Consider the following 72,089-nt stretch of genomic DNA (forward strand, 5'->3'; position numbering starts at 1 on the left):
CCAGGCAGGATGAGCATGTGTGAAAGTGTATCATTACCATGTAATATTCACACACTGTCATTGTACCAGAAATTATTTGTCTGTTCACCCAGTCTGAGTATAATCTTCCTTTCATGCTTTACAGGTGGACCAGCCCCGTACACCGTTGGTGAGGTGGCCCATTTTGACGACCCCGATACCTACAGTGAGTGTTGCCTAAGTGCTATTTACATCGTTTGGAAATGAAGCATGATGGATTACTGTGTGTTCAGGATAATTCATGATTTGATGTGCTGGCCGTTCATTGGCTTTGTTGTTTTGTTGTGATATCAAATTGGAATAATGTTTCTGTAAAGCAATACCTAGTCATCTCTCAGATTGAGGGGCAGTAGGTCATTCAATTAGTGCGACAATTGGGAATGGCATGACTCATTTTGAATACACTGGTCAATGTTAGACTTGGTCAGGAACTTGCCATTAACTGAGTCAGCATATCAGACTGACAGTCTCCCAGATAGCTTAGGCACATGGCTTCGATGACAAGTGCTTCTTCCTAGTTGAGGATGGACTGTGTACACTGTAGGTCGGATCTTCCGGGGGCATGTACTTCCACAAGGTGACCTCGAAGTGTGTGTGACTTGAGTGCAATGGCCTAGGTGTTCTGTTGAATCATGTGAATGGGTGTTCTACCTCCTCTGTGTGTGTTGTAAAACATGCCTCACTAATAGTATGTTATGTTGGGCTAAGTCATATCATTTTGACATGTGTGGACCTGGGATGTGACAAGGTTGGGCTGACTCCAACGTGTTGCTAGCCCTTCATAGGTGTTGTGTGTGAAGGCACATGCTTGTTGAACTTTCTGTACACTCCTGGTTGTGCATTGATCATGGGATTGTTGTTTGTTCTTCCCACACCACCCACAAAGACTGGGATGTTACTGTGAAACAGGGTACCTAGGACTGTAGCAACCAGTATGTTACACGTACTTAACACCTTTTGTGACTTGAGTTTGTACCTAGGTCCAGATGTAGCAAAATGTCTACACATTGCAAATAGCATAATTTGATGTTAGTGAGTTGCAAACGTCTGTTTCCTAATCCGAAATGTTTTTGGTGGTCATGTACATATTCGCAAAATGCTTTTCTAAATGAAAAAAATAAAGGAGTTTACCAGCCCTACTTGCAAATCACAGTGGTAGGCAATCCCATTTGCTAACGAGTACGTGGTTGCAAAGTGAGTAGCTGTTATCATCCACTTGAAGTGGATGCTAACCAACTTGCTGACTGGAAGGGGTCCTCATTGTGAACCTTCACCTTTGTGAGTGGACCAAAATACTCCTGCACAAAACAGCCAGTGGTCTAGGGGAGCAATAATTATTGTGTAAATTACGAAAAATCAATTGTTGTGAATTTAAACAAATCGACGCTCATTTTCCTTTCAGATAAAGGGCCTACACTTGGTGAAAAATAACTTGCTTCATTTAAAAGCAGTCACGTCTATGGAGTTCTGCTGTTCCCAGCAGGCCTCCATCCCCGTGAGTGCCCATAGTTGCTAAGGTGGTGCAAGTTGGAACCCACATCATTGATGTTCATGAGGTGGGATTTAGGGACCCCATAGTGACTCGCAGACGGTGTCAGAGACACCGTTCAGCTTTGCAATTTGCTAGTTGATTTCCCATCAATTCCTACATCTGGCCCATAGTGTCGACATATGATTCATGGCCAGGGGTTCAATCTTAGCACACAACTATTTCGAAATGCCATTGAGTGAGGAGTGTGATTCTTATCACATAGAATGACATATGTAGTGAAGTCAGTATGCGGACGAGCTGGTGCCATAATGTATAATGCCTTAGGTATGAATTGTATGAGTAGTTTAGGGTGATGTCATCCATCATGTAGAGACATGGATATGCTATATGTGATATGCCCTTCAGTATGCATGATTCACATGTACTTCCTCTGAGCCTTCCCGTGAACTATGTTATAACAATTGCTGCAACCAATACATTGCTAGTAATGGACAAATTACCCATTGTGGTATTCAACCCACTGTAAATTCTATGCTCAATATTTGCCTTTTCTCTTCACAGCTGCAAACCTCAGTGCCGCAGCTCGCAACCAGTTTGAGCGCCGGGCAATGAGGTACAGCCACAACCTGCAGGTGCAGTGTGGGTATCGGAGGATGGCCCGCAGATACAATTCGGAACGGGCCTCCGGGGCGTGGTATGCCACACCACAGGCTCCCCCAACGGTGCCCCCAACAACCCCCGCCACTACATCCACCAGGTCTGGCCAAGTGGACCCAGCAACGGACCAGGCATCCTCATCCAGACCTGGACCCAGCCGTGTGGTGGGATCAGGGCAGTCCTGTGCCCACACCACTCCACCAACACAATCCACCTCCACCAGCACCCAGACCTGCACTGACCCTCCGATCAACCCAGCGGACTTCCACGCATTGTCAAGGAAATTGGACAGGTTGATTGCAAAAGTTGACACCCTGACGGAGGACATGGCTGAGGTGAAGAAGAAGGTGCGCTCCATCCGGCGAACACTACGGAGGCCAAATTAGTAGACATTTTGCCCTCCAGAACTTTTACCCCTCCCCTCTCACCTCTTTCCTATTTCATACTGTTAGTTGGGTTTGGGGGGTTAGTTATAGGATAAGTGTAGGAAATTAGGTTAGTTAGTGTTAGGTAAGAGGGTGGGGGGTCCTTCTTCTTTATATCTTATCTTTTTGTGTGGGTGGGTGGGTGGGGGGCAATGTTGGGATTCCTGTTTAAAAAAAAAAAAAAAAAAATCTATAACAAATAAAAATAAAAAAAATATATGTTTGTTTAGGATAGTGTAGTATGTGTGTAGGTTAGTAAGTGTTGTCCTGCATGTGTCTTGTCTCATAATGGTGGGTGGGGGGTTGATGTTTAGATCGTTTCGTTACATGTGTAGAGTAAGTTTAGCTTAGGTTAGTTAGGGACAGTTGTGGGTTAGTAGTAGTCAGGTTAGATTAGTGTAGGTTTATCTTTCCCTTAGTTGCCTCTTTTATTACTTATTGGAAATAAAAATGTTGTTAACCCTTTACCTGATGCGTTAGGTGCTACCTTTTCATGGCCTTGACATCAGTGTAGCAGAAAGTTTTAGTATGACATTTGTGTCCTATGCTCGCTATCCCCAGGCTATTGAGGTTTAACATGCCAGCTACCCATGTGCTAACTTGGTAAGTATCCACCATGTGGGAGAGCCACCATTGGTAGTGTGCATAGATCATCAAGATTTGGGGTTGGTATGTATCCTACTTCACAAAGAGTGCTTCCAGAGTTGATTTTGTAGGTAAATAGATAGGTCGGACAGCATTGTGAAGTTCAGGGAGAGCTTTGTAGATGAGTATTTGTTCACACTCTTGTCTTGTTGCTGTCATTGCTGACCTACATCATGTGTGTACTGCTTGAGCATGACTTTCCTTCATGGTAGTATACGCTGTAAGGGTGATTGATGCAGTGTAATTTGGTTATCATTCCTTTCATTTTACAGCATAATTTCTTGTTTTAGTATTGCAAGGTGCCTACATTTCTCACCCACCATTAGTTGTCTAGAATAGCTATGGATGGGGCCTCATTCTGTCCAACACAGCATGATTGTGTGTGCTTAGTCCCTACATCAGTTATTTTCCTCAGTCTAGTAAAGCTATGATGCAATCCTGGCCACTGCACAGATGTTTCAGTATACATGAAATCAGGACAGTAGTATAGAGAATCGACATGGTTGCCACACAGCCACTTTGGAGTTATGTACTGCACAGTTGAAGTGTGAAATGACACAGAGACACAATAGGTGTGCAAGTGATATTTATTTTTAGGTGGAGTAGTGCAAAAAGTCCATTAACAATGTTAGGTGAGTCCGTTCTGGTGCATTCTTAAATGGTGATCCTATTTACAGGGTGTGGATGATGCTCCTGACATGCTGGGGTGATGTCACAGACGGTGCAGAGGAACAGGAATTGCCAAATGGTAGGAGAGAAACATTTACAGCCAATGTGGACAAGTTAAACAGTGGATTGCCGAACAGTCATTGAGGGTAGTTGGAGTGAGGCTGGCATGTGTCAAAACGTAGGACCTTGGTCAGAGTAGGGCATGGTGCAGGGACTAGGGCTTCCGGGTACTCTTGCGAGTGAATGTTATCTGTTCCATGTCTTCTTCTTCTGATGTGTGTGTTGCCTGGTGTGTCCTTGTTGTTGTTGGTTGTGAAGGGGCAACACACACCTCAGTGTCAGAAGACATGGAGGCAGACATCCCGGGGGCTGATCCCTGTCCAGTTATGAAGGGCAGTACTGCAGCAAGGAGGGCGTGCTGGTTTTTCAGAATGACAGCCACATCCCGATGGTAGGCAGCCAGGTCGGCCCTGAGGGGTTCGATGTTGCATTCGTGCACACGCTGACTGGCTTGCTGTTGGAGTTGTTTGGTCAACTGGATGACAGCTGTGCAGATTGCCTTCTGTGTTACTAAAAGTTCCTCCAACAGCGATGTTCTGGCTTGCATTGCAGCTGCCTGATCAGCAGTTGACAGCATGCACGAACGCACCCCCTCAAGGCTGGCTGCCATAGTTTGCATCCCCACCCGCACCTCCTTGGCCAGCTCCCGCTGGACCCCAACGACTGTTCTTTCGAAGCTGGTGCCAGTGTCGTCAGAGTCCTCAGCTGTGTTGGAGCTGGCAGGTCTTACAATTGGGGTGGCGGGTGGTTCTACTGTGGTGGCTGCTTCTTCTTGGCTCCTCCTTGTTACTGAAGGGGGGGTTTGGAGGCTTTCAAGGACCATGTCAATGGTCTCTTGTGTGAGGTTGATGGTCTCGTCATCCATGTCATCAGGGAACTCATGGACAGGCATATCGGCAGGAGATCTGTGTTCCTCTGCAAAGAAACAGGGTACAATTAGTGTGTCTGTGTTGAGATCATTTTGCACTAAGATACAAGCCTTTGGATGCCTTATCTTTGTACTCTGATTTTGTCTTGGCATCTGCTGTCCGTCATAGGGCATTGTTGTAGGCCTATGGCCCACCTGTGTGTCACATGTATGATATGGAGCTATCAGACATGCCTGCCAGGTCATCTCTAGGTGTTGATTTGTAATTATTTCGGAATATGCATTTTTTTGTCCTACTCCTCCCTCGGTGTTTCACTATTGTTATGGAGGGACATTTGTTTTGGTGGGCTCTCATTATCATACATGTGATTCTTGGCTTTCTAGGCAGCAGGATAGCTAATGGTGTGGGGGACTAAGTTTGACCCACTTGTAAATGACTCTGTCACCCAGATATTCTATTTAGCTCAGACAGACTAGCAGTGCCTCTGGTCTCCCACAACAGAGGAATGTTTAGAAGTCCAAGCCCATGACATCTTTGGGACTTCTCAGGGAAGTGGTGGTCACTCAGGTCCTACACATTTCTATCTTTTCCGGTATGTTCCCATACACAAATGACACAGACAGTATTTGTTTGATATGAAGTTTCATTGTACAACTGACTTGTAGGAATTTAGGTGTGAGCCCCAATAACCAAAACAATACACACAGTTAGAACTGAAATAGTCCGCAGGAGAGTAATACATTGGTACACAGCTATCATGGTGCCTAACAGTGTCTACTCTCCCTCTGCTTGTCCTATATATAGCACAGCATGTTAAGTTTGGAGCTTGGCTGTCTGAATCACAGGGGAGACATCATCCCTCATATCAGAGGAATGGGCTGGGATCTGGTTGTGCATCAGCAGCAAGGCAGGCAGCATCTAGATGTGATTTTCTGTTTGTAAACTCCCCCATGCGTGTCTTGGGACGAGGAAGTGAATTTAAAAGACATATGTCATTGTGATGACAAAGTTTCCCTACACAGGAATGGCAAACCTTAACCCCTACCACATCTATCATCAATGAACCAGACGGTATCCTTGACTGGGGCACAGAGTGAATATGTTCTGGCAAACTCCAGTGCAGAAGTAGGCAAAACAGGGTGATTTGACTAATTGCCAACACCTTAGGACTGACTATTTGCTACATTAACTGATAGGAAGGGCAATGAGATTCATTTAGTGCAAAGTGCTCTGAGGCACTTAGATGTGAGCAAATGAGTATAAGTACATTCAGGGTAAGATGCACAAAGGCCTCCAGCCTGAGGCTATTGCGCAAAGTATATGTTTCACTTGCCACGCTACACTTTGACTGACTGTGGGTGTTGTGACTGCCCTGCCAGCACACTTGCCTCACAGGCCCTGCACCATACACTTTTTATTCACATTGCATGATCTGTACATGTTAGGTGGCATGACCTATGTATGTCAATGTTAGGATGTGGTATGGATGTAAACATTGTTGATGTTTGTATCTGATGGGGTCTCATGTGTGTCTTACTGGATTGGCCTGTTTATCGTATGAATGTCCTATTTTTTGGTTAGACTGTGCAGATGTGTTTCATTGACCAGTTGCCTGTGTCCCCTCGTCAATGTTGTTGTCTGAGCAGTATGACATTTGTGATGTAGCATTGTTAGGCAGGCACGTGAGGGACCCTGACGTATGCAGCATGTGTGTGTCGTTAGTGCTGTGTGGCTCCTATAGCTGTTTACTTAGGCTTATGTATGTGTCAGTTATGGACATTCGGCATTTAAGTGTACTGGTACCTTTGTCTTATTTCTAGGAGTAGTTGCAGATGTCATCCTCACCCCCTAATTTAGGTATGTATGTTCCAGGGTGGGGTTCCTGCCATTTGGTACTATAGCTGCCCAGAGATGAGAGGTGTTATTGTCAACTGTGGTGGCAGTTAAGTTGCAGTTGTTGTATTTGCTACTGCATTACAGGTAGGGACCTAGTTGATGGGGAATAGTTTGTCCGAAACAAGTGCCTGGATGTGGATTCAGGGTAGTGTCCTTCCCACCTGTCACTGGTTTCCCTTGGCTCTCTTGTTGTAATTACAGGATGTCCCCGTGGGACTGTAGTGGTGGCAGTATTTTGTCGTGCCCCGGCTATGGTCAGTACTGGGCATTCCCCCCTGCCGTGCCCCTTTCCCCATGCCACTTCATATATGTGCTAAGTTACATGCATTGTGTAGTAGGTATCCCCCCCCTGCTTACAGTCCCCATTATTGCATTGTAATTCCCCATGCGACTTACCCTGCATGTGCGTAGTGTCGTGGTAGTCTGCGCTGTCCAGTCCTTGTATCCCTGTGACGATCTCCTCCGGGATGACGGCTGCGACCATCTCCTCCATGTGGTCCAGGGCCTCCTGTTGTGCTGGACTCCCCCCTCCAGTCTGCATTGCTGCCTTCCTGTTCCTGGCCATTTTCTCTTTGGTCCTACGTTTACAGTCATGCCAGCGTTTCTTACACTCGGTGACTGTCCGGCGTTCTTCAGTCACACTGTTTATCTTGTCCACAATTTGTTTCCAGATCGCCTCTCTCCTACTGAGTGGCAATTTTGAGGATATGAAAAGTTGGTGCTGGTGTTCCGTCACCTCTTTCACCAGGATTTCCTGCTCCTCTGCACTGAAGCGACACTTTCTTTTTTTCTTTAACATGTCCTGGTTCCTGTATGCTTCCTCCTGGCTGGTTCCTGGTCTGCTCTCATCCTCCTGTGGTCTGTTGGGGCATCTAGGATCCATTTTGGGTCTCCTCTCCTGTAAGTGCAGTTTTCGCGCAAAAATGTCACGCAATAGCGTGAAAAAAACCGGCGTTTTCACGATTGCGCTGTCGTAAATCGACCCACAGTGATTTGCGTCACTTTTACGTGGGTTTCCCTTACGACAGACCGACGCTGTGTGCGTCACGAAATAATGACTCCCACCTGTTGGTTGCGCCGCCGTACGTCAAAGTATAAATTTGACGCCCGAATGGCGCATCCAAATGGCGTTAGACGGCGCAAATTTTTTTGACGCAAAACTGCGATAGCGCAGTTTTGCGTCAAAAAGTATAAATATGGCCCATAGTAACTCCTCCTGGATGGCACCAGGGCAACGTGGGTCCCTTCAATAGCTCTGATCACACGTGGCACATGTGCCATAGCGTAGAAGGCTACTTTCACAGTCGGCAGATCGTCACGTGGGGGAAACCTGATATAGCTGTCAATATGTTTGAGTAAGGTACTTAGTATTTTCTTCAAGACGTTACTAAACATGGGCTGGGACATTCTGGCAGACCAGCCCACTGTTATTTGGAAGGACCCTGAGCCAAAGAATTAGAGGACTGCCAACACCTGTACTGTGGGTGTGATGGCATTGAGATGACGAAGACCAGGCCGCAGATCCGGCTCCAACAGCCTCACAAGGTCAATGATGGTTTGATGGTTGAGACAATAGCACTGGATGACGTGCCTCTCTTCAAGGGTGGCAAGATCGACCACGGGCCTGTAGACAGGAGCATCCCTCACCATCATTCTTCCTCACTACCTGGGAATAGGAGGGAGTGGCAATCATTAAGTGCATAAAGGACTGTGTGGACACAGCGGAGCTGTGCACAGGTCACTCTTAAACATCCATGATGCACCTCATAAACCCCTCTGTACACATTTTAATAGTAAAATGGCAGCCATCTGTCCTGCATGCACAGGACAGATGGAAGTGAGCGAATTTCGCTGGCGGAAGACGTCATGGTGGTAGGCAGTTGCAACTGCCCTGCAACTCCTCATTGGTTAACATGGTTGCCTGTGGGAGACTTGAGCTAATGGCGATCACCACCGGCGGTGACAGTGATGTCCGCGGTGGCCGTGACCGCCATTTCATGTGCTCATGTTCACTTGACTCCTGGCACTCGTGCTGAGTATACCTCCACTCCAAGTACTGCTGTGTTTTGCCACTGGTAGCCAAGATGCCACGTGCTGCAGGGGATAGGGCCCCAGCCTTCTCACAGGAGGAACTTGAGAAGCTTTTGGAGGGTGTCCTACCCCTGTATGCCCAGTTGTATGGGGCACCAGGGCATCAGGTGAGTGCACTATGATTGTACTGTCTGTGAGAGGTATGAATATAGATGAGTGACTTGTGGAAGGACCTGGCTGAGGGCTGTGAAGACAACTGAAAGGTTGAAATGTGCGTATGTTCCGGAGAAGTGTTGTATTCAATGCAGTCCCTAAGAAGGCACGCTACATGACTGTCTCCTTTTCTCTCTGTTATCCATGCAGGTGAGTGTCCTCAAAAGAAGGGGATCTGGTGTGCCATCGCAAAGCAAGTGTGGGTGTTGGGGGTCCATGCCCGTCGGAGCACCCACTACAGGAAGCGGTGGGAGGACCTGCGATGCTGGGTGAGGAAGACCGGTGAGGCCCAGCTGGGGACGTACTCCTAACGAGGGAGGGGTGCCCGTCGGATCCTGACCCCCCTATTGTCCCACATTTTGGCAGTGGCGTACCCTGAGGTGGATGGGTGCTTGAGGGCAGCACAGCAGCCACAGGGGGGTGAGTTCACATTCGTACTTAGGTTATGTGGTGAGTGATGGGTGCAGCCTGGGCAGTGTGTGAAGGCTGTGGAATGTGTGCTAGGTAGCTACCATATGACTAGGCTTGGGACACGTTGATGCCGGATGTGCTATATACATGTGTTCAAATGCCATGCAGGATGTGAGTTGGTGTTGACTTTACTGCTAAGTGGTATCGATGACAGGGCAACTGTGTAGTACATGAGCAGGGTCTTAGATGTGGACAGGGTTCCTGCTTCTGGAGTTCACACGTTGTACTCCCAACTATCCAATCAGTGTTGGTGGGGCCATATCCCTATCTGCTGTCTGCTGGCATGTGGTGTATATGTAGTCTGTGAGGTCTGAGGTTTCACATCATACAACTATATGTGCTTGGGTTATGTGGCTGTGAAAGTATGCCTCCAAATGCCGGAAGAGTACAAAGGTTGGGTCTAGTGATCGGATAGAGCCATGAGCCAACGGGGTGGGTCAGACATGTGATGAGGGTATGACTTTCATCCTGTACAGGATTGAATGTGTGTCAGCATGTGTGAAACTCATGTGCATGACTAAGGTGGCACCCATGGGCTGTCACTCTAGTGGCATGTGTGTGTGAAGGCATGGCATGTAATCACATGGCACTTGAGTATGTTGTAGTGACATATGTGGCTGTTGTGCTACCATTGACCACTTGCTCCCTGTTTCCCTTTTTCCCACCCTGTCTCTCACTGTCCCACCCTCTCTCCCTCTGCTCCTCTGTTTCTGTGTGCAACAGCATCATCTGGCGAAGGAGAGGGGGCACCGATAAATGGGATAAGCTGCATCCAACAGGACCCAGAAGGCTGATACCAGCGGAGCCGAGGGGACCAGTGGGACAGAGGGTGAATGGAACACCACGGGGGAGACTGGAACATCTACAGCATCATCTGATTCTTTCTCCGATGGTGACTCCCTGGAGCTGGCAGAAATTTCAGGCCCTATGCCTGCACCATCATTGTCAGCCACCCCCCTTACCAGCACCGCCCTCCCTGCAGCTCCCCACCCAGTTGCCTGTGCCTGCTCAGCCAGGAAGGTGGGCATCTCCTTTGCCACGGGCACCTCTGCCCTAGTCAGCCCTGCTGCCCTCAATGTGGAGGCTATTGACCTACTGAAGTCCATCTCTGTTGGGCAGACCACCATCGTGAATGCCATCCAAGGGCTGGCATCCCAGATGCAACAGTCGAATGCGTTCCTGGAACGCATTCACAGTGCCCTGTCTGCTCTTCAGAGATCATTTTAGGCTCCGGCCTCCTAATTGACGGCAGCCAGTGTTCCTTCTTCTTCCGTCCCCCCACCTGTTCCTACTCCCACATCCCTCTCCCATTTCCCATCCAAAGCAAACTTTCATGCCAGCATGCATCCCCAGAGTGCAAGGACATTCACATGCACTACAAACGCCACCACTGCCACGCACACACCCACCATTCAAATGCACACACACCAACATCCTCTACCTACCCTGACTCCTCCCCCTGCTCCCCCTTCACAGTCACATCACCACTCACACATGCAGACACCACATCATCACTCCCAGGTCCATACACATGTCCTGTCACTGCCACCGTCACCACAACAGCTGACCCCCATGCATGCACCCCATACACCACATCCACATGCACCACAACAGTAAAAACAACAGTAAAAACAAGCACATGCAGCACATCAACTCTACTTGCACACACCACCCCAGCATTCACTCACACATCCCCCTGCCATCTCCCTGTGTCTCCTCCACTCATCCTCCCAGTATACCTTTACACCCACACTCATCCACTCAACACACACCCAGCACACACATTTCATACACCCACGTACCAGCACCCAAACCACATCCATGTTTACCATCCCCTCTCCCTCCACTCCCAAACCCCTAACCCACGACCTACCCACTGCACCTAAAGAGATATTCCTGCATGAGTTGTCTCTGTTACCGCCTCCAGGTAGAGTCCCTGTTCCCCCCAAATGCCCTGCTACCCTTCCCAGAGCCCTGCCTTCCACCTCCCACTCCTCCTCTGGGCTGAGCCATGCCCCACAAACGGTGGGAGGACCTGAGACACTGGGCACGGAAGACTGTAGAGGCCCAGCTGGGGATGACCTCTCAATGAGGAAGGGGTGCCCATCAGACCCTGACCCCCCTGTTGGCCCACATACTGGCAGTGGCATACCCTGAGCTGGATGGGCGCTTGAGGGTATCACAGGAGCCACAAGGGGGTGAGTACAGTATCTATCATTGAAACTCACGGCTGGAGGGATGGTATCCGGGTGGTGGTTGTGTGTTAGTGGGTGCCCCGAGGCCAGGCCAGATATAGCAGCGTAGGTCCTCTGGTGGCTAAGGGTTTGATTGTGAAATACTGCTTACCTAGCTTGTTAGTATTCACTACTGGTCAGGGCTGTGTGGGTCCCAGGTGTGCTGCAGTTGGCGGTGTGTACCCCTCCTCATTCCTTGTTGAGTAGCCATTTCGCTGGTAGGGCCAGACATAGTGCGTAGGCATGTTCCCTGTGTGTGAGGGTGCTATGTACGCCAACTGTGGTGTTGGTGCAGTCGTTGACCCAGTGTATCCTTTGTCTCTCTCCCCCCTTTCTTGTTTTGTCAACCTGTCCTTGTGTGCATTAGCATCATCTGGCAGAGGAGCAGAGGCACTGGTGACAGAGGGAGCTGCATCCCAGAGGACCTTGGAGGCAGAGTCCACCGACCCTGAAGGCACACGTGGGACAGAGGGCGAGGGGAGCACCACGGCAGAGACTGGAGGGGACAATATAGACTCTGATACCTCCTCCGATGGGAGCTCCCTGGTGGTGGCAGACACCTCTGTGACCACCCTAGTTACAGGTACATCCGCCACCCCTTGTACCAGCACCGCCTTTCCAGTCATCCCTCAGCGAGTTGCACGTGCCCGCTCACCCAGGAGGGTGGGCATCTCCTTCGCCTCAGGCACCCAAGGCCCCGCCCAGTGAGCCCTGCTGCCCTGTGTGAGGAGGCTACTGACCTCCTGAGATCCATCTATGTAGGGCAAACAACCATTGTGAATGCCATCCAGGGGTTGGCAGCCTAGATGCAGCAATCTAATGCATTCCTGGAAGGTATTCACAGTGGATTGGCGGCCCAATAGAGTTTGATCAGACTCTGGCCTCCTCTCTGATGGCAGCCATTGTCCCTGTTTCAACCATCCCCCCTCCAACTTCCACTTCCCAGTCCCATTCTCCTCAACCCCAACCCATGCCAAGCACACAGCCAGATGAGCATGAACACAAGACAACACCCAAGAGTGACACAGGCTAACACAAACACCACACTTCATCCCAAAGGCACTCACACAAACAACATTCATTTGCAGATACAACAACACTATTTCCACTGTCTCCCCCTCCTCTTCCTCCACCTCCCACCCAGTTTCGTCCACACTCACACCTGCATGAACTACATCAGTATCCACTACCAGCATCATCACCACACCAAGCAGAACACACAACTCACTGGCAGACACCTCCACAACATCCATGCACCTGTCCCATGTGTCCTCTCCCACCATGTCTGTCCCCCCTCCCAAAGTACACAAATGGAAGCACTCAGACACCCAACAGCCATGCACCTCACAACAGCATACAGCCCATTCACCTGCACCTAAATGCAGCAGCCAAACACCTTTAACAACCACTCCCTCATCCTCCACTTCCATTACTCCTCCTTCTTCCCACCCCAACATCCCTAAAATGCTTTTACTTTTCAGATTGACCTCTTCCCTACCCCTTCACCCCCATCCTGCATGTATGGGCAGGGTAGCAAGGACCCAGCCAAGCACCTCAGCCAAACATTCCACGGGCCCAGTGGTAGCACCGCCTACTTGTGGTGGAAAGGATTCCAGGCCAACAATTCTGAAGGGGAAGGAGCCTGCACCAGCTGCAAAGAAGGGGAAGGAGCCTGCACCAGCTGCAAAAAAGGGGAAGGAGCCTGCATCAGCTGCAACAAAGGGGAAGGAACCTGCACCAGCTGCAGAGAAGGGGAAGGAGCCTGCACCAGCAGGCAGAAGGGGGAGGAGCCCATCCACCAGGAAGGGTAAGGTACCCCCAACCCATGAGCAGCTGGGGAGGAGGCAATCTACGCCAGCAGAAGCTGACAGCCATACACCGCCAACACCACCAGCTGTCACAGAGCCCCCACTGACAGCTGTGGTTGTGCAGCCATCAGATAGCGCAGGAGCTGAGGAGGAGCCTCCCACAACCACCATCACAGTGCAGCCATTGAAGGGTGCAGTGGCTGAGCAGGAACCTCCCACAACCACCACCACAGTGGAGCCATCGGAAGGTGCAGGGACTGAGCAGGAGCCTCCCACAACCACCATCACAGTGCAGCCATCACCGCCGGCGGACGCCATATAGTTCAGCCTCCAAGGGCTGCTGTGCGCCAGCCCCTTCCAGATCCAGTGGGCAAGTCACCCACTTGAAAGACTGTGGCCGTCCACTCCCCAGGACCAAGCACAGGGCATGTTGCCCCTTCAGAATCGGTGGGCAAGTCACCCACTCGAGAGACTGTGGCCTTCCACTCCCCAGGACCAAGCACAGGGCACATTGTCCCCTCCAGAACCAGTGGGCAAGTCACCCACTCCAGAGACTGTGGCCTTTCACTCTCCAGGACCAAGCACAGGGCATGTTGCCCCCTCCAGAAGCAGTGGGCAAGTCACCCACTCCAGAGACTGTGACTTTCGACTCCCCAGGACCAAGCACAGGGCATGGTGCCCCCCCTGAACCAGTGAGCAAGTCACCCACTCAAGAGACTGTGGCCTTCCACTCCCCAGGACCAAGCACTGGGCATGTTGCCCCTTTCAGAACCATTGGGCTTGTTTCCGCATGCGGCTGAGTTGCCCCCCGAGGTGCCTGCCTATTTGCCATTTTGATGCCCCTGCAGTGTTCTCCCGGGATTGGGGTAGGATTCGAGTGGCCTTGGACTTTGTCCTGTGGCCATGTGGGCCCTGTGAACTATGGACTGGGCAGTGTCCCTTCTTTATACACGTGCACAGATCTGTTTAATGTGTAAATCGGGTTGTTGAATTTGTTGGACTGATTACAATCATTTTCGTAAATTCCTGTTGCCTTTGCATTATTCTGAAGATTTTCGTGGTCAAATTGTTTTTGATATGCATATGGTTGTGTGTATGGTGTGTGTGTCGGGTATGTGTTGTGCGTGTGTGTGCCACTCTCTTTTTCCTCTCACTCTCCCTTGTGTGCTAGGTGGCTGTTCTCACCGTCATCATCTTTGCTGGTGTTGGTGTTCCAGGTGGAGCATAACGTAGAAGGTCATCAGAGAAAACTTACAGTTCGGGTTCCATGGTGGCGTGGTTCTTCCCTGTGTCTCCAATGGTGAGTCTTTTGACTTTTGTGCTCTGTTTCCGCCAGGCTTTTGATAGCGTTGGTACCGCCACGGAAAAGGTGGCAGATTCCTGTGTCAAAATATAGTGGGTGGTACTTTGTCTTCCACCTGGCTGTAGGTGGAAGCCGCCGAGGTGACCGTTGTTTCCAACCCTGTTGGTCGGTGTGGTACATTGGCTGTCTATCGGAGATATCACCGCCATAGTCATAATTTGGCAGTAGTTACTGCCAGCCTGCTGGCAGTATTACCGCCACTTTATCACCCACCGCCAGGGTCATTATGAGGGCCTAAGATCACTGGATGTGACTGAGATAAAGTCATTTTCTGGAAGGTTATCAATGATGGTCATGTCTGTAGAATGTTTCCCGTTGAGGCATTCATGAAAGAGAGTGTGTTTCCAAATCCTTGTTGGATAGAAGATATTTTATTGCATAGAGTTTGATAGTGTGGCACCTCCCTAATAGTTTCTTTTGGTTGTAAAAATTATTTAGCAATGTTGATGATTAATTTTTTGATTACATTGGGCTTTATCAAGCTGAGCGGAAAAGTAAGTATATTTTGCAGTTTTAATCTGGCCGTGATGCTGTGTTGTGAGTATCTAACCCTCATCACCTCATTGAGTAAGCCTCTAGTCATGCCCAGAGTATTGAGTGCTGAGGGGGGTTCTTTGTTGTCTAATCTTGGCCCAAGGGTCCAACAGAAGGACTATGGCTCCAAGGACCAGTGGTCATCGACTGTACTTATTACCATAAAAGCCAAGTAAACTCTGACCTCCTAGCAACCCAGGTGTAGTGTCTTACATGATTTACAGCAGAACCTTTGTGGCTTCCCAAGGACTCCATATCAGTGTGTGACTTAATCTCTAGAATAGGAAGTATGAGAGTTTACTTTAGAATGTTGAGGTTCACAGATCCACACAGAAAAATAAAGATGTGTGATTTACAGCTCTGTGTGTTGCCTAGTCATTCAGCGAATGCCAGGCTGGGGAAGATGCTACAACTAGCCAAACGAAGAAGACAAGATGAGGTGTTCCCATTCTCCTAGGAGATCTTGGTCCAAGTCTTCAAAGGAAGGAAAAATGATGATCCAGAGTACCAGAGGAACTTGTTTTAGATCTAAATACCTCTTTAAAGTGGTAGCATCCCACCATGCCTCAGTCAGCCCTGCTGCCCTCAGTGAGGACGCTATTCACCTCCTGAGATCCCTCACTGTTGGGCAGTCAACCATTCTGAATGCCATCCAGGGTGTCGAGAGGCATTTGCAACAAACAAATGCATAGCTGGAGGGCATTCACTCTGGCGTGGCGGCCCAACAGAGAACATTTCAGGCTAGAGCCTCCACACTGATGGCAGCCATTGTCCCTGTCTTCAGCCTCCCCCCTCCAACTTCCTCTACCCAGTCCCAATCCCCTCCACCCCAGCCTATCTCAAGCACACCTTCAGATCAGCATTCACCCAAACCAACACACAAAAGTGGCTCAGGCAAACACAAGCACCACACTTCATCTCACAGGCACTCACACAAGCACCATCCCCATGCAGACACACCAACATCCACTACCTCCACTGTGTCCCCCTCCTCCTCATCATCCACCTCTCTCCCAGTAGCATCTCCACTCACACCTGCATGCATTACATCCTCATCCACTACCTCCATCACCAGCATGCCCATCACAGCACACCCCTCACTGGCAGTCACCACCCCCACATCCAAGCACACATCCTCTGTGTCCTCTCCCAGTGTGTCTGTGACCCCTCCTCCCAAAGTACACAAATGCAAGCACCCACCCACCCAACAGCCTCTCCCTCTTCCCGCCCCAGTATCTGTAATAAGCTTTTCCTGGCAAACATTGACCTCTTCCCTACCCCTCCCCCTTCAGCCCAGCCAGTGTGCCACCAACCCCTGCCAAGGCCAAAGCCAAAGCCATTCTGCCACCTGGCAAGGTGAAGAGGGGGACGGCATCCAGCAAGGGGAAGGAGCCACAACCACCCAGCAAGGCCACCTCAAAGACTCCAGCTGCCAGACCCAAGGTCACACCACCAGCTGCCAAGGTGAGGAAGGAGCAGAAAACACCAGGCAAGGCACTTCAGCCGTCCGAGGCTGCAGGTGAAGGCCTGGTGGCTACCAGCACAACCTCCAGCACCGCCACCTGCACCGTGACCGACACTGCCAGCAGTCCTGCCTCAAGCACCGCCGCAAGCACAGCCACCTGCACCATCGCAAGCTCCACTACTGTCAGCAGCAGCAGCCCCAGTGGGCAGCTGTCCGAGGCTGCAGGAGAAGGACTGGGGCCTCCCTCCACCATTGGCAGCACCGGCACCTGCACCACGGCCAGCACCGCCACCTGCACCACCACTAGCACCGCCGCAGGCACCACCACAGGAAGTGCCACCTGCACCGCTGACAGTAGCACCACTACCACTAGCAGCAGCCCCAGTGGGCAGCCGTCCGAGGCTGCAGGAGAAGGGCTGGAGCCTCCCTCCACCACTGTCAGCACCCCCACCAGCACCGGCACTACCACCAGTCTGCAGCCGTAGCCACCGCAGGACGGAGTCTAGGCCTGCCTCCATGGACTATCATGAAACCTGGTCCATGCAAATCTCATGCCTCAGACACCCAGGTGAGGTACTGTGAACTGCCACGCCCCTGCACAAAGTCCCCTCTAGAACCAGTAGAGAAATGCATCCACTCACCTTATCCTTGGCAGGATGAAGCAGACTGGGCACCAAGCCCCCTCCAGAACCAGTGGAGAAAGGCATCCACTCACCCTATTCTTGGCAGGATGAAGCAGACTGGGCACAAATCCCCCTCCAGAACCAGTGGAGAAAGGCATCCACTCACCCTATCCTTGGTAGGATGAAGCAGACTGGGCACCAAGCCCCCTCCAGAACCAGTGGAGAAAGGCATCCACTCACCCTATCCTTGACAGCATGAAGCAGACTGGTCCCATAGCCCCCTCCAGAACCAGTGGAGAAAGGCATCCACTCACCCTATCCTTGGCAGGATGAAGCAGACTGGGCACAAAGCCCCCTCCAGAACCAGTGGAGGAAGACATCCACTCACCCTATCCTTGGCAGGATCAAGCAGACTAGGCACCAAGCCTCCTCCAGAACCACTGGAGAAAGGCATCCACTCGCCCTATCCTTGGCTGGATGAAGCACACTGGGAACAACGCCCCCTCCAAAACCAGTGGAGATATGCATCCAGTTGAGAGACTGTGGCTTTGCACTCCCCAGGACTAAGCAGTGGGCAAACCACCCACTTGAGAGACTGTGGCCTTGCCCTCCCCAGGACCAAGCAGTGGGCAAACCACCCACTTGAGAGACTGTGGCCTTGCCCTCGACAGGACCCAGCAGTGGGCAAACCACCCACTTGAGAGACTGTGGCCTTGCACTCCCCAGGACATCGCTGTGGGCATGGAGCCCCCTCCAGGAGCAGTGGTGTTATTCCATCTTCCGGCTGAGGTGCCCCCCTTCCCCATCTCCCTGAGGTGCCTGTGTGTTTGGACCTGATACCCCTGCGGTGTTTTCTCCGTATTGAGGCAGGAGTCTAGTGTGGGATTGGCCTATGAGTTTTGGCCCAGTGGCCCACGGATATTTTGAGTGGACAATGTACCGCCTTATGTACATATTGTATATTTTTGAAAATACTGTTTTTAAAATTATTACGTATGTATGACTATTTCTAAAATATCACTGATTTGACTCTATTCCTTTTGTCCTTGCGTTCTTCCAGGGGGTTACGGGGTGTAAATGTGATGTTGATGCATGTGTTTGTGTGCATGGTGTTGTGGGTGAGGGTGGGGGTGGGGGTGTTGCGTGTGGCTTGTTGGTGTCACTCTCTTTTTTCCTCCCCCCCTCCCCTGTGTACTAAGTGCAGTACTCACTGTGGTCGTCGCTGCTGCCGTTCGTACTCCTGGTAGATGAGGAGGTAGACCAGCATGGGTCCACATGCTCCTCCACCACCCCTAACCCATACTCCATCCACAATAAACAAACGCAAACAAAATAAAAAACATGCCACTCTTAGCAACCTCGCATCCCCTTGTCTATTACATAATAAGGCTACCCTACAAAAAACAGTGCACTCTTCATGTCTCTCTCAGCCACCAAGTCCACCACCCACACACACAGACAACAAAATGCCTCCTTAACCTGCTGGAAGAGGAACACTATATTAAAAAGCAAGACTATTGTGAGCCTCAAACAGTTATCACAACTAGTAACACTCCTGCCTCAAGCTCATTTTATACTATTTACCCTTCTCCTAAACAAAACAACACTACCACTAACATACCTTTTCTAAACTGCCAGCTCATAAATGCTCGATCACTCTAAAAAAAACAAGCACCACATCTACGACCTGCTCATAGACACACAGCCTGACTTACTATTCATTACGGAATCCTGGTTGGGAGATGACATGGCCTCAGTGTTGCACAAAGCTGTTCCTCCGGGCTATCAAACCATCACACAAAACCGCATAGGCAAGATAGGAGGTGGACTAGCTATTATAATGAAACAGGCAATGAACCTCAGTAAAACAGACAACATCTCCATACAAGGTTGTGAAGCCCTCCTCACCAGATGTCACCCTACTCCAACTTCCTCCTGTAACTTTCTCCTCCTTTACAGACCTCCACCTAACAACTCCACATTCCCAGATGCTTTTCTAAATACAGTCTCAAACCTTATTACACTATACTCCAACCTATGCATTCTTGGGGATCTAAACATTTGGTTTGACAAACCAAATATGCCCCATCTTAAAGCTATCACCATTGGCCTAGTCGCATTGAACCTACATCAGATTGTACACAATCCCACACACATCGCTGGACACATCCTAGATGTCATTTTTGCTAAGCCTGAACTGGTTACCTTTCATAGCATCACGCCAATCACTTGGTCAGACCACCATTTGATAACTTTCCGACATACAACTCCGCAAATCAACACACCCCACAACTACTTACATACATGCACCTATCGACCATGGAGCAAACTCAATTTTGATGACTTAGAAACACAACTAACAGCCAACACAGATCTAGATAAAATTAATTCTGTGCCAAAACTTTATGAGTGGCTACAGGAAGCTTTTGATATCCTAATACCACTCAGAAAAACTAAACACGACAAAAGAAAACCAACACCTAGGAGAAACACAGAACTTAAAAAGAGAAAGCAACAAATCAGAAAGTTGCAGCGGACCTGGCTCAAAACAAACAAAAGTCAAGACAAACTGCAGCTACACAAACTTAACAGAATATACAAATCATCAATCAAAAAAGCTAAAAAAAAGGTACTACTCAGACAGAATTCAAAATGCTCAATCTACAACCAAGGAATTTTATAAAAATTCTCAATGAATTTCGAAAACCCACATGCATGGAAGGAAGTCATCCCACTACTCAAGATTTCACAAACAAATTGGCAACTCACTACACAACCAAGGCAGACACATTGGACTCCTATTTAAAACAGAAGAAAACCATCAGCACCAAACCCTTTCCTAAAATACCCTCTAAGAATAAACCAACCCAACCTCTACAGTCCTTCCAACAAATATCCCAAAGTGAATTTATGGATTTGGTCAAAGCAAGCAGACCTTCCGGTTGCCCTTCTGACCCTTGCCTACCACAAATCTTCAAGAACATTCTTCTATCTACTTCTGCTGCCACACCTGTAAGAAGAATCATCAACAACTCTTTAACTACAGGAACTTTTCCTGTAGACCTGAAAAAGGCATACATACGACCGTTATTAAAGAAAACAAACCTAGACCCTGAAGACCCCAACAACTACAGACTAATCACAAATGGAACTTTCCTGGGCAAATTGATAGAAAGAGCAGCATTCACCCAGATGTCACAATTCATTGAAGACAATTCCATACTTTCAGACTTCCAAACTGGATTCCGCCCAGGAAGAAGCACTGAATCGGCACTCAGAGCAATCTGGGATGATCTTAAAAACACAGTCGACTGCAAAGGAGTTGCTGCACTACTTCTCTTGGACCTCTCGACTGCCTTTGATACGGTTGACCATGACACCCTAATTCAAAGACTCCACGAAGCCGGCATACAAGGGACTGCTCTCAACTGGATTACTTCCTATCTTTCAAAAAAGATCTAATATCATCAACTCGCCCCCTTCTCGTCCAAACCCTACCTCACAAAAGCAGGGGTATCCCAAGGATCAATTATCTCACCTTTGCTTTTCAACATCTACATGATATCATTACCAGAACTGATCAATGATTTCCATCTCACATGCTACAACTATGCAGATAACACACAAATACTACTTAAATTAGAATGCCCCAAAAACATTGAAAACTCAGAAATCTTCAGTTGCCTTAGAGCCGTTGATCAGTGGATGACCTGGAGCCATCTCAAACTAAATACCTCCAAAACAGAAATACTCATATGTGGTGAATGGAAAAGTTATGACCCTCTGTGCGTCTGGCCTGACGATCTCGGACCACCTCCTCAATTGTCCAAGGAAGTTAAAAACCTTGGAATCACCATGGATTCCAAGTTAACTATGAATGTCCAAGTGGACAAATTAGCACGAACAAGCTTCATCACCTTGAAGACTGTACGACGCATCTTCCCTCACCTCAGATTTCCACACAAGGTGCAAGCTACTATCTCGCTTGTACTATCCAAACTAGATTATGCCAATTGCCTCTACCATGGATCATCTCTATCTATTATGAGCCACAAAGCTATACATGGAACAGGACCACTTTTTATCAGAAACTAAATAACCAAATACATCCAACAAAGAAACCTCCGATCAAGATTGGCACCCCGCCTTAGAACACCACCATACAAGAAAAAGACTATAGGTGGTACATCCTTCTCCGTTCAAGCAGCCAAACTATGGAATTCATTACCCCCAACTATAAGAGCCACAGATAACTTTATTGTCTTTAGAAAACTACTCAAGAGTTGGCTCTTTCCTTCAAAACCACCATATTTAAACAACTATGGACTGCGTATGTCCATGTTGATAAATATTTTTTCTGATTATGTGCCTATTTCCAGTTATGTATAGTTCTTTAGAAAATATGTATCGCTACTATGTCATAACAATAAAACACACACACACTCTTTAAACCTGTTTCACTAAGTATATTTACCAATGGTTCTAATTATGTATTGCATGTACATATATGTTTGCATATGTGTGTGTATTCATGTGTGTTTGTATGTGTGCGTGTATGTGTGTATGTATATAGATGTATGTATGTGTATATGTTGTTTCTGTGCTTGGCATGTTCTTGGGTCATTGCATGGCTCCTGGGTGGGTTGTTATACTAGATATCTATGAATCCCTGCTCTCATCTTATCACACTTATCTACCCATCATCATATGTCATGTCTCTATCAAACTTTCCTCCGTTCCCACTCTGACTCATCCCAAATCCATTCTACTACTTTCATCTCCTAAATAACTCTGCCTAAGCTCTTCCCTCTTCCACATCTAACTCACCAAACCTCAGTCTACTACCATGACCTCCCAAACAACCCTACTAAATTTTCCCTAATTTATCTCATCATGCTACTATGATCTCCCTAACCCTTCCACAGGCTCTTCCCTCCTCCATCCCCCTTTACTCATACCAAGCCTTTCGGATGAGTAAATGAGGGACATACTCCCAATTAACACTTCTGGATTTCTTTCCCCCTCCACCCCTCCATTACTCCAGTCAATCTAACTAACAAACTCTCATATCTGCGGCTCAAATGAACTCACAATAATACTAAAACTGTACTCATATTTCCCAATACTAATCCATCACTAATTCTTGTTTGGGTTCCGGAGTAGCGTGCTACTCGCCGAAAAGCGCTTCGACGCCTCGTCATGGGTAGTAAGCACTATATAAATACTACAATACAATACAATTACAATACAAAACAATTAATTTGGGAGTTGTCGCCATTCTGACAGTCTTTCTCATCCATTTTTGTTCACTCTATGCTGGGGTGATGGAAGCATGCTTTTTGTAATGCACTACTTTTTGTTTATCATGTTGGTGTTTTTCTTTTTTTCTTTGTTTCACTTATGGTTATCTGCCATCACTTGTGTATAAGACAAAGGTGTAGATGTGGTTTTTCCTTCACGCTGCTGATTTTTTACCCCATATGGCTCATCTTTGTACGTGCTCCTAAGATCATTACCGCATGTCACTGCGACTCTATCTACTTCCAAATCCTAGATACAGGTTCGCTGCCATTTTTTTCTTAATGCAGTGCATGGCAGTTACGGGATGTATGTGTGCATAATATGCAGCATTTTGCGTGTGAAGGACAGCATCATGCCAAAATGGCCTCACTGTTACCAATAGGTAGAATGATTTGTTACACCTATTATTTGTGGTCATTGTTGTCATCATCCCTGTCCTTTACATTGGATTTTACTGTATTTCATGCACTTTACAGCCTTGAATAAGTCACAAGTGTGATGAGATGTGTGTCAGCTGTTGGTGTCAGCTGTTGATGTCAAAACGCAAGCTTTGTGAAGAACGGATGTTTCTGCATGTCAATAAAAGAATTTGATTTTGACCTGCTTTCCATGAACCCTGATTTTTGAGGACTTGTAACAATTTTGCTTTGGTATCTTTTCATATATGTGTGTGCAGCGAAGCTGCTCTACCTATCACTATTTATGCCTTTAGTAGTAGGGCATACAGTACCAAGCAGCACCACCCTAATACATCGGTTTGGATTTAACTTACCCACTTATACTAAGTACACTTGGAGGTGTGATCAACAATGCCACTAATACCTATCATATGCTATAGGATCATGAATGGAACTGATCCTGATTTTCAGTCGGAGGGGCCAAGGAAAGTGCTTCTCTCAATGTCAGTAAGTTCCTCATCGGTTTACAATGCAGCCGCCTTCCTCAAACCACCATTCGACACTGCCAAAAAACAAAATATTGGCAATATATGGACTGTATGGATAGAGACATTTGAAGATTTCATTGATGCACTTAAGGAGGCTGACAACAAAATATATTATCAAATACCTCAAAACATCTTGCTGGTGATGGTGTGAAAGAAGTCATAAAGAAAATGACGAGAACTGCCAAAAAAGAGGACCTTCAGATTAAGAATGCGTTGAATCTCAATTTTAATCCAGTACCAAATGTTGCATATGAACAATATGCTTTTAGTCAAGAGAATCAAAGAGTTGGCAAAACAATCAATAAATTCATGGAAAGGCTCGACACACTCATCAAACAACATAAATTAAATTAATTTAATGATGAAGAAGCCAGGAGGCTTAGAGTGATCGATGGATCCTTGTCTGATTTATTCAGACGATAAATGCTGTGGAAATCTCTTAGCATGGAGCAAGTGTTGTGACTGCCAGAGCCAAGGAACATGCTGAGAGACAAGCTGCTGACATGGAGAATGGACGTGCCCAGAGCGAGACAATCATGAGTGTGAAAAGTAATTTGAAACAAAAGACCGAAGGACACAAAGTGATGTCTTCACCCAAAAAGTAGTTGCGTTTCAGATTTGGATTTGCATTTCCACATAAAGGAAAATGTCCCGCCATTGGTCAGATGTGCAAAGGCTGTGGTAAAGGCTGTGGTAAAGAGGACAGTTTTGTGACGATGTGCAGAGAGAAGGAAAAAGCAAGTGCACCACAGCACAAACATAAAATGACTGCCAGAACTTTCCAGAAGCAACCTTTGACACACGCCCACAAGGCCAAGTGGCGATAACAGTTGAAGCAAATAGATACTAAACTAAGTGGACCGTCTTCTAAATCATCTTCAAACAGTTCTTCAGCCTCAATAATAAGTGAAAGTGTAGAAAGTGATTGTGTCAGGTCAAAGCTTACCTCTGAAAAATGTGCACATCTTGGACGGTTTGTCTTTGACGAGAAAAGTCAGTCAAAGATAAGTCGACATGTCAAAATAACAAAACACTGTCCAGATATTACACTGAAAATAAATGAATGTTCAATACCTTTCATCATCGATAGTGGTGCTTCAATAAATATAAGGCCTGAATGAGAGTCAATACATGTCTACGTCTGTGTTGTGCTGCTGTGTGCAGCATTCAGGTGAGTTTTATAGTTTTGTTGTGGTTGTTGTTGTGATATGTATAGTTAAGCTTTAGTGTGAGTGTCTTTGTTTAGTTGAGTGTGTAATTGTGATGGTTGTTGTGGTTGTGTTGTATGTCGGTGTGATGTCAATATTGTGTGCATGTTGTGTTATTGGTGTATTGCAATGTGTGTTTTTGGCATGTACATTAGTGTTGTGTTGGAATGCCTAGGGTTAATAGCAGGAATGTTGTGTGTTGTGTTGTGTGTTGTGCTGGTGGACACATATGGCTAAATTACAGTGTTTAACTTACATCTATTCCATAGCTATTGTATGATTTGGATTGGGACCTGCAACAGGTTCCCTCTGTCAGAAATACCCCACCTGTTCACCACCTGTAGAATTGTAACATCTAAATATGACCAGCGGGAGCCCGCCAGCCTGACAGCCAGGAAGAGCACTCCATCCTGGCAGTCAACGGCTCAGCTGCAATGCATCTAACTACAGCGGTCGTAACACAGCTGAATTAATCGCCTGCAGTACTTTTCCAAAAATTCATACGATGCATCATACAACCTGCTGTGAATGCATTTACATATAGCGGTGACATATTTGTATTTGGAGGTACACAGAAGGAGCACGATAGAGCCCTCACATAAGTATGTCCGTTACTCGGTGATGCAGGCTTGACTTTAAATACTGTCAAGCTTGAGTTCAATAAAACAAATTTGAAAATTCTTTTGCCATATATTTTCTAATGGGGACATGACCCCTGAACCCTCAAAAGTACAAGTTTAACAAATGCTGAAGCCTCACAAGATGTGTCAATGTCAGTGGTACCCTCTTTTCTTAGATTGGCCAGCTACTGATCACAATACATAAAGGGCTTTGCCACTGTCAGTTCTCCACTACAAGATTTAACCAAGAAAAATGATTCTCTTAAATGGTCAAGAGAATGTGAAATGAGTTTCAAGAGAATCAAACATTCGATAGAAAACGCTACAGAAATGGTGTACTTCAATCCAAAGCTCTAAACTGTGATTGTAGTTGACGCTAGGCCTATTGGGCTAGGCATTATACTTGCACAGCATAGTGGACACCCAAATGCAAGATGACATATTATGGCCTGTGTTAGTAGAAGTTTATCTCAAACAGAACGTGCTTCCTCAAAGCCTGAAAAGGAAAGTTTGGCTGTAGTGTGGGCTTGTGAACAGTTCCATGTGTTCCAGTATGGAAAGCCTTTTATACTGATGACTGCTCATCAAGCCTTGCTGACAATCCTTGGCAATCCAAAGACCAAGACGCTTCCTCAAATTGAACAATGGGGACTAAGATTGCAAGAACATGATTATACAATTGTGAGTCGACTGGGAAACGATCAAAATCCTACTGACTACATTTGGAGAGTGCCCTTTCAAGGTCATGACACTCCATCCAAAACAGCTGAGGCCTACATCAACTTCATTGTCCAGTGAAGTACACCAGCTACTTTATTGTTAATCAGGAATATCACTGCTAAGAGTCATGCTAGTGACATGCTAAAGTTAAAAGGCATAATTATACGTTCGTAGTGGAACAAACACGATCGACCTCTCAGTAATGATGGAGAATATCAAAAGTTCAAGAATGTCAAGAATTAATTATCAATAACTCAGAAAGGAATATTCCTGAGAGGATCGAGGATCCTAATTTCAGAAAGTCTGTGACAAAAGGTGATAGAAGTGGCTCATGAAGGACATCGTGGTATTCCTGCTACAAAGAGAGCTATTCAAGTAAGAGTTTTGTTTCCATACCTAGATGATGTGAGAAGGTAGCCTCTTTCTAGCCTTGTTACCCCCACTTTTGGCCTGTTTGTGAGTGTATGTCAGGGTGTTTGTCACTGTTTTCACTGTCTCACTGGGATCCTGATAGCCAGGCCTCAGTGCTCATAGTGAAAACACTATGTTTTCAGTATGTTTGTTATGTGTCACTGGGATCCTGCTGGTCAGGACCCCAGTGCTCATAGGTTTGTGGCCTATATGTATGTGTCACTGGGACCCTGTCACACAGGGCCCCAGTGCTCATAGGTGTGCATGTATATGTTCCCTGTGTGGTGCCTAACTGTCTCACTGAGGCTCTGCTAACCAGAACCTCAGTGGTTATGCTCTCTCGTTACTTTCAAATTGTCACTAACAGGCTAGTGACCAATTTTACCAATTTACATTGGCTTACTGGAACACCCTTATAATTCCCTAGTATATGGTACTGAGGTACCCAGGGTATTGGGGTTCCAGGAGATCCCTATGGGCTGCAGCAATTCTTTTGCCACCCATAGGGAGCTCTGACAATTCTTACACAGGCCTGCCACTGCAGCCTGAGTGAAATAACGTCCACGTTATTTCACAGCCATTTTACACTGCACTTAAGTAACTTATAAGTCACCTATATGTCTAACCTTTACCTGGTAAAGGTTAGGTGCAAAGTTACTTAGTGTGAGGGCACCCTGGCACTAGCCAAGGTGCCCCCACATTGTTCAGAGCCAATTCACTGAACTTTGTGAGTGCGGGGACACCATTACACGTGTGCACTACATATAGGTCACTACCTATATGTAGCTTCACCATGGTAACTCCGAATATGGCCATGTAACATGTCTATGATCATGGAATTGCCCCCTCTATGCCATCCTGGCATTGTTGGTACAATTCCATGATCCCAGTGGTCTGTAGCACAGACCCTGGTACTGCCAGACTGCCCTTCCTGGGGTTTCTCTGCAGCTGCTGCTGCTGCCAACCCCTCAGACAGGCAGCTGCCCTCCTGGGGTCCAGCCAGGCCTGGCCCAGGATGGCAGAACAAAGAACTTCCTCTGAGAGAGGGTGTGACACCCTCTCCCTTTGGAAAATGGTGTGAAGGCAGGGGAGGAGTAGCCTCCCCCAGCCTCTGGAAATGCTTTGTTGGGCACAGATGTGCCCAATTCTGCATAAGCCAGTCTACACCGGTTCAGGGACCCCTTAGCCCCTGCTCTGGCGCGAAACTGGACAAAGGAAAGGGGAGTGACCACCCCCCTGACCTGCACCTCCCCTGGGAGGTGTCCAGAGCTCCTCCAGTGTGCTCCAGACCTCTGCCATCTTGGAAACAGAGGTGCTGCTGGCACACTGGACTGCTCTGAGTGGCCAGTGCCACCAGGTGACGTCAGAGACTCCTTGTGATAGGCTCCTTCAGGTGTTAGTAGCCTTTCCTCTCTCCTAGGTAGCCAAACCCTCTTTTCTGGCTATTTAGGGTCTCTGTCTCTGGGGAAACTTTAGATAACGAATGCATGAGCTCAGCCGAGTTCCTCTGCATCTCCCTCTTCACCTTCTGATAAGGAATCGACCGCTGACCGCGCTGGAAGCCTGCAAACCTGCAACATAGTAGCAAAGACGACTACTGCAACTCTGTAACGCTGATCCTGCCGCCTTCTCGACTGTTTTCCTGCTTGTGCATGCTGTGGGGGTAGTCTGCCTCCTCTCTGCACCAGAAGCTCCGAAGAAATCTCCCGTGGGTCGACGGAATCTTCCCCCTGCAACCGCAGGCACCAAAAAGCTGCATTACCGGTCCCTTGGGTCTCCTCTCAGCACGACGAGCGAGGTCCCTCGAATCCAGCGACACCGTCCAAGTGACCCCCACAGTCCAGTGACTCTTCAGCCCAAGTTTGGTGGAGGTAAGTCCTTGCCTCACCTCGCTGGGCTGCATTGCTGGGAACCGCGACTTTGCAAGCTACTCCGGCCCCTGTGCACTTCCGGCGGAAATCCTTCGTGCACAGCCAAGCCTGGGTCCACGGCACTCTAACCTGCATTGCACGACTTTCTAAGTTGGTCTCCGGCGACGTGGGACTCCTTTGTGCAACTTCGGCGAGCACCATTTCAAGCATCCTCGTAGTGCCTGTTTCTGGCACTTCTCCGGGTGCTACCTGCTTCAGTGAGGGCTCTTTGTCTTGCTCGACGTCCCCTCTCTCTGCAGGTCCAATTTGCGACCTCCTGGTCCCTCCTGGGCCCCAGCAGCGTCCAAAAACGCCAAACGCACGATTTGCGTGTAGCAAGGCTTGTTGGCGTCCATCCGGCGAGAAAACACTTCTGCACGACTCTCCAAGGCGTGGGGGATCCATTCTCCAAAGGGGAAGTCTCTAGCCCTTGTCGTTCCTGCAGTATTCACAGTTCTTCAGCCTAGTAAGAGCTTCTTTGCACCAACCGCTTGCATTTCTTGGGCATCTGCCCATCTCCGAGTTGCTTGTGACTTTTGGACTTGGTCCCCTTGTTCCACAGGTACCCTCAGTCAGGAATCCATCGTTGTTGCATTGCTGATTTGTGTTCTCCTTGCATTTTCCCTCTAACACGACTATTTTGTCCTTAGGGGAACTTTAGTGCACTTTGCACTCACTTTTCAGGGTCTTGGGGAGGGTTATTTTTCTAACTCTCACTGTTTTCTAATAGTCCCAGCGACCCTCTACAAGGTCACATAGGTTTGGGGTCCATTCGTGGTTCGCATTCCACTTCTGGAGTATATGGTTTGTGTTGCCCCTATCCCTATGTTTCCCCATTGCATCCTATTGTAACTATACATTGTTTGCACTGTTTTCTAAGACTATACTGCATATTTTTACTATTGTGTATATATATCTTGTGTATATTTCCTATCCTCTCACTGAGGGTACACTCTAAGATACTTTGGCATATTGTCATAAAAATAAAGTACCTTTATTTTTAGTATAACTGTGTATTGTGTTTTCTTATGATATTGTGCATATGACACTAAGTGGTACTGTAGTAGCTTCACACGTCTCCTAGTTCAGCCTAAGCTGCTCTGCTAAGCTACCATTATCTATCAGCCTAAGCTGCTAGACACCCTATACACTAATAAGGGATAACTGGGCCTGGTGCAAGGTGCAAGTACCCCTTGGTACTCACTACAAGCCAGTCCAGCCTCCTACAGATGAAAGATTTGAAAAGGAACTAGGCATGTCACATATGCAATTTCCTGTCAACTAAAGTCACTCAACATAACTAAACATGTCAGAAGTCCCCAAACATGCCTGGGAGAAAGTGGTCATCAATTTCTTTGGTCCACTTGATAATGGACATCATTTAATGGTGATAATAAATGAATATTCCCGTTTCCATTGGTCGAAGATCTCTCATTCACGACACATGAACGAGTATTAAAAAAACTTGATGGCATATTTTTAACATGGGGTTTGTCATTCATTGTGAAGAATGGTCCACTCTTTAATGGCAAAGGAATTAGGAAATTTCTGGAGCTTATGAACGTAAAACATCAGAAGATCACAACCTTATGGCCACAGGCCAAGGGACTTGTTGAGCATTTCATGGGTATGCTAAAGAAAGCAGTGCAGCATGCAACTCTTGGAAAGCTCAGTTTAAAAAGACTGCTGAACTCTACTCTGCAAGCTTATCGTTCAACACCCCACTCGAACACAGGTGAAAGTCCTTCACCTTTGATGTTTAGGAGAGCAACGGCGACCAAGATACCCCAATTGACCACAGAAAGAGATACTGATGAAAACTTGATTTGTATTCGTACCAGGGACTTAGTTTGAAAACAGAAAATTAAAAAGTATGCAGACAAGAGGCAACATGCAAAAGACCTCTCATTCCGTAAAGTAGATTTGGTGATCGCTCAACATCTACGAAAAACAAAATTCAAATGCTCTTTACGATGCTGAAGCTCTTCCAGTAGTGTCTATTAACCCCTTCGCTGCCAGGCCTTTTCCCCCTCCTGTGCCAGGCCCTTTTTTGCCTATTTGGGGCAGTTCGCGCTTAGGCCCTCATAACTTTTTGTCCACATAAGCTAACCAAGCCAAATTTGCGTCCTTTTTTTCCAACATCCTAGGGATTCTAAAGGTACCCAGACTTTGTGGGTTCCCCTGAAGGAGGCCAAGAAATTGGCCAAAATACAGTGAAAATTTCGTTTTTTTCAAAAAAATTGGAAAAAGGGGCTGCAGAAGAAGGCTTGTGGTTTTTCCCCTGAAAATAGCATCAACAAAGGGTCTGCGGTGCTAAACTCAGCAGCTTCCCAGCTTTCAGGAACAGGCAGACTTGAATCCGAAAACCCAATTTTTCAACACAATTTTGGCATTTTACTGGGGCATACCCCATTTGTGCTATTTTTTGTGCTTTCAGCCTCCTTCCAGTCAGTGACAGGAATGGTCATGAAACCAATGCTGGATCCCAGAAACCTAAACATTTCTGAAAAGTAGACAAAATTCTGAATTCAGCAAGGGGTCATTTGTGTAGATCCTACAAGGGTTTCCTACAGAAAATAACAGCTGAAAAAGAAAAATATTGAAATTGAGGTGAAAAAAACATCAATTTTTCTCTACGTTTTACTCTGTAACTTTTCCCTGCAATGTCAGATTATCGAAAGCAATATACCGTTACGTCTGCTGGACTCCTCTGGTTGTGGGGATATATAGGGTTTGTAGGTTCATCAAGAACCCGAGGAACCCAGAGCCAATAAATGAGCTGCACCCTGCAGTGCGTTTTCATTCTATACCGGGTATACAGCAATTCATTTGCTGAAATATAAGGAGTAAAAAATTGCTATCAAGAAAACCTTTGCATTTCCAAAAAGGGCACAAGATAAGGTGTTGAGGAGCAGTGGTTATTTGCACATCTCTGAATTCCGGGGTGACCATAGTAGCACGTGAATTACAGGGAATTTCTCAAATAGATGTCTTTTTTACACACACTCCTATATTTGGAAGGAAAAAATGTAGAGAAAGACAAGGGGCAATAGTACTTGTTTTGCTAATCTATGTTCCCCCAAGTCTCCCGATAAAAATGGTACCTCACTTGTGTGGGTAGGCCTAGCACCCGCGACAGGATATGCCCCAAAACACAACGTGGACACATCACAGAAAACAGAGCTGTTTTTAGCAAAGTGACTACCTGTAGATTTTGGCCTCTAGCTCAGCCGCCACCTAGGGAAACCTACCAAACCTGTGCATTTCTGAAAACTAGAGACCTAGGGGAATCCAAGGAGGGGTGACTTGTGTGGCTCGGACCAGGTTCTGTTACCCAGAATCCTTTGCAAACCTCAAAATTTGGCTAAAAAAACACATGTTCCTCACATTTCTGTGGCAGAAAGTTCTGGAATCTGAGAGGAGCCACAAATTTCCTTCCACCCAGCGTTCCCCCATGTCTCCCGATAAAAATGATACCTCACTTGTGTGGGTAGGCCTAGCACCCGCGACAGGATATGCCCCAAAACACAACGTGGACACATCACAGAAAACAGAGCTGTTTTTAGCAAAGTGACTACCTGTAGAGTTTGGCCTCTAGCTCAGCCGCCACCTAGGGAAACCTACCAAACCTGTGCATTTCTGAAAACTAGAGACCTAGGGGAATCCAAGGAGGGGTGACTTGTGTGGCTCGGACCAGGTTCTGTTACCCAGAATCCTTTGCAAACCTCAAAATTTGGCTAAAAAAACACATGTTCCTCACATTTCTGTGGCAGAAAGTTCTGGAATCTGAGAGGAGCCACAAATTTCCTTCCACCCAGCGTTCCCCCACGTCTCCCGATAAAAATGATACCTCACTTGTGTGGGTAGGCCTAGCGCCCGCGACAGGATATGCCCCAAAACACAACGTGGACATATCACAGAAAACAGAGCTGTTTTTAGCAAAGTGACTACCTGTAGATTTTGGCCTCTAGCTCAGCCGCCACCTAGGGAAACCTACCAAACCTGTGCATTTCTGAAAACTACAGACCTAGGGGAATCCAAGGAGGGGTGACTTGCGGGGCTCGGACCAGGTTCTGTTACCCAGAATCCTTTGCAAACCTCAAAATTTGGCTAAAAAAACACATGTTCCTCACATTTCTGTGGCAGAAAGTTCTGGAATCTGAGAGGAGCCACAAATTTCCTTCCACCCAGCGTTCCCCCACGTCTCCCGATAAAAATGATACCTCACTTGTGTGGGTAGGCCTAGCGCCCGCGACAGGATATGCCCCAAAACACAACGTGGACATATCACAGAAAACAGAGCTGTTTTTAGCAAAGTGACTACCTGTAGATTTTGGCCTCTAGCTCAGCCGCCACCTAGGGAAACCTACCAAACCTGTGCATTTCTGAAAACTAGAGACCTAGGGGAATCCAAGGAGGGGTGACTTGCGGGGCTCGGACCAGGTTCTGTTACCCAGAATCCTTTGCAAATCTCAAAATTTGGCTAAAAAAACACATGTTCCTCACATTTCTGTGGCAGAAAGTTCTGGAATCTGAGAGGAGCCACAAATTTCCTTCCACCCAGCGTTCCCCCACGTCTCCCGATAAAAATGATACCTCACTTGTGTGGGTAGGACAAGCGCCCGCGACAGGATATGCCCCAAAACACAACGTGGACATATCACAGAAAACAGAGCTGTTTTTAGCAAAGTGACTACCTGTAGATTTTGGCCTCTAGCTCAGCCGCCACCTAGGGAAACCTACCAAACCTGTGCATTTCTGAAAACTAGAGACCTAGGGGAATCCAAGGAGGGGTGACTTGCGGGGCTCGGACCAGGTTCTGTTACCCAGAATCCTTTGCAAATCTCAAAATTTGGCTAAAAAAACACATGTTCCTCACATTTCTGTGGCAGAAAGTTCTGGAATCTGAGAGGAGCCACAAATTTCCTTCCACCCAGCGTTCCCCCACGTCTCCCGATAAAAATGATACCTCGCTTGTGTGGGTAGGCCTAGCGCCCGCGACAGGATATGCCCCAAAACACAACGTGGACACATCACAGAAAACAGAGCTGTTTTTAGCAAAGTGACTACCTGGAGATTTTGGCCTCTAGCTCAGCCGCCACCTAGGGAAACCTACCAAACCTGTGCATTTCTGAAAACTAGAGACCTAGGGGAATCCAAGGCGGGGTGACTTGTGTGGCTCGGACCAGGTTCTGTTACCCAGAATCCTTTGCAAACCTCAAAATTTGGCTAAAAAAACACATGTCCCTCACATTTCTGTGGCAGAAAGTTCTGGAATCTGAGAGGAGCTACAAATTTCCTTCCACCCAGCGTTCCCCCAAGTCTCCCGATAAAAATGATACCTCACTTGCGTGGGTAGGCCTAGCGCCGGCGACAGGAAACACCCCAAAGCGCAACGTGGACACATCCTAAATTTTGGAAAAAAACAGAGGTGTTTTTTGCGAAGTTCCTACCTGTAGATTTTGGCCTCTAGCTCAGCCGGCACCTAGGGAAACCTACCAAACCTGTGCATTTCAGAAAACTAGAGACCTAGGGGAATCCAAGGAGGGGTGACTTGCGGGGCTCGGACCAGGTTCTGTTACCCAGAATCCTTTGCAAACCTCAAAATTTGGCTAAAAAAACACATGTCCCTCACATTTCTGTGGCAGAAAGTTCTGGAATCTGAGAGGAGCTACAAATTTCCTTCCACCCAGCGTTCCCCCAAGTCTCCCGATAAAAATGATACCTCACTTGCGTGGGTAGGCCTAGCGCCGGCGACAGGAAACACCCCAAAGCGCAACGTGGACACATCCTAAATTTTGGAAAAAAACAGAGGTGTTTTTTGCGAAGTGCCTACCTGTAGATTTTGGCCTCTAGCTCAGCCGGCACCTAGGGAAACCTACCAAACCTGTGCATTTCTGAAAACTAGAGACCTAGGGGAATCCAAGGAGGGGTGACTTGCGGGGCTCGGACCAGGTTCTGTTACCCAGAATCCTTTGCAAACCTCAAAATTTGGCTAAAAAAACACATGTTACTCACATTTCTGTGGCAGAAAGTTCTGGAATCTGAGAGGAGCTACAAATTTCCTTCCACCCAGCGTTCCCCCAAGTCTCCCGATAAAAATGATACCTCACTTGCGTGGGTAGGCCTAGCGCCGGCGACAGGAAACACCCCAAAGCGCAACGTGGACACATCCTAAATTTTGGAAAAAAACAGAGGTGTTTTTTGCGAAGTGCCTACCTGTAGATTTTGGCCTCTAGCTCAGCCGGCACCTAGGGACACCTACCAAACCTGTGCATTTCGGAAAACTAGAGACCTAGGGGAATCCAAGGAGGGGTGACTTGCGGGGCTCGGACCAGGTTCTGTTACCCAGAATCCTTTGCAAACCTCAAAATTTGGCTAAAAATACACATGTTCCTCACATTTCTGTGGCAGAAAGTTCTGGAATCTGAGAGGAGCTACAAATTTCCTTCCACCCAGCGTTCCCCCAAGTCTCCCGATAAAAATGATACCTCACTTGCGTGGGTAGGCCTAGCGCCGGCGACAGGAAACACCCCAAAGCGCAACGTGGACACATCCTAAATTTTGGAAAAAAACAGAGGTGTTTTTTGCGAAGTGCCTACCTGTAGATTTTGGCCTCTAGCTCAGCCGGCACCTAGGGAAACCTACCAAACCTGTGCATTTCTGAAAACTAGAGACCTAGGGGAATCCAAGGAGGGGTGACTTGCGGGGCTCGGACCAGGTTCTGTTACCCAGAATCCTTTGCAAACCTCAAAATTTGGCTAAAAAAACACATGTTACTCACATTTCTGTGGCAGAAAGTTCTGGAATCTGAGAGGAGCTACAAATTTCCTTCCACCCAGCGTTCCCCCAAGTCTCCCGATAAAAATGATACCTCACTTGCGTGGGTAGGCCTAGCGCCGGCGACAGGAAACACCCCAAAGCGCAACGTGGACACATCCTAAATTTTGGAAAAAAACAGAGGTGTTTTTTGCGAAGTGCCTACCTGTAGATTTTGGCCTCTAGCTCAGCCGGCACCTAGGGAAACCTACCAAACCTGTGCATTTCTGAAAACTAGAGACCTGGGGGAATCCAAGGAGGGGTGACTTGCGGGGCTCGGACCAGGTTCTGTTACCCAGAATCCTTTGCAAACCTCAAAATTTGGCTAAAAATACACATGTTCCTCACATTTCTGTGGCAGAAAGTTCTGGAATCTGAGAGGAGCTACAAATTTCCTTCCACCCAGCGTTCCCCCAAGTCTCCCGATAAAAATGATACCTCACTTGCGTGGGTAGGCCTAGCGCCGGCGACAGGAAACACCCCAAAGCGCAACGTGGACACATCCTAAATTTGGAAAAAAACAGAGGTGTTTTTTGCGAAGTGCCTACCTGTAGATTTTGGCCTCTAGCTCAGCCGGCACCTAGGGAAACCTACCAAACCTGTGCATTTCTGAAAACTAGAGACCTAGGGGAATCCAAGGAGGGGTGACTTGCGGGGCTCGGACCAGGTTCTGTTACCCAGAATCCTTTGCAAACCTCAAAATTTGGCTAAAAATACACATGTTACTCACATTTCTGTGGCAGAAAGTTCTAGAATCTGAGAGGAGCCACAAATTTCCTTCTACCCAGCGTTCCCCCAAGTCTCCCGATAAAAATGATACCTCACTTGTGTGGGTAGGACTAGCGCCCACGAAAGGAAAGGGCCCAAAACACAACGTGGACACATCACATTTTTTTATAAAAAGCAGTGCCTACCTGTGGATTTTGGCCTGTAGCTCAGCCGACACCTGAGGAAACCTAGCAAACCAGTGCATTTTTGAAAACTAGAAACCCAGGGGAATCCAAGATGGGGTGACTTGCGGGGCTCTGACCAGGTTATGTTACCCAGAATCCTTTGCAAACATCAAAATTTGGCCCAAAAAAACACTTTTTCCTCTCATTTCGGTGACAGAAAGTTCTGGAATCTGAGAGGAGCCACAAATTTCCTTCCACCCAGCGTTCCCCTAAGTCTCTCGATAAAAATGGTACATCACTTCTGTGGGTAGGCCTAGCGCCCACAAAAGGAAATGGCCCAAAACACAACGTGGACACAACATATTTTTTTCGCAGAAAACAGAGGTGTTTTTTGCAAGGTGCCTACCTGTGGTGTTTGGCCTGTAGCTGAGCCGGCCCCAGGGGGGGGGGGGGCAGAAATGGCCTAAAATAAATTTGCCCCCCCAACCCCCATCCCCCCTCCGGGAGCGACCCTTGCCTACGGGGTCGCTCCCCCTGCGTGACATTGGCGCCAAAAAACAAATCCCCGGTGCCTAGTGGTTTCTGCCCCCTTGGGGGCAGATTGACCTAAAATTGGCCAATCTGCCCCCAGGGGGGCAGAAATGGTCTAAATACAATTTGCTCCCCCAGGGGAGCGACCCTTGCCTGATGGGTCGCTCCCCAGCTCTAAAAAAAGAAACAACAAAAAAAAAACACACACAAAAAAAATTGCTCTGGCGCCTAGAGTGTTCTGCCCCCCCCCCGGGGGGCAGTTCGGCCTAATAATAGGCCTATCTGTCCCCCGGGGGGGCAGAAATGGCCTAAAATAAATTTGCCCCCCCAACCCCCACCCCCCCCGGGAGCGACCCTTGCCTACGGGGTCGCTCCCCCTGCGTGACATTGGTGCCAAAAAACAAAACCCCGGTGCCTAGTGGTTTCTGCCCCCTTGGGGGCAGATTGACCTAAAATTGGCCAATCTGCCCCCAGGGGGGCAGAAATGGTCTAAATACAATTTGCCCCCCCAGGGGAGCGACCCTTGCCTGATGGGTCGCTCCCCATCTCTAAAAAAAGAAACAACAACAAAAAAAAACACAAAAAAAAAATTGCCCTGGCGCCTAGAGTGTTCTGCCCCCCCCCCCCGGGGGCAGTTCGGCCTAATAATAGGCCGATCTGTCCCCCGGGGGGCAGAAATGGCCTAAAATAAATTTGCCCCCCCAGCCCCCCACCCCCCCCGGGAGCGACCCTTGCCTACGGGGTCGCTCCCCCTGCGTGACATTGGTGCCAAAAAACAAATCCTTCCACCCAGCGTTCCCCCACGTCTCCCGATAAAAATGGCCTAAAATAAATTTGCCCCCCCAGCCCCCACCCCCCCCGGGAGCGACCCTTGCCTACGGGGTCGCTCCCCCTGCGTGCCTAGTGGTTTCTGCCCCCTTGGGGGCAGATTGACCTAAAATTGGCCAATCTGCCCCCAGGGGGGCAGAAATGGTCTAAATACAATTTGCCCCCCCAGGGGAGCGACCCTTGCCTGATGGGTCGCTCCCCATCTCTAAAAAAAGAAACAACAAAAAAAAAAAACACAAAAAAAAAATTGCCCTGGTGCCTAGAGTATTCTGCCCCCCCCCCCCGGGGGGCAGTTCGGCCTAATAATAGGCCGATCTGTCCCCCGGGGGGGCAGAAATGGCCTAAAATAAATTTGCCCCCCCAACTACCCCCACCCCCCCCCCCCCCGGGAGCGACCCTTGCCTACGGGGTCGCTCCCCCTGCGGGACATTGCCACCAAAAAACAAATCCCCGGTGCCTAGTGGTTTCTGCCCCCTTGGGGGCAGATTGACCTAAAATCGGCCAATCTGCCCCCAGGGGGGCAGAAATGGTCTAAATACAATTTGCCCCCCAGGGGAGCGACCCTTGCCTGATGGGTCGCTCCCCATCTCTAAAAAAAAAAAAAAGAACAAAAAAAAAAAAAAAAAAAAAAAAATTTGCCCTGGCGCCTAGAGGTTTCTTCCCCCCCTGGGGGCAGATCGGCCTAATAATAGGCCGATCTGCCCCCAGGGGGGGCAGAAATGGCCTAAAATAAATTCCCCTCCCCCCAGGGAGCGACCCTTGCCTAAGTGGTCGCTCCCTTTGCGTGAAATTCACGCAAAGAAAAAACTCCCTGGTGTCTAGTGGTTTCTACCCCCCTTGGGGGCAGATTGGCCTCATCAAAATAAGCCAATCTGCCCCCAAAGGGGGCAGAAATGGGCAAAATATAATTTTCCCCCAAGGGGAGCGACCCTTGCCTAAGGGGTCGCTCCCCACCAAAAAAAAAAAAAATGAAAAAAAAAAAAAAAAAATGGTCCCTGGTGCCTAGAGGTTTCTGCCCCCCCTGGGGGCAGATCGGCCTAATAGTAGGCCGATCTGCCCCCAGGGGGGGCAGAAAAGGCCTTCCCGAAAATATGCCCCCCTGGGAGCGACCCTTGCCCAAGGGGTCGCTCCCTTTTGTCAATAACATTAAAAAAAAAAAAAATCCCTGGTGTCTAGTGGTTTCTACCCCCCTTGGGGGCAGATTGGCCTCATCAAAATAGGCCAATCTGCCCCCAAGGGGGGCAGAAATGGCCAAAATATAATTTTCCCCCAAGGGGAACGACCCTTGCCTAAGGGGTCGCTCCCCACCTCAATAAAAAAAAAATGAAACAAAAAAAAAAAAAAGAAAAATGGTCCCTGGTGCCTAGAGGTTTCTGCCCCCAGGGGCAGAAAAGGCCTTTTCAAAAAAATGCCCCCCCTGGGAGCGACCCTTGCCCAAGGGGTCGCTCCCTTTTGTCAATTTCTAAGAAAAAAAAAATAATCCCTGGTGTCTAGTGGGGTTTCAAAAACCGGATTGCAAGCAATCTGGCTTTTGAAACCCTCGGAGGGACTTCAAAGGGAAGGAAATACTTTTCCTTCCCTTTGAGGCCCCTCCGGGCCTCCCAAGTGATTGAAAAAGAAATGCTTTTGCATTTCTTTTTCAATCGCGCTGGAAGCAGAGCTTCCAGCGCGACGAGGGAGGCCCCTGTGACACATCAGCGCGCGCGCGCGCGCTGACGTCACAGGGGGGGGGGGTGGGGGGGGTCGGGGGTGGAAGGGGAAGGTCTTCCCCTTCCATCCCCGACTTGGGGGGGGAAGGGGAGTGCACGGGAGCGCCCCCAAGTTCCCCTGTGCCATGGACGAGATGATCTCGTCCAAGGCACAGGGGAACTGTAGCCTTGGACGAGATCATCTCGTCCAAGGCACAGAAGAGGTTAAAGGAGACATGGTGACTGCCTGCTGACCAGGGAAGTCCCTTACTAGAGACTCTTCTCACTGCAAGTCTGTGTTTCATTGGTCTTCAGCTCTAGATGGTGAAAGAAAGACAGATTGTTAAAACTTAATGACTCTTACTGATTCCTTACCATCATTGGCAATTTCCGACATTGAAGACAACTGTTTACAGGTTCGAGTAACCAGATTGGGTTGATGTATCAAAGCATTAAAGAGATTAATTTAAGAGCTATAGGTGTACATGTTTCTGTTTGTATATAGATTTTGTGTCTGTCCAATGATTTTCTAAAACTTGTAATTTTTCAATTAAGAGAGGGGGAGATGTAGGCGGTCATTCTGACCCTGGCGGTCAAAGACCGCCAGGGCGGAGGACCGCGGGAGCACCGCCGACAGGCCGGCGGTGCTCCAATGGGGATTCCGACCGCGGCGGTAAAGCCGCGGTCGGACCGGCACCACTGGCGGGCTCCCGCCAGTGTACCGCCGCCCCATTGAATCCTCCACGGCGGCGCAGCTTGCTGCACCGCCGCGGGGATTCCGACCCCCCCTACCGCCATCCAGATCCCGGCGGTCCGACCGCCGGGATCCGGATGGCGGTAGGGGGGGTCGCGGGGCCCCTGGGGGCCCCTGCAGTGCCCATGCCACTGGCATGGGCATTGCAGGGGCCCCCGTAAGAGGGCCCCTACATGTATTTCACTGTCTGCTGCGCAGACAGTGAAATACGCGACGGGTGCAACTGCACCCGTCGCACAGCTTCCACTCCGCCGGCTCGATTCCGAGCCGGCTTCATCGTGGAAGCCTCTTTCCCGCGGGGCTGGCGGGCGGTCTGAAGGCGACCGCCCGCCAGCCCAGCGGGAAAGTCAGAATTACCGCCGCGGTCTTTCGACCGCGGAACGGTAACCTGACGGCGGGACTTTGGCGGGCGGCCTCCGCCGCCCGCCAAGGTCAGAATGACCGCCGTAGTGTCTTGAATGATTTTGAACAGAACCTTTATGGCTCCCTGAGGACTCTGCATCAGTGTGTGATTAATCACTAGAATAGAATGCATGACAGCTTGCTTTAGAATGTTGGAGTTCACAGGTAAGCAGAGGAATAAAGATGTGTGATTTACAGCTCCGTGTGTGGCCCAATCATTCAGCAGGTACCAGGTTGAGGAAGACGCTACACCAAGAAGCAGAGCTTAAGCCCTTTTTGCAATAACAAGAATATTTTCTCTTTTTACCTATACGTCAAAATGTGAATATTTGAGTGTTTCTTTCTCTCCTTCTCTCTCTTTCCCTTTATGGTCCTGGGATTGTACCAATCTTGGCTTATTTCTTCGAAGTTGATCATGTAAGGCAATGCTAAATGCCTAGAATCGATACCAACGATGCTGTACACTGTGGATGAAAACATCCAGCTCGTGCACTGCCTCCAATGTTTGTATGTTGCCGCTGTGCTCTGCTTTTATGCTGTGTGTTGCTTCCTAGGAGAGTCGAACATGTTGATAAAATGCCGACAATAGCTTCTATTGTGTGAATTGACTGGTTTTGTTATTTCTGCTGATAACATTGCCTGCAGAATGATAACATGCCCCGGGGGTTGTTTGTCCTAATTTGCTCTTTTCCCCACACTTTAAAGAGTGTGCATGTGTAGCTTAGCATGTACCGAGTAAATTAGAAATCCCATTACTGTAATCATGTAATTTCCTCCTGCCAGGCACAGTAGTAAGAACATCAACCTCACCTGTAGTGGTCCATTGAAAAGTTGAATCTTATTGCGGGAATCCTGTTGGATAAATCAGCTTTATTAATATTTTTTCTAAAGCGCAAAAGTAGTAATGCCACTAAGGCCTGTTTTACTCATCAGTTATTTTCTGACATGTCGTGTCGTATCCGGTGTAGTTTCCTAAATCATCTGATTAAGACTCACATATAAGGAGGGAGGTTCCCTAACCACACTCTGAAATAGCTGCCCCTCTCCTGAAGCAAACAGAGCGATTGTGCAGTCAGAGCTGCTTGGCTGATAATTTACCATGTAGTCTCGTGGGGCAAAAAACACTTAAGTCATTTTCAAATAAAACAATAGAGCGAATGGCCGAGCACTGTCAAATACAACGAATCAATGGAATATTCTTAGCTGTCCACAGAAGCGATCTGCCATTGTGGATTTCAGCCACTTAAGTGAAAGCAACACTGCTAGTCCCGAGGTACAAAACGAAAGCCCAGCATGATGTCCTAATGCCACAGACAGTATGGACACAAAGCACACAGGGTTTGTCTGAAAAAGTGTCAATTACAGTTCATCTCAATACGTTCTCGGTAAGATAAATGCTCACCTAAAAAGAGGGGGTGGCTGCAGTGGAAAAGTCTTTCCTCTGCCCATGGCCCAGTTACGAGGCTGACTGCATTCTTATTTGATAGAGCCATATTTTTAGAATTTTTTGTGCACTCAACCTTTTATGTTTGTAAAACTACATAAATTGCTTCTTCTGGAAGTCGTGAGAGTGAGTAAACAGAGGACCATGAAGCATGCCTTCTCTGAAATTGCCCCAAACTCTGGAAAACCCTGCCCACCCCTCACTCTCAGTCCAATCGACAAACTGCTTGTAGGCCTTAATAATCACTATGCTATTTCTTACTTCTGTGCAGCACCAATTGCTAGTTTCTGGTTGACACAGATTCCAATGTCACCTTCTCTGCAGCATTCTGCTTCCCAGTTGTCCGGTTCCACTCTAGAAAAACATATAAATAAATAAATAAATAAATAAATAAATAAATAAATAAGTATGCAAATAAAAGCAACTAAACATCTGCCAGTAGGAGGAAGTTTCTGCAGCACTAAAATGTATGGTATGGTATCAAGGGAACATGAATGTTTCCAGAAGAAGTGTTTCTGGATGACCATTGGGGAGGAAAAGAAAATCAAGGTAGGGTCAATTATGATCTGTCCTTGTAAATATGGCAGAAAAACCGACCCCTTAACACCATTACCATCAAAAATGTCCACCAAATGTAAGTGTTGAGACACTAATTTGGAGAATAAATTAGAATTGGGCCTATTCACCAACTGCATTTTGTAGTACATTTAGACCCTGTTTCCGAGTTATGCATAAAAACACAGAGAATTATCACATCTGTAGAATAACTGTACCGTAGTATAATACAGTTTAATTATTAGTATTTACTGCACCCTATGATATAGTTATTTACCCTGTGAATAAAACACTTCATGTGGTAAATATTGCATCACAGGACTAGGTATTTAACATATGTGATATTTGCAACATGCACAAATTATCACTTGGTAAAGAAATCCGCATGTGCTAAAAATCCAGGAAGCAGCAATTTCACAAAACATGGGGGTAAGGACTGAGCATTCCCCCTGAGATATAACTGTCAACAAGATAAATCAGCCATGTGCAGACATATGCAGCATCTGGAGGCTGCAGAACCAATAGTGGAAAGAGGCAGCCATTTTGTCCTCCCATGTATGAGAAAAGAGGATTTGCAATCCACATCCATCCTTCCTGAGGAGTCATCAGTGGAGCAAATAAAGTACAAAACTGAAGCGGATGGATGGCAGCAGGCAACTTAAATATGTATTTTCTGAGCCAGAGCTTGAGGCACTTGCTGATGGTGTAGTGAAGAACCACAATTTAATTTTGGGCCACCTAATGATAAAAACACCTCCTAAAGTCCTTCTATAGAAATAAATCACAGACAATGTAAATTAAGTCTCATCATTCCCATGTGAGGTGGAGGACGTAAAGAAACATCATCAGAACCTAACAAGATGAATGCGTGAAACAGTGTTGCGAAAATAAGAAACATTCCATGGCAACTGGTGAAGGACCCCCCACACACAATACCGAATCAAACCTTGGGAAGAGAAAGTACTGTCTACAATGGAGATGTCTGGTCTCAAGGTTATCAGTGGTGGATTAAAGGGTGGGTGCACCCCAGAAAATACAGTCATGTGAATATATCATCTGGTAAAAAATAAGGTTTAATTGTGCAAGTGAAATAGTGACCATAATGGATCCAAGAGTACTTCCATGGTCACTTAGGGTACAGTAATTATTTACATTTCATGGCAACTGGTGGAGGACCCCCCCCACACACAATACCGACTCAAACCGTGGGAGCAGAAAGTACTGTCTGCAATGGAGATGTCTGGTCTCAAAATTGTCAGTGGTGGATTAGAGGTAGAAAATACAGTTATGGGAATGTATCATCTGGTAAAAAATATTGTTTGATTGTGCAAGCGAAATAGTGACCATAATGGATCCATGAATACTTCCATGGTCACTTAGGGTACAGTAATTATTATGAAGATGTGGGTCAGGTTTGAGTTGCCTTTAATATTGCAATGGTGAACTCAAGCTTTACCGTGAATAATTGTTTGAAACTTGAGGTATAAGTTTGAATATCATGCTGGTTGAACATGTGGAAGATGTGTATCATGTTCTTGAACCATAATTTCGATGTATGTGACTTGTATCATGACACATAGCATTGCATCCAATATGACTACATTGTGCTTTAAATGTCGCAGTCATCTGAACAAATGTTACATATAATGTACATCCAACAAGTTGTACACATATGGTTCACAAATGGTATCAAAAGTGGCATATATATGTACATATGACCATCACTTTTCCATCCTTCCAAGGCAGTACAACTCCATGAGCCCTATTGTATGTATACATAAATTTACCCGTATCACTTTCCTTCTGCAATGATTATGGTGATGTAGTAAATTCACATGGTGCTAAATGTGTGATAATAAGAATGTTTTCAGATGAAAATATTTTCACTTGCATGTACTTCCAAACATTCATTCTGTATGTAGTGGTGCATTGCTTTATTAATTCACTATCTGTGTAAATGTGTAAATGTGGTCTGAGAAAAGTATAATCTTCTGTTACAGAACACTGGCCTCCTGTAGACAAGGATTAAGAAGAGAATTGTGGGTCTCTATAAACAGATGCACAAACTTCATCCCCAAATACATCTGACACCACAACTAAGATCATTTCACCAAGGAAGACAACTGCCACTTCACCCCACCTCCAAAATCATAAGTAATAAATCATCCAGTGCATTTGGTAAGAAAACAAACAAAAACAGTGCCAGTAATGATGTACCATGAAAAATAAAAAAGTGTAATCTGCTGAAAAATATGAGTCCCTTGACATCTATTACCAAAACATTTGAAACAAAATCTGACTGTACCCACCACCACTTCAACATCAATGGAGATTGCAGCAGAAGGTAGTGTTCTGGGTATGTGTGAGAATGCCAACACGTCACAAATGACAGTTTGCTCCACTACCAACTCCATGGTGACTGTAGCAATATCAACACTAGCCCTCATTCAAGGAGTAGAGGGGCTAATTCCACCTGAGGAAATGAGTGACAATTATCAACATCAAGACAACACCATTGGCATACAAACAATTGATGAACGTTTCAGCCCACCAGCATTTGAAGACATGGATATAAAAATGAAAGAAGATCAGCATTATGACACAACATCAAGTAAAATATATGAAGTGCTATGCCAATGCATAGCAAAACTTGAAGAAGGACAAGAGCAATTACTAGAAGCTTTCCAGAAACATGTTGAGTCACACCCTACTATTCCTTAGATCAGAAATACCCTGAAGGCACAGCTACAGCACATGAAGGATTCTGATGCACAACATAGATGTATTCTACATTCAAATATCTGTGTCATGAACCACATGGCAGTATCTATAGTCACTATCAGATGTAGGTTGGTTTTTGGACAGACTTCAACTCTGTCAGCCCTAAGTACCCTGAGTCAACTGCTGGAAAGACAAGAAATGACATTGTCACAAATGACACAATTAGCTGCTCGTGAAATGACTACTCCATCCATACCATGTAGTACGTCCACCCCTCCATCCTCTCACATCTCCACAAAGGAAACTGAGGCGTGCAACACATACTGCACTACCTCTTGACCGATTAAATGAGCCTGCTCTGAACAACTGTTTAACAAACATGTTGTTTATATAATTTCAAATAAGTTGCATGTTATATATGCCACAGATTATTTTTCTGCAAGTGTTTCATGGCATAAATCTCAGGTGTGATGATAATACTTATTCTAAATTGACTCACAATGGCTCCAAATGATGACAAGTGTGTCAATATTTTGGTGCCACTAACTGTGCATTACTGCATATTTGAATACATGTTCTACAGCAGTACTTTGAATAGTGTGTTTAGTTTAAATAAATTGAGCACTTGTATTGTGTAATGTATTATTAGGATATGTGTTACACCACAATAGTGTGATATGTTTTGGTTGCATTCACAAAACGAATTTTTCTGCAAACATTCACCCATCAGTGTACAAATGAGTTGTATTTAATATACAAAATGAAGTCAGACGTATAGTTGGGCTCACAACTCACTTTTCTACAACAGATATACTTTTTTTATATTTGAACACCTGGTCATGGCTTGTGTTTTTTTTGTCCTAATTTCCAAACGATTTTCCCATTCCGCCTCATTTGTGTTTGTGTGCATTTTACCACATTTGTTAATACATCACATGTTCCTACCACATATGGTAAACATTGCATGCAGTATCTTACACATGATAGTTTTTTGTACTTTTTTTCATGTGGCACTTCCCGCATGCGATGAACAACATGCAATTGTGTATAGTGTTTAGTGTATGCATATTCTAATGAAACATGGTAATCTTGCTACCGCACTACTCGTAATCAGAGACTTAGTTGTACTACAATAGTACTAACATACTACAAAATGTTGTTCACAAACCTATGTGTTCAGATTTCCGCCTCTATCGCTCACATTTTATACATGCAGATTTCTCCACCCAACTGCAGAGATCTTGGTGCACATGTTATTTATTATTATTATAGCATTTTGTAAAGTGCTTGGCTACACAACAAGGTTTCTCAGCGCTAAGTAAAACCAAAGGTTGTAAAAAGGGAAATTTGAAAAGTCAGGACTTCAGGAGTTTCCTAAACACAACACAGGATTTATAAAATCTCATTGAGATAAGTAAAGAGTTTCACAATTTGGGACCATCTTGTCGGCCCTTGCTAAACCTAGGGACTGTTCAAAGAAAAGACTCAGATTACTTGAACAGAGTGGCTGACTGGGACAGTAAGGTGCCAGCAAAGACTTAAGATAAAGAGGACCAGAGTTTGCCAAGGCTGCTTTATATATATATATATAAAACATAAAGCTTTAAATTGGACACGCTTGTTAATCGGGAGCCAACAAAGGTCTTGAAGAAGATTAGAAGCTAGGGAAAGTTTGGGAAGATAAAAAGGAGTCTGTCAGCTGTATTTTGAACTACTTGTAAACACTTAAGTGATGCCTTTGTAGCCCCCAGATAGAGAATATTATCAATGATTAGTGCATGTACTACTGCCCTTAGCGCAGAGACAGGGAGAAGCCAAAGATTTTTCCTAAAACACTTCATAACACCAAAACAGGTGGCGGCTACCTTGAAAAATTGGTAATCCATCAAGAGTTTGCATATGATTTTGTAGTAAATGTGGGAAGAACAGAGAGAAGTGACTAGATAATAGGGACAACCTACTACTAAATGGGATGGGTTGGGGGAAATTACATGTGATTAATAGAGGGTTAACAAGGGGTTTAAGGAGTGGCATGTGAGCACCTACAAAAGAGCAAGATACTTGCTATTCACAAACTGACTTCTAAAGTTACTACAGTCAAAAAGGATACAAAACAGCAGTAAATGTACTCCACCACAACATTGGAATAGGTCCAATACCACACATAGCCAGCTACTGGTACTGCAACACGTTCCCATAGAAAAAGAAATCTTTTTATTATTTGATTTATAAATTTCTGAATTATTGACATTTGCAATGGTAAATAACTATATATTTTTATTTTGTTATTCAATAAGTTGATATGTTTTAAAGCAATTTCTATATACATTTATATAAATGTGTTTTTTAGTATTTGTCCTTAAAAGCACATGTTTAATGTTAGAATGAGAGTAAACTATTTTTGTTTGATGTTTTATTATTCCTTTAGTAGTAAATTATGTAGATTTATCTCACAAAAATTACTACACCTGCTAATGAAAGGACTGAGTGTTCTCAACTCCACCACCCATCAGCAGTTGTAATACATTTAAATATCAATCAATTACAGCCAACCAAGATCACTTAAGAAATTAACTCACACACCAAACAACTTTTGTTGCCTTCATATGTCAGTCAACATGTCTGTTGGTTTGCCTCTTCTTTATATAATTATTAGAGGAAGAGAAGGAGGATAGAGAGTTTTACTGGCAAAGCATTAACATCTTTGGGATGGCCACAGACACTGTCATTGCTCAATGTTGTTTCTCACTTGAAGTAGCCGTAACACTCAAAGGAGTTATCAGAACCTGGTTCTATTTCTCTCTAGTTGTATGAATCAAACATACCAAATTTAACGCATATTTCAGTTGTTGTTGTTGAACCTCTCTCTGTCATCAACTAACATACTATGCTCTTGTGAAATAGAACTTCGTGTTGACATGCAAACACATAATATTAGCAACAGATAAGCCCAAAATCTCACATCGAGTACTTGTATTTTATGATAAACATACTATAATTTTTACTTAACATACATACATTAGGTACACAACAATCTCAGATTTTGTTTTACATGCAAGGGTCTCTTGCATGTTGGGATATCTTCTCCATAAACAGGGGTTTCATACCGGAAGAAGCATTAGGCTATTTTGTGGTTATTGTGAGTTAATTCGCTCTTCAGCATAATACCATTCTCCTCCATCCTGCTGCTGCTTTGCTAAAAACATACTTCCAATGTGTCTGAGGGACTTATTTATTTTATTTTATTTTATTTGAGAGTTTTCTATAGCACAAACGTGACAGTGCTGTACAAAAAGAAAAGACAAATGTCCACTGTTGGAGTCGTTAGACAGAGGCGTGGTTAGTTACTTCTTTGATACAAACATACTAGATAAAGATATCAACTTGGATTGGAAATTTTATAGGACCAGATTGTACATATTCTGTTAAGCATAGGTTCCTTGCTTGTCCTATCCTGCCATGGTTATTTTTCAAGCAATATTGGTTTCAACTTTTTTTAAATCTGGTCAGTGATTGATTGCTGCATAACTCTGGAGGCAGGGTATTCCATATCCTATGCGTGTTGTCCTAGAAATAGCGAGCATGGGTCCTTTCCTTCTTGGAAAGGACTAACATGGCACCACCAACATCTATGGTCAAGTATTTAATGGATCTACTGAGTAGCTGTCTCTCATATGCCAAAGGTGCCCTATACACCTTTTTATATGAAGAAGTCCATGGTTTTAGGGAAAGTCCACCTCAGCTATACAGGTATCACCTATACTAGTCTGTAGGTTGTATAAGCTTGAACTATAAAAGTATACCCCATTTGGTGTTTCTGTCTCTGAAAAGTATGTTTAACAAAGGCACAACCAGTAGTAATTACAGTAAAATCTAGACCTGCTGTCACACAAGACTTACTAGCAAATGGGCTACACATTGGGGGTGGAGAGCTTTCATTTATGGTTGAGCCACCCAATGCATATAGACTTGAATAATTTTACTCATGGGTAAATTTTTTCTGGAGTCAATGCTAACACACATACATTTCACACATACATGGTGGCCAACCCAACAGCACAATACAGAGCATGCAGTCATTTAGAAATACCACTAACATAACAGGAGGATCAATATTGGTTTCAAGGCACCCTTCCAGTAGTTGAACATGTTAGATTGGGTCCCCTTAGTAATGACAGGGCCTCATGGACAGTTGTGGCTATATATACCCTTATCCAAATGTACAAAATGGGCAAGTAGCAGATTTATGCCCACTATATAATAATTTAGTAAGAATATATTGATGCTTAATACAGTTTTTAATGCGAACATTGAATATTGCCCCATCAAGAGCTGCTCCAGCTGTTCAACACCAATTGTTTACACCTGGGATAAACCTGGCAACTATCAATGCAATTATGGGTAAAGTTCCCACCAGCTGTGAAGAAATTGCACTCTGGATTGCACAACAAACAAATCAGTTGGAAGCTGTGTATCCCCATACGGGACGCCATGATACACAAAGAGTTATCACAATATGCTTGCCGTTTGGAATGGTAACCTCCATTGATGATTGTGCTACATGGGGCACAGTTTTTACTGCACTTTATAGCATAACACATGGTACACCATCTCTTTTGCTTCTTCTGGGGTTGTTGAAACAAATTCAAAACAAGCACAGGACTGCCCCTGCCCTGAATTTGGGTATGAAATCAAAGGGTGATTGTGCCACGGTCTCCTCAATTATTTTGGGAATATTAAAGTGGTAGCAGCAACATTTGCAGTATGCTAATGTTTTCGCCAAGTTCCACAAATAGACCAGGAACACGAGCTACTAAACATAAATTCTGAGACTTACACTAGTATAGGTTGGGATAATCTGGGGGCTAGACCAAATAGACCACAACTAAAGGGGAACTCTGAAAAGTATAGTACCACGCAAGCACAGGAGTCTTCTAAAACATGCTGGGACAAATTGAAGTCTAATAAAAATAAATCAAAGACCACGGAGAAAAGATTTCATTTAAGAAATCATGACAATTTGAATCAATCTGACAGGTATCAGTATACTGCTACATGCCCTTCTAATTCCTTTCAGGACTCATCTGACAAACGGAACTAGAGAGATGGGTTGTCGGAATGCAGATAGAAGAGAATGGGAAACCAAAAAAAGGACTCACAACGCTCATCTGACGTCATGATAAAAAAGGAAGAAAAACTTTCAGAACAAAAACTACAGTTTAAAAAGAAGAAGGCTTTGGGGGTTTCGGCTAAGTATGCCACACATATAGAGGACATTACTGAAGAACAGGACGTGGGCAGTGAATCTGCTAGACAGCGCTGCAGAGGTCACAATAGTTTGCCAGAATCTTCAAAAGTTTCTGGATATGAGAGAAACTAACAACTACATTGAAGTCGAAACCCCAGACAGGTGTGCTACCCCTCCTGATCATGTTTACAAGTTAAACATCCAAATTGAGGGGGACATAAGGTGTAAAATTAAAGTAATATTCTGGGAAAGATTAACGTTCAGTTATGATATGATACTTCTGGCTAGGACACACAAAACATGAGATTTATATTTGCCAGCTACTATATCCAAGACACAGCATTACATCAGAGCTGCTGCCCAAACAAGGTATGGGTCATTATATATATTACAGTTAGACCCATTGGGGGTAGAGGATATTCCAGTCATGACCATTCTGGGATGCTTTCCTTTTGGCTGACAGCATTACTGAGGTTGGCACTGATTTCTCAGTCACCTGAGGAGATTGCCATCTGCATTAAAGGTAGACACCTTCTATTCTATTGAGGTATGAGGTTAGACTGAATCATTTAGGTTGGGCCAGCCAGAGGTTTGCAACCGCTATGCTCTTAGATTTAGACATAGGGTTTTGGTAGGGGCATCTACACTCTAGAAACATGCAATATGGTGGGTTGTTTATCTTCACTTTTGCTGTCATGTTGGTTACTGTGCTCGACTCATTTGTCTAAATATTAAGGCACATGCTTTTTATACTTGAATGTGACTACTTGAATAAATGCATTGAACGCCATGATGCATTTTGTGTTTCACCTCAGCGTGCCTAACTCAGCAAAAAAGGTACAATCTGTTTTTACGACTTCCCTGAGTAGTCAGGGTGTCATGTTGAGGTTGCTATAATCACCTTTTGCCCCAACAGGTTTGGTGGTGACGGTGAGGCACTGCAAGCTAGCCAGGAGTTAGGATGACAGCATCTAAGTGGCATGGGGTGCACTCAGTCCCCCACACTTGGTGGTGATGCTGACTTAAACAGGCAAGCCTATTACCAAAAAGGGAACAGCATGACAGCCCTCAGCAAAAACTACCAGTGGTGTATAAAGAGCAAGCCTCACCAACAACTGGGCCTGCAACTAGCCTGAATTCAACTGCATAGGCTCACATTCCATCTGGGCCTATGTCTGTCCCCCCTTCACTGGCATTTCCTCCTCCTCCTCCTCCCAGAACCTGTCGTGAAGAACATCAACATTTGAGGGACACTTTTGTCCCAATGCTCTGCAGCGCTCTCATGCAGGCCACTTCATTCCCCCAGTATATGTGTCGTTGGCAGCTTTAAAGAAGGACCTTAGACCAGTCAATTTTCACAGGCCAGTTCACAGAGCGATCTCTTGGAATACCTGGGACTTATTTTTGAAGGTCAGGACACTCTGAGACATGGTCACTGAACAGCTCCAAACTTTACAAGACCTCATGACTTACTTGATAGCAGGTCACATCTGCATCTCCACCCCACCGCCTTCTTTTTTACCTTTTCCAGTTTATCAGTGTAACCTGTTTCCCCTGCTACCTTAGTGTTTCTTTCTTCACCTGGGGTGGCTGGTCCTGCCACGGTCAGCATCAGAAAAGTACTTAGTCATCAATGTGGTGAAGGCCAAGTGTGAGAATTGCCAGTAACGTTTGCCCCAAGGCCTAGAAAATGAATTTTACTACCCCTCCAGCTTGTGGGGAATGATTTTATTGTCCATAACTGCTTATTTAATGGTTAGGGACTGACAATACTCACAAGTGATTTAGGAGGAATACTGTTGCCCAACTATGATCCCTCTATATGGGACAAGAATGCCCCCCTCCTTACCCAGGGCCTCTTCTTTCTCCTCCTCGACCAGCTCCTGCTCCACCTCCTCATCCTCCTCTTTTTGTTGAGCAGTGCTGTGCGGTGACATTATTTTTGTGAGGAGGATTGGATTCACTCCTCAGATTGACACTGTCCTTTGCTTGTAGATGGCTCTATCGTCTGGTGCACTGTCCCTAGGACCTGTAAGAATATTATGTTTAAATTTAGTTTTGTGTCTGCATTTTAACACAGTGCTTTAATAAACATTGTTTTACAAATTAATATTAAAGTTTTACCATGTGAGCATAAAGAAACATGAAATGAAGGGTTGATCAATGAATGGAATTAATTATTGTATCTCAACTATGTGAACTCTCCAGCTCCAGACACAGACAGATTAAATTGTTGAACATCAGCTGCTGACCTGTGTCTTTGTAGTTTGGCTTTCCAACGTATCTTTAGATCCAGCAGCTATATAGATATGAATTATGTTCAATTGATATTTTCAATCTATAAAAGTTATCATGTCCTCAAATGCTGTCACATTAAATAAACATTCCAAGAAAGGAAAACATCACCATTTATTAAATGCATAGTATTTGAAATAGAGATAAGTGACTTATTGAGAGGGCCTATAATGAGATGCAAAATTCAAATCGTGGGCTCGCAGACTTACCTGAATTGCCGCATGGTAAAGGGCCTACTAGCTGCTGTCATGATGTCAGCAGTGTTAACGTTCTAAAGGGGGCCTTTATATGTCAGAAGCTGACAGGGGAAAGAGAGCCATAAATATAGAAGTAATTCATTATAAATCGTACAACATGTTAGTTATTTGGCTAGCTACTCATTTTGTAAGACAATATATAATATCTGAAACAATAAAAGTACATATTGAGCATGGTGCCAATAGGGATATATGACAAAAGACATACAACTACCCTGTTAGTAAAACACACTGAGGTTAAATATAAAGGCAAAGGACCAGACATTTAGCTTGTCAGTCCCTACCATCCATCTGCTACATGGTCCGAGACTAGGTTTTGGTGCACTGCTAGGAGCAGAAGTCAACATTAAGGAAGGTAGTGGATGAAACAATACCACAGGGGCCTAACAAGGTTAAAATAAAAGTATGAGTATAAAAACCTGTAACAGTATAAATGTCAAGGTTACATTTGAATACAATTAAAAACCAATTCTAAACACATTTCAAATGCAGTGTTAGGTTTTAACCAAAAAAATGATTTAAATCCTCTATAGCTTTTTAGATTGCTGGCCTAAAGGTGTACCTGTGTGTGTACGTGAATTGCATTGCAAGACCTGCCAGTATGTTGCCCTGCTGCAGTTGCAATGAGTCCTGTCCCTGCTAAAGTAACCAATGTACTCAAATAAGTTGCTGTATGAAAAGAGTGTATAAAACATATAATTAGCCAACATCTTGGAATGCATAGGGTGTGTGTTGGAGGGTGTTGTTAGGGGTATATATGTGATGTGTGCCTAATGATACAGATATGAGTGAAGGACAGATATGGGTAAGTGATTTTCAGTTCACATTTAGTGAGGTGGGGTAAGAACCTTGCCTGGTGCTACATTATTGTTTAATCTTACCTGACACCACATTAGTGTTCTCAGAAAGATCCAGTCCATACAGCAGGTGCGGGTGAATTGTGACGAGAACAGCCTCCTCAAGGGGGTGATATTTCTTTCTTTCTTTATTTATTTAGGCATTTATTTAAAACATGTATAAAGCACACAGCCACCTAGCAGGTATCCTGGTGCTGATGAGTTTGTATAAGGCCAATGTATACTGCGTTCATGTGATAACACTGGGGGGGAGAGGGGCTAGAACCCCAGGGGCATACCAGGAAGAGCCAAGCATTCAGGCCCTTCCTAAACTGAAAAAAATCTGTGGAGGCCCTTTGGCTGGCCGGAAGCTTGTTCCGAAGTCGGGCTGCTCTGATCATAAAGGCCTGGCCGCCCTGTCTTTTCTTACATAATTTTGCAACACAAATTAAATTTGCCATTGGTGATTAAAGGCATCTTCCAGGGACATATCTTTTAAGACTTTTTTGTAACGATATAGGCTTCTTACCCTGAAGTGTTTTAAAGACTATGCACATGGATTTGAATACTATTCTTTGACTAACTGTAAGCCAGTGCATTTCTCTCAGGGAACTGGAAGCAGATGATCTTCTTGGTCAATTCAAAGGCAGCTTTGGTGCTGAAACTTGAACTCCCTTCAGTTTTTTTAGTAAACATTTGGGCGCACCGAGTAGCAGTGCTTTGCAGTAATCAAGCCTACTAAGTATCACACTTCTCACAATCAAAGTCTTTGCAGGCGGTGGGAGCATCTGTAAGATTGTTCTTAATCCACGGAACAAACCAAAAGAAAGTGCCTGCCACTTTTATGACTAGAGAAAGCTTATCGTTAAAAGTAGCTCCTAGATAGGGGCAAAAATCCAGTTTGCCCTCTAAGAAAAAACTTTTGCCAGCTGAATCCTGGAAAATGTCTCTTTGATCTGCTTCCTCTCATCTTGCTACTTTTTTTTCATACTCCCCACACTACAGGCTTTCCTCTGCAGTGCATTGACAGAGTCTGTGACCTCTTGCCATAAGGTTGCCTTCTGAGTTCCGGTGATGGTGAACAAAGGCAATCCATTCAGTTATTTGTAGTATTTTACCACAAATGTAACTACAAGAGATGGCTGTGTCTCAGTGAAATGTATCTTCGTTTTCAGAACTGTGGTCTGCACCCTTCAGGTAGAATGTGGTGGCTGAAGGACCTGAATTTTGAAGAGTTAAAATCCGAAACCTTTATGTTGTTGGAAGGGAATGCTCATTAGGTGTTTAAAATTCGTTTCAGGTGTATAGAATGCTCCAATTCCCTTCCATGCAGATGTCTCTACCCTGGTTGCACATTTCTCCACCCCAGGAGCGCAGGGCGCACAAAGACTGCAGATGTCTTTGCTTCACAGACTTTGTCCTCAAAGAGTGCATAACATAAACTACAGTTGTAAAGTTAATAGTAGTAACTTCACAGTCGTAAATTATTTATAGTGTGACTCCACCCTTTAGACTCATGGGGTGGAGTGTACAATTTGTAGTAAATTTATGCAGAGAAATGGTCTATGGCAAAAAGTAGTAAATCTACCACAAAGTGCAAGAGTAAACTTAAACTTGTGTAGATTTACTCATGTGTAAGTTTACCTTTGTGTATAGACTGCATTTTATCTCCAGAGATTACTACCTCAGCTAGTAGCATCTTTGCTAATTACCTGCACATAGGCCGTATTACTGATTCATCTCCTGACATTACAAGTGCACCTCCTGGTAATTTTCAGAGACATTTAGGACTGCTAAGTGGAATGAAAGATCATTAACCTAATGTGTTTCCTCCCGATATTTGCTGACTATGTAACAATGAGGGGAAAAGTGTTACCTTTCTGAGTATTCACAAAATTTTAAATGATCATTTTCATTACACACAGATTTGCTCCAAAAAAGGGTGAAGTTACTTAGCAAATGGGGTGATCAAGTTCAGCAAGCAGCTCCACATTTCATGAATATATACATAAATGTGTTTCTGAACCAGCAAGATCTTTTACTTGCTGAGAAAAATAGAAAAAAGTTAGACGTGCAACTAGTTATGTGGATTAAATGTACTGCTGTGTATGTTATGCCCCATGAACAATATACTAAGGCCCGCATTACGAGGCTGGCGGTCTCCAGCCTCGTAGTCAGACCGCCGCCAAAGCAGCAGTCCGATTGTGACATTGTGACTGTGGTGAACGCACCACAGTCCGACCACTGGCACTACCACATTTCCGACGGCCTGGCTGTGCCGGCGGTCTCAATCCACCAGGACAGCACTGGAAGCAGCACTGCCTTGGGGATTATGACCCCTCTCTCCGCTGGTGTTTACATGGTGGTTGCACTGCTATGTAAATACTGGTGGAGACGGGGTGCCCGGGACCCCAGGTGTGCCCCCTCAGTGCCCAGGCACTTGGCATGGTCAGTTCGGGGGTCCCCCTGGCCAGCCCCGTCACACAAATCACTGTCTGCTTTGAGCTTATGAGCCGGCGTCAATGTTGTTGTGTTTTCCACTGGCAACTGTGTTTCCACCCACTGGCCCAGTGGGAAACTCATAATAGCGGCCTTTTCTGCCTGCCAATCTCATAATTAGGGCGTCAGTGTAGTGAAGGAGGAGGTGCTCATAGGAATCATAGGATTCGCTTTATATCAATATTGTTTTATATGTATGAAATATAGTGAAGTGTAAGTGGTTGTTTGCAAGTTTGAGGGGATATGATGCCAGGAGATGAAGACCAACACTTCCAATTTAAAGATTATATTGTTTGAATAATAAGTGTAAAATGAAAGTCATTGATGGGCAGATTTTTAACGCATTTCATCAGGAGTAGCTAATAGAGAGGTAGCTAAATGTATAAATAAGCAATCATGGATGGAAATATGCACTTCCCAAATTGATAAGAGGGGAGATGGGCCTGGATTAATGGCATGGTGGCTACGATATATGCCCTTATTGAGGATCCCCCAGCACTGCTTATCTATTTCGGTCAATTATGGTTATTCCAGTTAAGGTGATTTTAGGAGATTAATTTGAATTTTCTCCTGTGTACGAGCTTAGATTCATCATCAGTTAATTTGCAGACAGAACACAAGTAGATTAACTAAGGTGATTAGACCATCAGAAGAGTTGAAATCCCATAGGTCCTTGGATAAAGAAATTCTCAAATCTGCCAGAGTATACAGGTGTGTCCGCAAGACATAAGTCAGCAGGGAGGCTGAATTTCTGTCTAACATCCCTTGATTTTATCCTCAAACAATATAAGCATGAACCAGATGGTTTCAGAGACCATTCAATGGTAGAAATGCACATAGCAGGTATTCAGAACCACCAGTCTGCCCATAGATTGTTGTTTAATAAGTTCAATTTTGAAGAAGAACTTTGGGTTTGAGAAACTGAAACTGAAATTACTAAACTTTTTGCCTCTGTTCCCCAGGTTGTTGATGTGTGCTGGACTCTGATTTTGCTGTTTTTGATACTTTGGGCACTTTAACACTGCTAACCAATGCTCCTTTACAAAATGTGTCTGTAATTGGCTTATCCATGATTGGCATGTTTGATTTACTAGTAAGTCCCTAGTAAAGTGCACTAGAGGTGCCAGGGCCTGTAAATCAAATGCTACTAGTGGGCCTGCAGCACTGGTTGTGCCACCCACATAAGTAGCTCTGTAATCATGTCTCAGACCTGCCATTGCAGTGAAAGTGTGTGCAGTTTTAACTGTAAATTCGACTTGGCAAGTATACCCACTTGCCAGGCCTAAACCTTCCCTTTTTTTACATGTAAGGCACCCCCTAAGGTAGGCCCTAGGTAGCCCCAAGGGCAGGGTGCAGTGTATGGTTAAGGTAGGGCATATAGTAATGTGTTTTATATGTCCTGACAGTGAAATATTGCTAAATTCGTTTTTCACAGTTGCAAGGGTTAACATGGGGGCTACCTTTAAATCTGATTAAAGTGTAGATTCGCTTTGGGAGCGGATGGACATGTGGGGTTTGGGGTCTCTGAGCTCACAATTTAAAAATACATCTTTTAGTAAAGTTGATTTTAAGATCGTGTGTTTGAAAATGCCAATTTTAGAAAGTGAGCATTTTCTTGCTCATACCTTTTCTGTGACTCTGCCTGTTTGTGGATTCCCTTTCTGGGTCAGTTCTACAGTTGGGCTGGTTGCACCTCACACTAGACAGTGACACAAAGGGAGCTGGAGTGTAGCCTGCATATCCTGATGAGCCATCTGTGCTAGGAGGGAGGGGAGGAGTGGTTACTCACACCTGAAAGGGCTGTGCCTGCCCCCACACAATGAAGTCTCCAACCCTCTGGTGAGTGTCTGGGGCCTGGCCTGGGCAAGGCAGAATTTCACATTCAAAAGAGACTTTACTTTGAAGTAGGACTGCTTCAAAGGAGAAATTGGGTATAAGAAGGGCACCCAAAACCACAGACTTTGGAACACTTCTGGAAGCCAAGAGAAACCTCTGCCTGGAGAAGAGCTGAAGAGCTGAGGAAGAAGAGCTGCCCTGACTGTGCTTTGTGGAGCTATCCTGCAGTTGCTGCTTCTGCCAGAATAAGAGGGCAAAGACTGGACTGAGAGTGCCTTCTATCTTGTGAAGATCTCCAAGGGCTTGATTTAGAGTTTGCCTCCTGTTGTTTGAAGTCTCAGAGACAGCAAAGACTTCTCTCTGCCAGCACCTGGAGTCTCTGGAGAGACTCTTACTCTGCCCTGTGGTGCCCATTCAGTTCCTGGGACCCTGAAAGGAGAAGCTGGCAGCCTAAGAGGAGGAAATCCACGCACAGAACACTGCGCTGGGAAAAGATCACGCAACTCCAATCTGCAGCTGAAAAATTGACGCGCCGCCAGCTTCGCGGCTGAAAATCAATGCTCGCCAGTAATGCGACCAATGAATCTGTGCACAGTGCTAGAGAAACTACGCATGGCATTGCTGACAGAGGCTGGTGAGATCGCAACCCGCGCTGCGTGGTTTTCGGATCATCGTGCGGCTGGATTTCCGACTCAAGTACCGCTGGGAGTGTGAAAACAGCGCAATGCCTGCCCGGACCCGAGAGTGCTGACCGGATCGAGGCATTGCTCTCCTGCAGAGAGAAGAAATGATTCGTCCCAACCCAATGAAAGGAGAAACGACGCAAGATATCGCTCATGAGTGAAATCAACGCATCACAAGCCCTTTTTGACGCACACTCGCCTGTGCAGGGTTATTTTTGATGCACCCAAGGTACATTTTCACGCTAATAGTGTTAGTGTGTGTTTAAAACTACATGAAGACTCTTTTTGCTTTTTGATTGGTAACTTGACTTGTGCATTGTGGATTTTTGTCATTTTGGTCTTGTTTTGTTTAGATAAATATTTCCTATTGTTCTAAACCTGTGTTGTGTCATTTTGTTATGTTTTCAAGTTACTGTGTGTGTTGGTACAAATACATACTTTACACCTAGCACTCTGAAGTTAAGCCTATTGCTCGTGCCAAGCTACCAAGGGGGTGAGCAGGGTTTAGCTGAGGGCGATTCTCTTTTACTCTGACTAGAGTGAGGGACTTTGCTTGGACAGGGGGTAACCTGACTGCCAACCAAAGACCCCATTTCTAACAGTGTTGGTTGCACTTAAGGTCATTATTAGAGCCATAATATTAACTGAGGATGTAGCAGAAAGAAGTAATTCTCAACAGATAAAGAACATCTTTGAATATCAGTTGAAGATGGCCCTTGATAGCTATCTGCAGCATAAAAATGATACCAACTGTCAAGGGCTTGGGCGAGCGAAGCAAAAGATTCTGGATCCCTATCAAAATGAGATATACATGACTAGTAAAACCTACGGGCAAATGGTTATGAGGAGAGCAAATATTCATGTCAGTTTTTAGTCTGGCAAGCACGGGAAAAATGAGCTAAAAAGGGAGTTCGGTCACTTTTTGATGCTGAATTAAACATTTGAAGTACAAATTGCAGAATTATACAGGCTATGTGTCTTTCAGCATTATAACACATTTATTGTTTCTGACAAGAATTAGGCATTCCTAAATTGCAATCCTTTTAAGGAAGATTTTCAATTCCAATAATGTCTCATAGTTCCGGGCGTGTGTTGGTAAAACCATTCACACTGGAAGAAGCTGATGTAGTGGCGAAATCTTTAGCGAATGGGAAATCAAGTGGTGAAGAAGATGTGTTTATAGCTATTTTTTTTTTTTTAAACCATCATAAATTATAAGGCACCATATTCTGAAATTAGCGAATAACCCAATGATGGGAGAGAGAAGTCCACAATCTTTTCATACCAGTAGAGTGATAAGCTTCTTCGACTAAGATAAGAAACCAAAAATATTAGATTTCTAGAGGCCGATCAGCCTCTTGAATACAGATTAAAAAATATCAACAAGGGGGCGTGGTCTGGCCGTCGAAGAAAATGGCCGCCTGAGAAAAGATCTCCGCGCGCCGGGCAGGTCAAGCTGGCAAACAGAGGGTCTTCCCCCTGCGATCCTGACCCCTAGTGTGGCCTCCCGGCTGGCGGAGGGAGGGGGCCTCTGGAGGGGCAAAGTTGTGGGACCAGAGCGACGGCAGACACGCCCGGAGAAGCGAGAGCAAATGCGGCCTCCGAGCTTCCGCGGAGCCACGGACTAAGGTGCGGTGCCACACGGGCCCGGGACGCGTCGCGAGGGAGGCGCCCGGATCGGCCCTCTTCCGCCTCGGTTCCCCGGGCGCTGGAGCGCCGCACTGCCCCCTCATGCAGATGGAGGAAGAGGGGACCCCGAGGAGGATGGATCACTGAGGAACCTAGGCCTGAGGACGACCACGACGACCACGGCGGAAAGGAAAAGAAGCAATATCACACGAGGACTAAATAGTGCCTGAAGGAGACTGCATGCTGAGACGGTGAGACCCCTCAAACTAACATTATCTAGTGACCCCACCAGCAGCAAATAAAGGACATACTCCCCCCCCTTGTTTATGACCTAGCGCGCAAAGAATAAGAATCTCCACGACACCCAGAGGGGAGGCAGAGGAAAAGGGGGAAGGAAGACAAAAGGGAGACAGAGAAAGGATCTCAAAGAGCAACAGAGGGACAAAGATTTGTCACATAAGGAACGATAAAGAAGCAAAGAAGGGGGAGGAAAACCGTAATAGGAAGAAGAAAGAAGAGTAGAACAACACGTGTCGCACTACGCAACCTGACCCTCCAACTAAACAATAAGAGACTGATCTGATCTAAAATAAAAGATAGACAAGATACCCCCCCCCTACTGCACGCTGCATCACACTCAAAATTCATTGATCTCTCTTCAGCTTTATATCAATGGACCTCTATCAGAAACTGAGCATATTCTAATCCTCTATAGATCACGCTCTAAAGCTTAGCAGACCACAGCAGATCCTATATTCCAAGGTCTGACCCATCCTTGGAAGTCGAGGAAATTTCCGTGGACCTACAAGTGCTAGCTCTTAAAATAATATCTCCTAATTGATCTCCACCCCTTGAGAACAATGCCCAACGACAAGACCGCAAGTAAAAATTCACATCAACTGCTATTCTCGGAAGCCATTGCTCAACCCAAAGCTATGACGGCACAAACGGCATCACAGGGGCATACATCTCCCCCGGTGGATCAACCCGCACTAGACGCCACAGACCGTATACTGCAAGAGATTGCCTCAGTTGGACGACGCTTGGAGGCAATGGACTTAAAAATAACAGACTTAACTTTAGCATCCTCCTCAATCCGCGCTGATATAGCAGGCTTCAGAGAAACAGCAAATAACCTAGATCAATGCCTGTCGGCAGTAGAAGATCATATAGCGACAATCCCTGATCAGAAAGAAGAACTAAAGTCGCTCAGAGCTAAACTTACTGAACTGGAGGACCGAAGTCGTCGAGACAATGTACGCTTTTTCGGTATACCGGAACAAAAAGAAGGATCTGATATCAAAACCTTTCTTAGCTCACTGCTGACCAACCACTTCGGCATAGAGTTTTCACCACCTCCAGAATTTCAGAGGGTGCACAGAATTGGTCCTTCACACAAAGCGTCTGCAAATAAACCGCGCCCTATCATCGCATGCTTCCTGCGCCATGTACAAGCCCGCCAGGTCATCTCAACAGCTAAAGCACGACAACCGATATCACTGGACGGACACGAAATCAGAGTGGCAGCAGACTTCTCGAGGTTAACGAATGACAGAAGAAGAGCATTTCTTGCCCTACGTCCGCAACTAAGATCTCTAGACATCAAGTATGGTCTTTTTGAACCAGCACGTATGTGGATCACACACCACGGCACATCCAGAGACTTCACTGACCCCGAGGACCTCAGCGCTTATCTACATAGTGTGACCCCGCAATCTATGGACACCGCCCCCGGCCGTCCGGACTCCCCAGCCGCGCATACAGAAACTGCTATTAGTCTGTCAACTCCATGGCCCCAGACTCACCGTCCCCCTTCGCAAAAAAGAGGCCGAGGATATGATCGGTCACCAAAGACACAGGAATCCCGGGAGCACATCCTGCAAGCAGTGATTGATCACACTCAAGACACGGGCAGAGACAAATCCTGCTCCCCCCTGAAACCAACATCAGAAGATCAGAATGCTGAACACTAAACCCACAGTAGGACAGCTGCCCTGGAGATCCGGACCCGCTACTAGAACATCTACTCTTCACCTTGGGACAGATAAGTGACCTACCCATTCACCACATCTGCTGCTCACCCAATAGGGGAGTGGGGACCTACTAAAAACACATTTATCAAATACTGATTGCCACAATGTAACACATAGGCATACTTGTAGAACAGCACAGTTAACTCTCAGGCATATAACAATCGCACTGAAGAGAGTAATCAGACTAACACAACTCGGGGTCATGGCGGCTCCAAGACTACCACAAGGGGCATGCTCCCGGACGAACACTCAAAATGCAACACCGCAGGCCATCATAAGATACTAAGAATTCTCATATTCTAAGATGTCTTAACAGATGATAAGCACAGAACGTGTAGCGGGAGGTCCTGTGGCACATGGCCCCGGGCCTGTCCCTCTCCCCCTCCCCCCTCCCTCCTCGTTCTTGGACCATAGCATCTACTCTGGGCCCGTGCCCAGCCCATCCCGGCACTTCATGCACCCATTTATGCACCCACACGACTGAGGCCCCCCCCCACCCCCCTGGGAGGTCCCATGATACCAGGAACGAAGCATCTATTCCCTTATCTTGCCCCATTGATATAATACCCTACCGGCGCGCGGGCCTTACAGGTTAGACCCGCAGATTAGAAGGTTTTAGACAGTAGTGAGGCGGTCATTCTGACCTTGGCGGACGGTGGAGGCCGTCCGCCAAGGTCCCACCGTCAGAACACCGCACCGTGGTCAAAAGACCGCGGCGGTGATTCTGAGATTTGCCCTGGGCTGGCGGGCGGCCGCCAAAAGACCGCCCGCCAGCCCAGGGCAAATCAACCTTCCCACTAGGATGCCGGCTCAGAATTGAGCCGGCGGAGTGGGAAGGTGCGACGGGTGCAGTTGCACCCGTCGCGTATTTCAGTGTCTGCTAGGCAGACACTGAAATACTTTGTGGGGCCCCCAGGGGCCCCGCGGCACCCCCTACCGCCATCCTGTTCCTGGCGGGAGAACCGCCAGGAACGGGATGGCGGTAGGGGGTGTCAGAATCCCCATTGCGGCGGAGCGCGCTCCGCTGCCATGGAGGATTCTGACGGGCAGCGGAAAGTCGGCGGTACACCGCCGGCTTTCCGCTTCTGGCCGCGGCTGTACCGCCGCGGTCAGAATGCCCGGCGGAGCACCGCCGGCCTGTTGGCGGTGCTACCGCCAACCTCCGCCATGGCGGTAATTACCGCCGGGGTCAGAATGACCCCCTGAGTGTCTTCATCCTCTGACCAATTTCCATTTGCTATTCCTTTTTCCTTTTCCTATTTATTCTTTATCACTTTTATCAATTATTCTTAATCGTTGTCCGTCTCTCTCTGCACATTCCACGCCATTCCTCTCCATCCCCCTCCCTACCTTTCTTTTCTTTTCCCTTCTCTTCTATATTTTTCGTATTGTGACCAAGGGGAACTCTCCCAACCTCCCAAGTCCTAACTGAACAAGAAATCCATATTCCTTGCCTCTCAGCCAAGTCCTTACTTACTTCCTGGTCCCACCACACGGACCATAACATTTTCAATACACCATAAACCATGACACACCCGGAGCCCTCGGGATCGACAACCCCACTCACGGCACTCTCCTGGAATGTACACGGCATGACCCATTATATTAAACGACAGAAGATACTGTCCTATCTCCGCTCCAAACATACCGACATTGCTCTACTACAGGAAACACACCTCTCCTCGACGGAATCAGAGAAATTACGTAGAGATTGGGTGGGAAAAGTAATATACAGCGGAACACCACCCATGTTGGCAGGTACACAAGGAACGGGAAGAAAATGTGGAGTTGAAAATGTGGAGTGGCAATACTCCTGCGTCGCTCCCTGCAATTCCGACTAATTAAAACATGGCATGACCCAGAGGGACGCTACGTACTGGCTAAGCTAGTGGTGGGATCCTCCACAATATGCATAGGCTCCATATACACCCCCACCGGCTCGAAGCGCACCTTTTTCTAGAAGGGGATATTAGTAAGGAAGAGATACAACAAGCAATAGCTAATCTATCATATCACAAAGCACCGGGGGAGGATGGGTTTACATCTGAATTCTATAAATGGACGGGAACCGACACTGTAGATGTCTTATACGAGGCATTTCAAGGGGCCGAAAGGGAAGGCTCCATACATCCTATGTCTAATAAAGCCACTATCACAGTCTTGCCGAAACCCGTAAAAGACCCACTTCTTAGCGGAAGCTATCGCCCTATCTCCTTATTGAATGGAAATATTAAAATATTAGCGGGAATACTGGCCACTTGCCTTAAAAAAGTTATCCCCTCGTTAATCCATCACTCCCAAGTAGGCTTTGTACCGGGCCGCTCCTCCAGGAATCACCTCCGCACACTTTTCCATGCGATTTGGGCCGCCCGCAATACACGAGAAGAAGCTCTAGCCCTCTCGTTGGATGCCGAGAAAGCGTTCGACCGAATAGAATGGTGGTACCTCTTCGAAATCTTGAAACGATTCGGGTTAGGAGAAGGCTTCATTAACAAGGTGCGCCTCCTATATGGCTCCCCGACAGCACAGGTAAACTGTGGGGGGTTCCTGTCGGACATTTTTGAGATCCGGAGAGGGACACGTCAAGGATGCCCACTATCACCCCTCCTATTTCTACTTGCGGTGGAGCCTCTGGCGGCAGCCATCCGTAGTTCCAACCTCATATCAGGAATCCCGCTACCAGGCGGAAAATCTGACATATATTTATACGCAGACGATATCTTACTTACCCTCACTGACCTGCCCACTTCCATCACTGCCCTGAGGGAGATTCTAACGGAATTTGAATGCATATCAGGATATCGAATCAATTGGGACAAGTGCGAAGCTCTACCACTTTCCCCAGTCACAGTGAGTGCCTCCATACAAGGCTTACCGATTAAATGGAAACACACCTGACTAAGATATCTAGGAATTGACGTAAATAAAGGGTTGGTCAATGTGGTGTCAGACAATATAGACCCACTGATCAATACCATGAAACGGGACTTTGAGAAATGGGGCCAACTGAACCTCTCCATGTGGGACAGAGTACAGGCGGTGCGGATGGTAACCTTGCCGATGTTCCTATATGTCCTAGGCATGCTCCCCTTACAGATCCCCTTACCTGTATTAAGAGAGATAGACCGCTGTATCCGCTCCTTTGCTTGGGGATCCATGCGCCCACGACTACCCAAAACCACCTTGATAGCCCGTCGGGAATGCGGTGGACTAAGCCTTCCCTCGATCGAACACTATTCGTACGCGTTACATCTTTCACAAATGGCCCTCCTACTCCCGACTGTAATAACCCCGCCGCTATGGGTGGACGTAGAACGAGCCCTTACAGGGGCCCCCTACGGCCTCCAGCTATTATACGATACGAGCCAAAAATGCCCCCGACCCACCAATCCTATGATAGGAGCCATGAAGAAAACCTGGCAGCGGGTACATCGGCTCCTTAAGATAGACCCCCACTTACATGACAGGGCTCCGGTATGGGGCAACAAAGGGTTCCAATTCGGAGGGAAAACAATTACCTGGAAGGATTGGGGTCAACGAGGCATCAGACGAGTGGACCAACTTATATCAGGGGAAACCTGGAAAACTTTTAGGGACCTACAGGTGGAATTCAACCTCCCGGAATACCACTCATGGTGTTACCTCCAACTCAGACATTGCCTTAAACAGAGACTAGGTGCCCTTCCCCGACAGCTCCCGCGCTCTCCTATACTACACTATCTAGAGACATGGGGGAAGATGAAGGGTGCGATATCGGGACTCCAGGCATTGCTGAATCGCCACCTCTTCTCACTCCCACTCCTGACTTCCCTCAAAAACAAATGGCAGACGCACCTACAAACTGAATATGACCTGGAGGACTGGACTGACCTGATCGAAGCCAGGGACCGCGGAGCACACGAGGCTCGTCTGAAATTCTGCCTCTTCAAGACACTACATGATTGGTATTGGACCCCACAAAAATTACATATGGCAAGACTTCTCCCCCATGCAAACTGCTGGAGGTGCCCACACACACACTGCGACTTACTCCATATCCTACACGATTGTGCAGCCGTACAACCTTTTTGGAGAACAGTGGGAAACACCCTCCGAGAATCCCTACCCTTCCCACCACTCCTCACCCCAGCTCTTCTATTGCTACATGACATGGGAGAACTTCATAAGATCACACGAACTCAAAGTAGACTCCTACACACCGCGCTAGCAACGGCCAAATTATGCATCCTTAGACATTGGCGTGCACCGACCGTCCCCTCCCATGATGAATGGTTGACAGCAATGTACCAAGCAGCCACACACGAACGACTTATCTACAGTTTACAGGACAGAACGGAGGTGTTTCTCCAGACCTGGTCACCCTTCATCTCCGGACACTAGGACCAGATTACCCCTAGAGAACTCCACAAATTACCACGTAGTGGGAATATACCATTCCTGCTACCATACCCATACAGGTACATCCACCCACACCTAACACACCATCCCTCCCCTCCTGGACTCAGATGACCCCCTCCACCCCCCCGGTAGAAAGGTAGAAAGCTACCGTATAACCTATGATAAAAACCGCTGCTCACCATCCACTATTCATTGACCTTTTTGGCATAACCTATTCCGTTATTCATATCCCAATCCTTATACATACTATTGATGTTCATATCACTGTGTCATTCCCCGATCCATTCCCCCCCACCACACCCCCCTGCCCCAAAACATCTTATAACACTTTATAGTCTGGCTCTATTTTTCTCTTCATATGGAAGCAGCCACTATAATGATTTGCCTTTTGAATTCACACGGCCCCCTCCCCTTGGTCACTATCGCTATCACTATCACTACTAATATCACTACTAATGTTAACATCATTATTATTACAGTGATTTTTATTGTTACTATCGTTGCCACTTCTTTATTCTTCTTCTGCCTATTAGACACCATGGACACTAATACAATCCATATATACGCCCTCTCTCCCCTTACCCCTTCCATACCCTCCCTCCCTACTCTACATTTTCTATACACTTAGATTCCTACCCAGACACCTCTCCCCCTCACCCGCCACCCCCTCCCTTCCTCCTCCCGTTCTCATAACCCACACTAATCACTACTTTTCTTTATATCCCTCAATACACTCCTAATGGTCCCCCACTACCCTTGACCGTATCCCACCCTTATCACAAAACATTATGACTCACACTCTTTAAATGGACTAGCAGCATATTCCAGGGAGACTCAAGGAGTTGGCAAATGGAACACCTGGTTAGTATTGACCACGACTGTTATTACAGTAGAATTGTATAATGAGGACATCATGGAGCAAATGGATCCATGGTTTTTTTTGTTCTCTCCCTCTTCTTTTATAAGTTGGTTTCATTGAATCGTTTACCATATCTCTGATTGTATATGCATTATTATAAGAAAAAAGCCACAACTATGGCAAATGGCATAGCAATAGACAAGAGAGATATAAAATAACAATTATACATGTATGATGCCTAGAAAAAACAGACATGTGTATTGATAATGACTCATAGAATGTAAAACTGTACTTGTTATCTTCCCTATGAGAAAACCTGATTGAAACAGAAATGGCTTAGGTTAACAGACTGTTCACTATACTATGTAATATGATGCAATTAACAATAAAAAAAATAAAACACAAAAAAAAATATATCAACAAAACTGTTGGCCAATAGAATAAATCAAGTTGTGGGCAGTTAATAAATAAAGCTCAAAATGGTTTTATAGCTGGTAGACAATTATCTACCAAAACAGACTGTCTAGTTTAAGCATCACATCTTTTAATAGTAGAAAGGTTCCAGTTGCAATATTTCTATTGGATACTTCAAAGGCTTTTGATCTTGTAAATTGGGATGCCTTTTTATCATTCTAAAAGCCTTTGGGTTTCCCCTTAAACTTATTAAGGTAGTTACCAACCTCTAAGCCAGCTTTGCCCTTACTAAATTGTCTATACGCTGTACTTCCCTACTTTTTGTACTTGAATTGTTTTTAGAACAATTGAGGAACTATTTTGTGCATTTACTCAGGCCAATAAAATGTCTAGGCTGAAATAAATATACTGTAAAAACCAACAAATTTAGGGGGTTAGCCTTGCCAAATGAGAAACAATACTATTTTGTGAATTTTGCACCTTTTCCCTTATCTTATTATAACATCCATTCAGCACAATATTTTAGATAGTGCTTTTATGAGCCAGATTCTTGCAAATACTAACTTGTGGACTTTGCGCATTTAATTGAAACACCAAAAAAGGTTTGCCATAAAATAATGTTATGGGAATTAAAAATGAAAGAGCAAATGTTTAGATACTACGAAATTCAATATTTCAGTGCATACACCAGTTTAGAGGATATTATACTGCCACTCTTAGAAAGGAACAGTTTGCAGAGCTGAAAAGTGAAGGAATACTCTAATTGAGTAGAGTCTGTAAATGAGGATACCTGGAAAACATTAGCTAATATTTGACGTAAGATTTTCAAAGGTTCCATGTTATGTTCTTATAATCAAATTTCGCACTTTTTAAAGAGCATAGACCCAACATTAGTAAGAGAGGATTTGGTTGAAGACCTTACAGAGACAATCACACACAGGTCAGTGACAATATGGAAAATTAGAGGCTCGTTATGAGTTTGGAGGTTGGAAAACTCTGATTGCTAAAGCCACGTGGAGAAGGCAGATATTTCTGCGTGTCTGACCTGCAGAAACATTGTATTATGACATTCCTGCCAGTCAGCCCAGTGGAAACAGTGCTAAATTATTGGACTTGGCTCCCTTAAGGGAGAAATGGCCAATACTGTAGCACGCCAGCACCCTCGGAATGCGCACTGTCTGCAACAGGGCACATTTCCGGGGTGCTGGGCAGGGGAGCCCCTGCGCTCCCCATTCCATTGGCATGTGCAGTGCAGGGGGCCCCCTGCAGCCCCCTGCACTGTGTTTTCATCAGCCTTTCCATAGTGCGGTCCCCACTATTGAAAGGCTGGCAGTAACAGAAGTAACAATTTGCCCCTCATGCTTGGGGCTAAGCTAAAGTCACTGCAAAAAGCTATATATAGCGATGCTTGTAGAACGGTCTTTATTATGGCAAAACTGAAGCACAATATAAATACCCTTATTGTAACAGTAGAAAACTAATATGGTGAAAGTGAAAGAATGTGAAAATCATTATGCATTAAGAATTGTATACCTTATGGGGTTTTTAGCTTTATGGGAAAATTTTGTGCAAGAATGGAGAAGGAATTGAATTGCAGAAAGGAGGGGTTGGACCATCTGGGGCTCTCCCCCCTTACCAGTTTCATGATGTATTAAACTATTAAGGGTTTATGCCATTGTGAAAAATCTGAAGACGCATTAATTTAAAAGTTTGTACATTTGTAGTATGTGATCACTGCTTTGTGAAATGAAGCTTTCAGTATTTTTCAGCATATATTTATAGTTGATGTAACACTGAAATGAATGCAGCGACTGTGACTTTGCCCAATTAAAAAAAGGAATAAAAGAATTAGGGCCTGATTACAATCTTGGTGGAGATGAATACTCCGGCGTGACAGTTGCCCGTCCGCCATATTATGATCCCATTATATCCTGTGGAGATCGTAATACTGCAGACGTGTCATGTTTGTGACGGTGTATTCTATCCGCCAAGATTGTAATCAGGCCCTTAGTCACATGAGAACCTGCTGGGAAAGAACTTGTAGGTCTTCATTACAATGATCTGATTTTTTGATTTTTTTATATGAGCTCTGGGTCGTCAGACACCAATATTCATGCCTGATTCCTACTCCTATTCCTATTTGCAACAGAGTGATGAGCAGACTTGAATGGCAATCTGATTTACAAAATTTCTCACATGCATTTTGGAAAATATGGAAGTACTGCTGCTGCTACAATTAAAGCATTAATGGGGCACGTTGTGAGTATGATTTAGAAGTTTTCCTCTCATGAAAATGTTCGTGATTTAGACACGTGACTCAGAAGTAAGTCAATAATGAGTCTCACCCAGTATGGTTGACTCTCCGAAAACAGTAGATCCACTCCTTCTGAGTGCCTCGTGTGTTTGCAGGAGAATTTAAATTTCATTGTAGTAGACATAGGTTTCTAGTAGTACTTGAAAACGATAGATGTCCTAATTTTCCCAGGAACACTCCTGGTATTAGTCTACCAATTCCACTTACACATGATAAGATATATATTTTCTAGATTTGCTCATGCAGAGATTCTCAAACTAGGGCAAGTCCTTACCACCTTTTTGTCATTTACAAAAATGGGAAAAATATTTTTTTACCAAGAAGTACCACTTTCCAATAATTGGTTTCACTGTTCCTCTTTCCTTGTGTTATCCGTGAGTTCTTTGTGAGCTTGATTTGCTGAGGTTGGTTATTTTCAGGATGTTGATGAATGCTGGGAAGTAGCCCCTGGAAACTCACCTAATAAAATGGGTTCTGAAGAGGTAATGAATTGTTTGATTATGTCACATTGAATCCACAAACCATACCCTATGAATTTCCTGACAGATTCTCCAGATAGCCACTTACTTTGTAAATGTTATTCTATTTAGCATCACTGGATATAAAAATATATTTAATGGGTATTCTAAAAAATCTGACATGGAATTGGTACTGTAGGACCTAGGTTGGCATCCCTGCTTAGAACGTTAAGAATAGGATGACCATTCTTTTTTCCTCATCTTCATTTGAAAGGGGAGGTTGATAGTTCAACAAGGTTGTTGATTTGTTACAAATCAATTTTCAAAGCCAATTGCATGTGTTTGTCGAACTTACATGCAGTTGCGGCACACTTCGCGGCGCATGCGGGTGAGGGGCAGGGCACCTAAAATTTAATAAAATTAATTTAAAAAAACAAAACCACATACATTTTTGGTGCAGTCCCGCACCACATTCTTCTTCCCTCCTGGCTGCACACACAGACACAGGCTCCCAGCCTGCCCTGTGACCAATCCTGATGCTACTCAAAGCAGCATCAGGTTTGGCTGGGAGCGCCCTGGCTGGGCACGCCCAGGCAGACTGGGAGTGCAGGCTCTAGTTGCCGGGCTGGAGAGAGCCTACCGCACATGTGTGTTTGGCCGGCCCGAGCCGACCGGCCAAACATACATGCGCAGTGAGGGGTAGTGTTGAGCACTCCCCCTCACACTCCTCTCCCTAGATGCCCCTCCCCTTTCACAACGAGGGGATAATAAACATAGTTTAACATAGTTTATTATCTTCTCGTTTTGAAAGTTTTGCAGCTTCTGCTGCTGGCGGGGGGGCGGCTACGCTCCTCCACCCTAACGGAGGAGCCACCCCTGCTTACATGTGCATACAGTTGAATTTACGAGAGCTCTTGGACGTGTAAATCCTATAACTCATGCAATATTAAACTACATTAGTTCAGTGCATGAGCAAACCCACTCAGGTAAGGGATAAGCTTTTCATAACCCTGTAGAGTTTCTGAACCCTCTCCAAAATCTACAGTCTGTGTCGTTCTTATGCTATTGTCTGACCCCTTTCCACAGTCACTGATCACAGATTTACT

This window comes from Pleurodeles waltl, chromosome 2_2 (assembly GCF_031143425.1).
Source record: "Pleurodeles waltl isolate 20211129_DDA chromosome 2_2, aPleWal1.hap1.20221129, whole genome shotgun sequence".
In the NCBI taxonomy this organism is placed as follows: Eukaryota; Metazoa; Chordata; class Amphibia; order Caudata; family Salamandridae; genus Pleurodeles; species Pleurodeles waltl.